The sequence below is a fragment of the Pempheris klunzingeri genome, chromosome 8 (genome assembly GCF_042242105.1).
Source record: "Pempheris klunzingeri isolate RE-2024b chromosome 8, fPemKlu1.hap1, whole genome shotgun sequence".
Taxonomy (NCBI): Eukaryota; Metazoa; Chordata; class Actinopteri; order Acropomatiformes; family Pempheridae; genus Pempheris; species Pempheris klunzingeri.
In genome coordinates this window covers 2,957,252-3,028,549 of record NC_092019.1, presented here as the reverse complement: position 1 = coordinate 3,028,549, position 71,298 = coordinate 2,957,252, and the positions used below count along the sequence as shown (strand labels likewise).

The 71,298-nt window shown below is 42.4% G+C and overlaps 4 protein-coding genes across 7 annotated transcripts; 2 read left to right on the top strand and 2 right to left on the bottom strand.

Moving 5' to 3' along the window:
• Window positions 1-488: 488 nt before the first annotated feature.
• LOC139205664 (uncharacterized) lies at window positions 489-1,496 on the top strand. The gene is made up of 2 exons (XM_070835946.1): window positions 489-612; window positions 703-1,496. Exon 2 carries the CDS (start codon window positions 714-716, stop codon window positions 1,272-1,274), a length of 561 nt encoding a protein of 186 aa, XP_070692047.1. The 5' UTR covers window positions 489-612; window positions 703-713; the 3' UTR covers window positions 1,275-1,496.
• Window positions 1,497-16,300: 14,804 nt separating this feature from the next.
• Window positions 16,301-34,689, top strand: cep162 (centrosomal protein 162). Of its 4 annotated transcripts, none has more exons than XM_070834751.1 (30): window positions 16,301-16,346; window positions 17,317-17,426; window positions 18,133-18,268; window positions 18,958-19,017; window positions 21,585-21,734; window positions 22,461-22,638; window positions 23,673-23,740; window positions 23,835-23,896; window positions 24,777-24,807; window positions 25,099-25,173; window positions 25,784-25,990; window positions 26,186-26,267; window positions 26,523-26,790; window positions 26,898-27,135; window positions 27,321-27,484; window positions 27,688-27,822; window positions 28,060-28,191; window positions 28,354-28,466; window positions 28,652-28,751; window positions 28,831-28,957; window positions 29,117-29,280; window positions 30,745-30,849; window positions 30,940-31,179; window positions 31,324-31,518; window positions 31,718-32,036; window positions 32,907-33,039; window positions 33,126-33,267; window positions 33,355-33,453; window positions 33,679-33,813; window positions 34,253-34,689. In XM_070834751.1, exons 2-30 carry the CDS (start codon window positions 17,367-17,369, stop codon window positions 34,448-34,450), a joined length of 4,116 nt encoding a protein of 1,371 aa, XP_070690852.1. In that variant the 5' UTR covers window positions 16,301-16,346; window positions 17,317-17,366; the 3' UTR covers window positions 34,451-34,689. The 4 variants fall into 4 exon arrangements, with proteins under 4 accessions (XP_070690852.1, XP_070690851.1, XP_070690850.1 ...); XM_070834750.1 differs by having other exon boundaries at window positions 27,318-27,484; XM_070834749.1 differs by having other exon boundaries at window positions 30,745-31,179.
• A 1,637-nt stretch (window positions 34,690-36,326) lies between these two features.
• On the bottom strand, window positions 36,327-43,874 carry LOC139204789 (melanocortin-2 receptor accessory protein 2A-like). Its single transcript, XM_070834788.1, has 3 exons — window positions 43,754-43,874; window positions 43,421-43,520; window positions 36,327-36,777 (listed from the first exon to the last, which is right to left on the bottom strand). Exons 1-3 carry the CDS (start codon window positions 43,872-43,874, stop codon window positions 36,327-36,329), a joined length of 672 nt encoding a protein of 223 aa, XP_070690889.1.
• A 9,319-nt stretch (window positions 43,875-53,193) lies between these two features.
• cyb5r4 (cytochrome b5 reductase 4) lies at window positions 53,194-66,173 on the bottom strand. The gene is made up of 15 exons (XM_070835404.1): window positions 65,703-66,173; window positions 65,230-65,383; window positions 64,297-64,397; window positions 63,781-63,865; window positions 62,367-62,448; window positions 62,210-62,267; window positions 61,713-61,806; window positions 60,481-60,513; window positions 60,281-60,403; window positions 59,229-59,369; window positions 57,600-57,749; window positions 55,709-55,859; window positions 54,763-54,849; window positions 53,911-54,072; window positions 53,194-53,571 (listed from the first exon to the last, which is right to left on the bottom strand). Exons 1-15 carry the CDS (start codon window positions 65,784-65,786, stop codon window positions 53,517-53,519), a joined length of 1,560 nt encoding a protein of 519 aa, XP_070691505.1. The 5' UTR covers window positions 65,787-66,173; the 3' UTR covers window positions 53,194-53,516.
• Window positions 66,174-71,298: the final 5,125 nt, after the last annotated feature.

The following is a 71,298-nucleotide window of genomic DNA, read 5'->3' as shown; positions in this document are numbered from 1 at the left end:
AGGTTGGCAGCACAGCGACTAGGTGCAGTTACTGTAATTGCTATGCTGCTGTGCTGCAGAGCTCCTCTGTAAATCATTCGGCAGCAGATGTTATTTCGCGAGTGAAATCTGAAAGCAGAAGTTAAAGAAGTGAGACATTCGTACTCACGACCGCAAAGTTTTCTGATGCTGAATGTTGATCTGTGCGTTCCCTCGTGTCACGATAACAGCACAGCAACAACATACAGAATTCACCATGATAGATGCACGTCTTTACACATGGAATCTGAGGTCTGATACCTCTACTTTACAATTGTCATGATTACATAAATGTCTATTATAAGCTGAGGCTTAACTTGTCTAAATTTAAACCCAGCTTTCTGCAGGCCCCAGCTGTGCAGGAACCACGGCACTTCCCCTTTCATCACAAATAGAGAGTGAAACAGCTTTACCTCTGGTCAAAATAACAAGTGTGCTGCTTTCATCCTACACACACAAGACAGAGAGAAGTCAACCACAGGGCCCAGAAAGCTTTTCATCCACAGCAGGAAGTACAGATTTAATCTGCAGTTGCAGGCACATTTGGAGACGGCTGGTGCTGACAAAATTGCTCCTGCTATTACAGACTAAGGGGTAAGTTGTGAAAGGATACCGCTGTTAGTGTTCACTGTAGTTATAATAATGTATTCATCAGGGTATTGCACTGCATCTTTTTTCATACAGCTCGCCTCAACATGGCACACACCAAAGAGATGCACATCTTGTTCCATTTCATGTTGGTGCTGTCGGTGGTTCTGAGCTCAACCCTGAAAACCTTAAACTCAGACCAAGAGCTGCAGGACAGCGGGTTCGGTCAACCGCCGCCCCGCCATGGACTCAAGTTGCTGGTGTGGTACGTCCAGAACTGCCTTGACAACAACATGGTGGCTCTGTGTGATCCTATCAAAGGAGAGTATGGATTTCATGAGTTTAGGAACCGAGGGCCCAGGCGTCTGCTTCCGCTGATAAGGGACAGAAACCAGTATAAATACTACACCATCGGAAACCTCCACTCTCAGCATGCCGAGGACCTGCCTTATGAAGTCAGGCGATACTACAACCGCAGAGATCCTGAAAGCAACAAGGACCGAGTTCTGGTGAGATACAACAACAACAATAAACACATCGATGAGATCTACGCGTCTGCACATTATAAAGAGAAAGAGACGTACATAATTGGCCCCAATCTTCTTGCTTTTCTTCGACAGCCAACAGCCATCTGCAGCCATTTGCATACAAATGTGATGTACTTCTGATGCAAAATCTCTCTTTGACATCTATAATAGCTCTGTGAATCTTGACACATTTGGCTGCTGCATTTCTTTGTAGTCAAAAAAGAAAAAAAAAATAAGGGCCAGACTACTTTGATGAGCTTATTTTAGGTCTGACTATGAGTTGGGAGAGTTTGTGTAGCCCTGCATGGTCTGCCTGCTTTAGAGTAAAACGCTTTGTCTTTGACCAATAAAAGAAACATTCAAATATGCTGTTTAAGAATATTTTGTCAAAGATTTTTTTCAAATACCGTGTGTGTGAGAGTGAAATTCAACAAGAGCTTGTCCTTATTGTTTAAAATTATGGTTTAGTACAACTTATTTCTCTGACTTTTCCTTGTTTTAGCTAAGATAGCATTGTTTCCACTAACAGAATCCACATAGACGTCTTCAGAGGCTTGTTTTGCGTTACTGTGGGTCACTCGCACATCTCACTGAGATCCACCCTGTTTCTTTTTACATGTTGAGTCAGTCTATTGTGTTGTTTGGTGTAAAGATATCTGGTTAAATCACACATGTTTTGCCGTATATGTGTTTTGAACTTACTGACTGTATCCACACGGGTTAATCAAGGCTCTGTCTGTGAGCTTGTGATTCACTGACTTTACAGGCTGATTCCTCACACTCGCCAGGTGGGCAGGGAAATGAAATCAATGAGTCAATAGGCTACATACAAACACTGTTGATTTCTCCCCTGGAGCTGACACAAAAACCATTTGGTTCAATGAATTTCTGCTGTCAGTCAGCCTAGTGAAGGCAGGATAGGCGGCCGCTGTCCATTCAGCTCTACAGGAGCTGCTGCTGACGGATGTCCAAACTTAGACAGCTGTTTATTGAAGACAGTCAGTGTGCACCGAATGACAGAAGCACCGCTCACAGCTCGCTTCCTATGTGTAAGCTTCCTATTCTGTAAGAGGCCTGGGAACGAGGCGACTTCCCATCAGTTGTGTCCCGTGGGTTGAGAGCAGTCAGACAATCAGACAAGTTGTGAACAAGCCAACGTTTATCCAGATAAGCTTTTTCAAAAGTAAAACTGTCAGTGAGCACAGCAGAAGTGCTGCTAATAAGCCCTCTTGGTGTACAAGAAAACCTTTCACACAACTAGAGTAAGTATTGGAGATCAAAGGCAAACCATCTACGATCTATTATAGATGAATAGTTTGGGTAATAATGTTATAGTGTCAAATTTGGCTAATTAAAGGACAGATTTACAGTTTTTTGTCTTTTTTTTTTGAAGATTTCTCATTTTTCTTTGACAAAAGGAAAAGAGCAGCTGTTGCATTAAACACTAAATCACAGTTTTTATTCATACTTTTATATATTTATATTTTACTTGTGTTTGAAGTGTATTCTTATTCTTATTCTTTTGGAGCTGTGTGTAACAAAAAGCAATTTCCCCCTGGGGATTATTAAAGTAACTCTGATTAAAGACACTATAGACCAGAATCAATTACAAGCATAATCAGCCTGATTTACTGAAGTTGAAGAGTTAAGTTACTCTGTAAAATAACAAAACATCCACTGAAAGAGTGTTTTTCTCAATAACAGCACAGATCTGAGTGGTAACGGGTAAAACAGATTAACAGTATTTTAATTAAAATGACTTGAATAACTAGGCTGTGCAGTTATTTAGAAATAATGTACACCAGCCAATCAGAATCAGTTATTCTTTGAGGTCGTTTTGTTGATAACCACAGAAAAATGGCAGATGTTTGTTAAGAATATGTGAGCCTGTTGGGAGATGTATATTCATAACTTGTTGTTGATTATTACTTCCTTATGCCCCCCCGGTCTATCCAAATCAAATTATAAACAGCAAAAATATCCTAAAATGCAATTAAAGTAAAGGAAATCACTGAGAAATAAGATAAATGAAGTGGAGAGGCTAAAATGGTAGGAAGAAGATGATTCTGCTTTCTCTGTACAGATCACAGAGGATGAAAACAGCACGCTGCTTAATTGAAATACATGAGAAAACTACAGGAAATAAACATAATAAATGAGGTTATGGAAGAGAAATAGGAGTGTGTTGTTCGGTTCTACGATTTCATTGGTCTACAGTCAAGGTCAAACACACCACCAAAACTATGAAAACTCTCAGTATGAAAGTTCTACAGAGCTTTAGAAATTTGTATGAACTCCAATATCAGCTTGAATAGCACGTAGTCAATCAAAGTGTTGACACTAATGAGTTGTGAAACAAGGCAGCGCACACCTTCGTGGCCAAAAGGCACAAACTCTTGCAAAACTCACTTTCAATATTATGATGACAAAGCACCCTCATGCCCGCAGTCCTCAAAACCCACAGAAAGGCCTCATTCATCTTCTGCTCTCCTCTGTTGCCAATGGGAGGACACCGTTTGGACCGATGCACGCTCACAGGTTGAATTCAGATTTGATTTGATACTCCCACTGAAAATATAAAAGGACTCTTGAAAGGGCCCCGTGAACAAGCAGGAGCAATCTGAGCAGATAAGAGAGATTTATAGGGTCCTCGCGCTGCACAGAAATATGTGGAACATTAAAGATACACTGACTGATTTTGTTATAGTACTCGGCAGGTGCCTCAAAACCCCAACGTGTCCTCTCAGGTTACTGTTGACGCGTTAAAGCTCTGAACTGATGTGTACATGCGCAATTAAAGCCAGAGCCCTTAATAATGAACAATACAAAATGATGTGTGCCAACAAACACAGTCCTTCAACAGCGGTGCAATGGAAAAACGACGTCTGTAACTGTAATCCAATTAATAATTATACATCGATTAACAATGCATTTAAACACATCCATCCATTTTCCTCCACTTTTCCGGGGCCAGGTCGCAGTGGCAGGTGCTCAGACATCCCTCTGCCCAGAAATGCTTTCCAGCTCCTCCTGGGGGATCCTGAGGCATTCCCAGGTCAGATGAGATATATAATCCCTCCAGCGAGCTCTGGGTCTGCCCTGGGGTCTCCTCCCAGTTGGATGTGCCCAGAATACCTCCAAGGGGAGGCACCCAGTAGGCATCCTAATCAGATGCCTGAACCACCTCATGTGGCCCCTTTTTGACACGCAGGAGCAGCAGCTCTACTCCGAGCTCGTCCTTCCCCTGAGGCTGAGCCCTGCTACACACTCATTTTGGCTGCTTGGACCCACAATTCGGTGACTTTTGGCATTGAAAAACATGTTGACACTATATTTGACTACTAAAAGGAGCAGCAACTAACTGTGATTTCAGTTTGACTTTACACATCAGTCTGAACTGATATCTAAGATATGTCTTAGCCAGTCAGTCTTTAAAAAAAATAAATATAAGAAAACAGAACATTTCAAAATAATCTGGGTAGAAGGACTCCTTACATGTTACATCCGTACATGTGTGTACAGTTCGAAACCCATGCCGGAGTGGCAGATCAATATTTGGCCTGTTGTTAGCTGTTATCATTACCTTTAGAAAAGCTTCTGATAGAGCCTCCTGCACCATCATCATCATGGTAACAATCAAACACATGGTTAATGTTGACAAAAGTTTTTGAAGGGTTCAGTTGACATTAGTATGTTGGGAGGAGAATGGACCGTCATGTGACTTACATTAGATTACATGTAATTTAAAGTTACATCGTCAGTAAAGAGTCAAAAGGATACGACACCGGTCTCCTGGGTGAAGGTGTGACCCATCCGACCACCCAGACCTCCTCCCAGTGCACACTTTCTACTGTGACACCTGACTTCCTCCTTTGCTCACCACTTTAATCATCATGGCCACAAGAAGACGCCACTTAATAATAATTTGGGGCAGATGTGTGTTGATAAAAACCTGTTAAGTAACCTGTTAACAGAGACATTAGCTGGCAAATGGGGATGATATTATGATAATGGAAACAAAATATTCACATTAAAAGCACTAACACTGTGTCATTTAATGCACATCCAATTTCTGAACTCAAAATTTAAAGTCGTTGTTACTGATTAATGTTGGCACAAATGTGATTTTAATTTCCCTGCATTTATCCTTTTTAATCTTACAGCACATCTATTTGTTCCCAGTTTATTTCTGCTGTAACTGAACTCATAAGAGGTTTGATTGGTCTGTGATTTTATTCATGTTAGCTTGAGTTTATGGTTTGGGGTTGAGCATGCTTACCTTTTAATTTACCATTTAATTTAACTTAAGGATTCCAGTTACAAGGTTACAGATATCCTCCGAAGAATGAATGTAGCGTAAAATGAATGAAATGTCCCCAAAAATTATATGTGCACATGTTGTTGTGTGTGTGTGTGTCATGACATGTGCACATGTTGTTGTGTGTGTGTGTCATGACGTGCACATGTTGTGTGTGTGTGTGTCATGACGTGCACATGTTGTTGTGTGTGTGTGTGTGTCATGCCATGTGCACATGTTGTGTGTGTGTGTGTCATGACATGTGCACATGTTGTTGTGTGTGTGTGTGTGTGTGTGTGTGTCATGACGTGCACATGTTGTGTGTGTGTGTGTGTCATGACGTGTGCACATGTTGTTGTGTATGTGTCATGACATGTGCACATGTTGTTGTGTGTGTGTGTCATGACATGTGCACATGTTGTGTGTGTGTGTGTGTGTGTGTGTCATGACATGTGCACATGTTGTTGTTGTGTGTGTGTGTGTGTGTATCATGACATGTGCACATGTTGTTGTGTGTGTGTGTGTGTATGTGTGTCATGACATGTGCACATGTTGTGTATGTGTGTCATGACATGTGCACATGTTGTTGTGTGTGTGTGTGTCATGACATGTGCACATGCAGGGCTGTTTCCTATATGACATGCAAGTTTCCTGCTCCATAAAACCAGCTGTATGCAGATTCACACACTGCACCCCCTTCCCCTGTCCCTGTGTTTGGTTCATCTTAAATTGGCTTGAATGAAAATCAAATTGAAGCCGGCTCTTAGCGGAGGCCGACTCTGATGTTTCACTCTGCCTGTCCATGCTTAACGGAGGACAGGTTTTCTCTGAGTGGATGGTCGGGGGTGGGAGGGGGAGTCCGAGCTCTTTGACAGAATTGTAAAGCTGCAGAATGAACAGATGTCTCCCAGTGATTAATGTTCCTCCCTGCCTTGCCTCAGAGGAGCTGCGTGCCCATGCATCTCTAACCCTGCGCCTCGTCCTCAGCACTCTATAAAGCTAATTTCTTTAACTCACAGCTTTCTCTATTTTTTTCTCCAAGTTCATCCTGCCACTTCATCTTTTATATTTCTCCCTCAAGAAACACCACCTTCAATTTCTTGCATGTTTTTGGTTAAGATTAGATAAAAGTGGTACCTTTCCTGACTAATGAATTTCATGGGGAAGTGTCTGGTTTGGTCCTGAAGGACATTACATACAGTCTAATTTACACCTTGTGTAGTGTCGGCGTTTAAATGGAAGTCGCCACATACTGTAACGTGGCAAGACTTTAGACATCAAGGCTGTGTGCTGAAGGGATCAATCACACAGAGAAACAAATAGAAACAGTGCAGTACCTCTCTCTCCCCATAAACTCCTTTGTCAAGTAGCGTAAGCCTGACCCCTTTTGGCTCAAACAGGAATGGATTTCTTTTTCGCTTCGATGTGCATCTGATGAAAGTGTCTGATTTATGTTGTCAGTCACCTGTGTGTTGTCCTCACACCTGTTTTTCCCTCCAGCAGTTGGAGATTTTCCCAGCATGCATTAAGCAGGTGACATGAAAGCACACTGGGCAGTTGCCACTCAGCATCACACATGTGACGCCCCGCTACACTCTCACCCTCCTGTGCTGCTCTTTAAGCATACAGCTATAGAATTACCTCCGCTCAACATTTCGACCCATGATTTGAAGGAGAGAAATAAAACACTCAACAGTTCACTCTGCAAAAACCTACATCTGTTATTTCTCAAAACATGTCACTCAGTTCGTCTCCTCCTCTCTTTATAATGCATTTATTTCTGGGTGAGTTCAAGAAGGACGCGCAGAGCAACAGCGTCCCCTGCTGCAGCTTCAAGGCAAAGAGGAAGCCCACACAGTCTCAGGGGAAATTGCCCATTAAAATCCAGCACTGCATGGTAATGAATACCAGGCCTATGGTAAAGGGCTCGCATTAAATATTTACACTCTCGGTTAATATTTCATATGGTAATTTTGTATTTAAATTGGATTTAATATTTAATATAAATACAGAGCTAAGTGGGGTTTACTATTCTCAAACACCAGTCCAGACACCTTCCATATGACTGGCGGGAGTAAATATGACATGGACAGCATACACATGTAGATCCCATATATGTAGAACACACACACGCACAAAACAGGACGCACAGGCAGGATACCCACAGTGTGTGCAGCGCTGCGTTTATCACCCGAGTGTTTTGTCCTCTGGGATGAAACGAGCTGTAGGGGAGAGTGGGGTCAAAGCAGACGCTTGAGGAATGTTTAAGGCGATGACAGTGATGTCGACAAGAAAGATATTTTCAGGCTGTTATATTTCAGCGTGACCCATTGGGGTGTTTCAGGATGCTCTGTAAGTGATCAGTGATCTTCCTGTGCTTGAGTTTTAAGGCAGATACAGTGCAGTATGGTGCAGCACAGTACAATACACAGCTCTAACACACCTGCTCCTGTTAGGCTTCGCTCACAGCACACATGTTCTTCTTGTTTTAGGTCCTGTGTATACAGTTGAATCTCAAAAAAGTCAGGACACTTTCATTTACACACTGCCACAAATATGTGTCTCTACTGGCCAGATCGCAAATCTGATTACACTCGGTGGAGCTCCATGAGCCAAGTGAGATCCAGTTCCATTGTAATGGAGATAAGGCAGACATCTCTGTGGCCGGTATCTCCAAGACTGTGCAGCTCAAGCAAAACGATCTAAATGGATAAATAGCACTACTAGTAAAAGGAAAAACATGTATTTCTGTTGTTTGGGTGAACTCTCCCTTTAATATTCCTGGCTCATTCAAACTGGTTCTGACTTCTGAAGTCAGTTAAACGAAGTGAAGTACCCCTTTAAAATGTGGCTGATCTTCATTTACAGTGTTCTGGAAACAAGAGGCGAATGGCACCACTTCTCCACCAGCTTATATCTCCCAATTCTCCCATCGGGAAGTGAAGCTAATCCCCCCCAGTATGCTATTGGCAGGCTCCAACATGATTTACAAATGTCAAGAGACAGCGAGAGAGAATTTCATCCACTTTTGATAAAATTCCAAAATGTAATTTCTTGGATGGCAATCGCAAACAAGACTTCTTGACATACACCACAGACTGGTGAGGAATCAATTGAATAAACATCTGACCTATTTGGCGTAGCTTCATCTGTGTGGGCGCGGCTCAAGACTGTGAATGGCAGCATCGGGAGGATTTCTCAGCGTGACAACCAGAGCAGAGATGGATATCTGAAGGTGTGTCGTCCTCGTCAGTGGCCATCGGGTAAAGCTGTCATATCAAACCTGCAGCCCAGAGGAGGAACAGGCAGCACAGGAGGCATCTGTCTCCAGGAGGAAAGTGTTGAGCCTCCCTACAATCGTTTATTTTATTTTTTTTTTTACTCTCAGACAGACATTATGTGGTTTGCCCAAGAAGAAAGTGATGGAGAGGATTCACCAGGCTTGGGCTTTTCCCATCAAAGCGAATAGTGCAGACAGAGCTAATCAATCAAAGGAATGAGCTTCGAGTTGATGAGTTTTAGACAGATTGTTAGTTCTCCGGTGTGACACATTTTTTTCACCCATTTATATCTCTCGATCGTTCCATTCATCTTCATTTCATCCTTCACCTTAAAGATCAGTATTTTCAGCATGAAACAGCTACGCTTATACCTGAAATAAAGGGACACATCGCTTCATATCCCCCTCTAGGATTAGTGTTCCTCTGCTGCCACACAATTAAAACATGGCAAATTTATATTTCTTTACATGCATAATCAACAATCAGACTTCTTTTTCACGCTTCCCTCAATAGCTATGAAAGAATGGTTGTGGATCCAGCTGCAATATCGGTGTCACCCCTCCACGGTGTTGTAAATGCAGTAATGATTCCCTATTAGCTCACTGTACAGCTAGCATGATGCTAACATGACAAGTGATACATCAAAAGCGAGACCGCAGTCAGTTACAACTCTGGGTTGACTTTATTCTCAGTCATGACATCATTGTGCTCATTAAAGTAATTGCAGATATCAGGTAACAAGCTGCCTCATGACTTACTGCTAGCTAGTTTTGCATTCATGTGACATGTTGTCTTGATTGGAGAAACCGTCCTGTGGGATTTTCCTTCAGAGGTCAACATGTCTCCAGCAGATTCAGTGTGTCACACCCCCTTTTTGTGGGTTTCAACTCCAACTGAGCTATTTCACTTTCAAACTGTCTGTTTGGTTTTGTCAGTTTCAGGTCGAATTTCATGCACAGATCACATTACTCGCATTTTAATCCATCGTGTTTATTTTAAACTTTGGTGTGCATGGACGGGATGTAGACTCATCCTGCCACTCTCCATGTTTAAGTAGACTAAAGAGTTCAAAGTTGAACTGTCCGACCCAAAGCCATTAAATGAACCCAGTGGTCTGAGGGTATCTGCAGTAAAGTCTGTAACCTACCAAGAGGCAAAGACTGCTCAAACATACAGCATCCACTGAGCATTTTAATGCCCTACATTAAAAACAGGAAGTTGAACGCGGCCGAAGGTGCACTCACATCTCACCGACCGCCACTCCAATTATTTGTGATGGAAATGCATCCTCATAGGCCACTTTTCCAATAAGAAGCACCTACAGCTGAATATTAATGAGAAAGATGAGGTGGTGGGCGGGAAGATGAAGGGAGCTGCTCAGTTTTTCACAGTGGAGATGGTGATCCCAATGTCAGCGTGACATTAAAGGACGAGGGCTTCATTATGGCAGAGAATTGGTACATTTACATCAGAAATGCACATGAAAAAGGTTCGTGCAGACCAGCACTCCCAGCTCAGTCAGTCATCATGGAGACACACGGGCGAATACAGCAGCGATGGTGTCCTATCCAACCCTACGTACAATATTAGAGGGTGTTATGCATTCATTTGGCAAACCGGGGAAAGCGTCGATCATTGTCAGCTTCCCCCCATTATTGTTATAATTCCTGGCTGTTATTCCTCCCCCTTCTTCACTCGTTTGCGTTTAACACAGCAGAAATGACTCAGCAAATCAAGTGAAGGGGATATTTATGTCTGACTGCTTCTAGCAAATGAAAGGTCAGGAGTATTTTATTATAACCAACTACTGGGCAAGGATTACCAGAGTCTCCCTCGGCTCTATTGAAATTAAGAATTGAGTTGTAAGCACACAATTGATTAGAATCATCTAACATTTTAGATCTATTAACACAAGCATTTGCAGTCTCTACATTATAAATCCACTAAAAGTCAGGATATATCAGCCTCTAGTGCTTTGATTTTGGCCATTTTTCTAAAACTCTGTCTCATGGGAGTCCACCAGCTTTATATTAAAACCACTGGAGCACTTTCTGTTTGACTTAACAAGTATAAACTGTAAAACTTTACTTAAGTCTACCATGTAAAAGAATACTCCTCCTAAACGAACGATCCCGTCAGAGCGATTATTGATGTTGCTGTCGGCAGCATTTGGCGTCCCAGGTGCTGCTGTGTCTGACTAGCCTCCTGCATACTGTCGGATACATTAAACTGTAGCCATCCATCACATTTTATGACTTTATGATAATGTACTACATACAGTATAGTGATAAAACACACCTGAGTAATAACATCTCCATCCAAAACACAGTGCAGCAGTGATCCGATCCCGTAGAACGACACAATCTGCTCAGCCAAAGTTGAACAAAGGTGAAATTGTATCTGCAAAACAGAAAATAAATGCTTCAATGTGTCCGTTATGCAGACTTCAGCTGAAGTGAATCAGACGTAAATGTGATGTGGCCATTTCTTAAACCGTGACCGTGTGACAGTGAGACAGTTTATACAATACAGGAACCTTGAAACAGAATTTTTTTTATTTACACTTATGACATGTCAAAATGTGTGAAAGAGGTCTATCTATACAGCTCCCCCACAAAATGTTCAGCATCCATTGATGTTCAGATCAGAATAATCATCAAACACACATGCATCATCATCGAAAGTACAGTATAACCACATAAACTGGAAAGGGACAGCATGCGAGACAGATCAGCAAAAACCCAACAGCCTACAGACTATGATGAGTGTTTCCCTCCGTGTATCCTTGACACACACTGAGTGTTGGAGGAGTGTGTGCAAGGTTATGAGGGACAGAGCCATATAGGGAGGCAGGTGAAAACAGAGTTTATATGGATCCGTCCTGACCTCTGAAAGACAGAGAAAAGCGAGCAGGGCAGAGTTTATTAGATTACTACTGATCTCTGGTGACGGACCGCCCTTCCAGGTACACAGACACGTGGAAGAGACGGGCTGATCTTCAGCTCAATACTGCCACCAAGTGGAGAAGATATGACGGGTCACCTCTACAATCCTGCTCAAGCTGTGGTTAACTGCAGTCTTCTGACCAAATCACTGTTTTAATCAATACATGATTCAGTGTGACTCTACAGGAGAATGAAATCTGGCTCTGTTTGAGCTTTCCAGGGCTATAATGAAATGGAAACATCAGGAAATATGAATATTTTTATTTATTTATTCTTGTCTACTGTGTCAGAGTGACAGCAGCATCCAGTCTTGTGTTTTATATTCTAATATTGACGTGGCCACTTGCTATCAGATCTCCTGACCCAGTAGGAACCTTGCAGACCCGTCAGGCTGGCTGGTTCTCAAATACTGGCTGTTTCCAGAGTTAGAACTGATCATAGTGAAGCAAAGATCTACCTGTTTCCCATCCATCCATCCATTTTCAACCGCTTATCCGGGGTCGGGTCGCGGGGGCAGCAGTTTTAGCAGAGATGCCCAAACTTCCCGGGCCCCAGACACCTCCTCCAGCTCATCCGGTGGGACCCCGAGGCGTTCCCAGGCCAGCCGAGAGACATAGTCCCTCCAGCGTATCCTGGGTCTTCCCCGGGGCCTCCTTCCGGTGGGACATGCCCGGAAAACCTCCCCAGGGAGGCGTCCAGGAGGCATCCGAAACAGATGCCCGAGCCACCTCAGCTGGCTCCTCTCGATGTGGAGGAGCAGCGGCTCTACTCTGAGCTCCTCCCGGATGGTCGAACTCCTCACCCTATCTCTAAGGGTGAGTCCGGCCACCCTGCGGAGGAAACTCATTTCGGCCGCTTGTATCCGAGATCTTGTTCTTTCGGTCATGACCCAAAGTTCATGACCATAGGTGAGGGTAGGAACGTAGATCGACCGGTAAATCGAGAGCTTTGCCTTTCGGCTCAGCTCCCTCTTCACCACGACGGACCGATACAGCGACCGCATTACTGCAGACGCTGCACCGATCCGCCTGTCGATCTCACGCTCCATCCTTCCCCCACTCGTGAACAAGACCCCGAGATACTTGAACTCCTCCACTTGAGGCAAGGACTCTCCACCGACCCGGAGATGGCAAACCACCTTTTTCCGGTCGAGAACCATGGCCTCGGACTTGGAGGTGCTGATTCTCATCCCAGCCGTTTCGCACTCGGCTGCAAACCGCCCCAGTGCACACTGGAGGTCCCGGCCTGACGAAGCCAACATGACAACATCATCCGCAAAAAGCAGAGATGCTATCATGCGGTCCCCAAACCGGACCCCCTCCGGCCCCTGGCTGCGCCTAGAAATTCTGTCCATAAAAATAATGAACAGAACCGGTGACAAAGGGCAGCCCTGCCGGAGTCCAACATGCACCGGGAACAGGTCTGACTTACTGCCGGCAATGCGAACCAGACTCCTACTCCGGTCGTACAGGGACCGGACAGCCCTTAGCAAAGGGCCCCGGACCCCATACTTCCGAAGCACCCCCCACAAGATGCCACGAGGGACACGGTCGAATGCCTTCTCCAAGTCCACAAAGCACATGTGGACAGGTTGGGCAAACTCCCATGAACCCTCGAGCACCCGATGGAGAGTGTGGAGCTGGTCCAGTGTTCCGCGACCAGGACGGAACCCGCATTGTTCCTCCTGAATCCGAGGTTCGACTATCGGCCGTATCCTCCTCTCCAGTACCCTGGAATAAACTTTCCCGGGGAGGCTGAGGAGTGTGATCCCCCTATAGTTGGAACACATCCTCCGGTCCCCCTTCTTAAAAAGAGGGACCACCACCCCGGTCTGCCACTCCAGAGGCACTGTCCCCGACCGCCAGGCGATGTTACAGAGACGTGTCAACCAAGACAGTCCCTGTACATCCAGAGACTTGAGGTATTCAGGGCGGATCTCGTCCACCCCTGGTGCCTTGCCACCGAGGAGCTTTCTGACCACCTCGGCGACTTCGGCTTGGGTGATGAACGAGTCCACTTCTGAATCCCCAGCCTCTGCCTCCTCAATGGAAGACCTGGCGGTGGGATTGAGGAGATCCTCGAAGTATTCCTTCCACCGCCCGACGACATCCCCAGTCGAGGTCAACAGCCCCCCACCCTCACTGTAAACAGTGTTGGTGGGGTACTGCTTCCCCCTCCTGAGGCGCCGGACGGTTTGCCAGAATTTCCTCGAGGCCGACCGGTAGTCCTCCTCCATGGCCTCCCCGAACTCCTCCCAGGCCCGAGTTTTTGCCTCCACAACCGCCCGGGCTGCAGCACGCTTGGCCTGCCGGTACCTGTCAGCTGCCTCAGGAGTCCCACGAGCCAATAAGGCCCGGTAGGACTCCTTCTTCAGCTTGACGGCATCCCTTACTTCCAGTGTCCACCACCGGGTTCGGGGATTGCCGCCACGACAGGCACCAGAGACCTTACGGCCACAGCTCCGAGCGGCCGCGCCGACAATGGAGGTGGAGAACATGGTCCACTCGGACTCAATATCTCCAACCTCCCCCGGGATCTGTGAGAAGCTCTCCCGGAGGTGGGAGTTGAAAACCGCAGCGACAGCGGGTTCCGCCAGACGTTCCCAACAGACCCTCACGATACGCTTGGGCCTGCCGAGTCTCTCCGGCTTCCTCCCCTGCCAGCGGATCCAACTCACCACCAGGTGGTGATCAGTTGACAGCTCAGCCCCTCTCTTCACCCGAGTGTCCAGAACACACGGACGGAGGTCAGATGACACGACAACGAAGTCGATCATCGACCTCCGGCCTAGGACGTCCTGGTGCCACGTGCACCGATGGACGCCCTTGTGCTCGAACATGGTGTTCGTTATGGACAGTCTGTGACTAGCACAGAAGTCCAACAACAGAACACCACTCGGGTTCAGATCGGGGAGGCCGTTCCTCCCAATCACGCCTCTCCAGGTCTCACTGTCGCTGCCCACGTGGGCGTTGAAGTCCCCCAGTAGAACAATGGAGTCCCCAGTCGGCGCACCATCCAGCACCCCTCCCAGGGACTCCAAGAAGGCCGGGTACTCTGCACTGCTGTTCGGCCCATAGGCCGAGACCACAGTGAGAGACCTGTCCCCGACCCGAAGGCGCAGGGACGCGACCCTCTCGTTCACCGGGGTAAACTCCAACACATGGCGGCTGAGCTGTGGGGCTATAAGCAAGCCCACACCAGCCCGCCGCCGCACACCGCGGGCAACACCAGAGAAATGGAGAGTCCAGCCCCTCTCGAGGAGCTGGGTTCCAGAGCCCAAGCTGTGAGTGGAGGTGAGCCCGACTATATCTAGCCGGTACCTCTCAACCTCCCGCACAAGCTCCGGCTCCTTCCCCCCCAGCGAGGTGACATTCCATGTCCCTACAGCTAGAGGCTGTCTCCGAGGCCCAGGTCGTCGGGGCACTCCGCCTCGACCGCCACCCGTGCCACATAGCACCCGACCCCTACGGCTACCTGTTTCCCATTGCTTTTAATTTATTCTCCTTTAAATCAAATGTATGTGTTTGTTTTATTGTTTTTTATTCTGTGCGCTCTTGCTTGCTATATTGTTTTTATTGTCTTGTGCTTTTGCCTGAGTACTCTACAAAGTTGCCTTTAGCTATGAACTGTGCTGTATAAATAAATGTGTCTTTTGTCTTAAGGCATTCGTCAAGTCTTTACAGTATTTGTGCACTGCTGGTGCCAATTATTCTTTTATTCTACCTGAAAAGGTGAAGGTGTGAGCGCAGTCTGTGATCACGTGTCACATACAGTACACTGTATACAGTACGGTAGGTAACTGATAACATACACGTGAGAAAATATGCCGTCATTTATTTATCAGTTGATCAAACCATGAATGTAGAGCTGCGGCTCATAATTAATGTCATTATCGATCAATTGATTAGTCCTTTGTCGTGTCAGAAAGAGTCAGAAATGCACAAACTCACAACTTCAAAATCTATATATATTCTTAGATTACCATCATATGAGACAAGAGAAAAGCAGCAAATGCTAACATATGAAAATCTGGAGCTAAGATTTTTTTTACTAGGTCTTGTTTTCTTGATAAATTGTTTAGATAATCCTAAAAAATTATTGCTAATTCGTCATTCAACTTTACAAAATGTAAAAGTATAGCATTAAATGCATACTCACTCACACTTATACACAATATACAAGGTTACAAGCTAATGTTTTAGTGTCCTGAATAACTTTAAATGTTCTAGAAACAGGGACACACTTTTGTGCACTGGTCTCATTGTGGAAACACTCCTGGATAGTTATTGTTTTGTAATTGGGTGGATTTTTAGTGGCCTTTTTTGATTAATATTTTACCTAACGTTCAAAATTTGTGTTCTGGTGATCAGTTTATCTTTAAACTGTAGTTCACCATCAGAATAATATGGCAATGGTAACTCAGAATAACTATTAAAAGTATTATTTGCGTTTCTTTATAGTGTTAATTGTACAGGGGTGTCTACATACTTTTGGCCTTGATGCCTTTCCGTAAGCTCTCACCGATCCTGTCCGTTCATTGGTTATCATTTCTTATGACGCATATTAATTAGCCAATCAGGTTGTTTTTCTCACCCGGGAGTTGTCGCGGGAACTGCGTCACACTCAAAATAACAAAGCGAAGGGCGGAAGTTTCAACAAGTGTTAAGAGCTGCTAAAGTCGCGTCTGATTGTGAGTTCTGTCGATATAAGACTGATAAGTGCACGCTAAAGAAAGTATTATGCTTTTCCCGTTTGTGCTGGGGTGTTAGCTTACTCCTGTAGCCAGCTAATGTTTGTAGCTAACGAGATAAAGTACTTAGCTATTGTTGGCTGTATCAAAAACACCGGAAGTAGGACAACACGCATTTCAAAATACTAAATTTAAATTCCTTTTTCATTAGCAATCTCCCACTTAGATAAAATAAATTTGTACCATGCTCCTCCTACACGTAGACATCAAAAGAAACTTAGCTTATGGTGTGCGTCGTAGTGAATTTAAATGTTCTGTTATGGAACGATCACAGGTTCGGCTTTAATTTTGACAATTGAGACCGGAAGTGGAACTTTTAGTTCTGGTGACACCGAACTGACAATATCCCGTTTTCACTTGTATGTATTTTAAAATGCCAATCCCCATTTGTGAATCTCGTAATGTTGTGGTGCTGTGTCTTTCGTTGTGTTAACATTTAGGCTATTATGAAAGATTCGGCATGAAATGCTTTAGCGAGGAGCCTCTAATTTTAGTAGAATGACACCTCTTTTATGAATGATTTCCAGTGATCCCTAGCTCTAAACCCACTTGTTTGGTTAATATAAATAATGGCTATGATGGTCATAATTTGGCTGAATTACAGCTGTTGACTAGTTTGTATTTCTATGGATATAACTTCTGCTAATATTTTGTAATATTTGCATGAACACATATTTAACTTAAAAGTCAATTTCCCTTTTAGCCCAAATGAATGTCTGCATCAAATATGATCATCTGTGTCTTTGATTGCAAACATTTTGTATTGATCCACGCAATGAAAAGGTCACACTGATAGTTGTAAAAACCATATGTCACCTTATCACATTTAGGCATGTTAAGGCTTAACGTGGTAACATTAAATACTGCACATGTGTGACATTCTCCAACTTCTTTTTTGTCTTCATGTCAGCTGTCTCGGTTTCCATTGGATGATGGACTGATGGAGTGGACAGTATCACTATGTCCCACAGACTGACCAAGGAGGAGCTGGATGAACAGTTTGAGCTGTTCTTGAAGGAGGTAATATAACACTGTGCTACTGTTCATAGATTATCATGCTATCTATTAAAGAATGAATGAATGAATGAATGAAGTATAGAAAGAGTCATTCATCTGTAAATGTTAATGTGCGTCTTAAGCCCTAGTCAGACATGGAGTATGTATCATTGCTATCATTTTATGTGAATGTTCCTTGCAGCTCATTTATGGAATTAGCCACAACACTCACACTGTATTTGGCACCTGGAGAAAGAGAGAGAAAAGCAAAGAGTGTTTTCTTTACTCTCAAAGGCTGCATCACTGAAGGATTTTGAAACATTGCCATGAAACCCTTAATTAATGACAATTGTGAACTGCCTGTATAATATTTGACAGTGCACAAGCAGTGAACGACAGGACATTATTATAGGAATCACATTTAATTCCTGTAAACCAGCATGTATGCAAAGAAAACGAAACAAATTTTAAGGAGAGAGTGCAGGTCAGATTCCTTCTCTTCATTTTAACGCTGACCTGATGTTAACTTCTCTTATTTAAAAGTACTGTAAGACAAATAGAAGAATAAGTATCATATCAATACAGTATAAGCAGCAGCCGAGCAGTGGTCTCCCAAACTGTTTTCATCATGTCTTTATCGTTATATCTTTAATAAAAGTTTCTGCTTGGTTTAATGTGCACAGTCTTATCCCGAAGGCATCTCTCTGACTTACACCTGGGACCCTGTCAGTCCATTTCAGATGAATCAGTGGATTTCGGTGGCTGTGACAAGCAGCCCGGTGCTAACAGCAGTCAGAAATCCGCCCAGAAACCAACGGTGTCTTGGTGGCAAGATGACGAGCAGAGCGATCGGCAAACAGGGAGAGGTAATAATGAGGACAGGATACTCCAAGATATAACATCCCTAGAGAGAGAGAGAGACAGACACATCACTAGTACGCTATAGTTAGCACCTTCTCAATCTGAAATCATTGCTTTTGGTCTTTAAGTAGACTTTTGGTCTCAGCCAGCTGCTTACTCTGAGGATGGCTCACACTTTTAATCATTTCAGTTGAGAGATTTTAATTTTTTTGTGTCGCTGCTTCTGTCCCTGCGGTCTTTATCAGGATGTGCTGACTGTGGGTTGTTTTGTTATTGTGAGTGAGTGATGAAAGACGGAGATTAGCAACATGTTGGAGTAAATAATAACCAAAGATTTATGTTTCATTTGATTGTTGCATATTCAGTTATGCATATTTAATATTATAAAGAAATACTTGAGATTTCAATCTGTGTTTTCTGGGGCCTTAATTTTACAATTTGAATCTTTCAGTAACACAACATGGCTGTAAGTCCATTGAGGAGCGTTTATTAAAATGTTACTTGACTAAGGGTAATATGAGACTCATATAGATTCTAAACAGGGAATTTTTGTATTAGTAATATCCAGTCAACAAATCTCTTTCACTGCTACTATTAAACATCAAATTCACTGCAAAAATGTGCAAATCTACAGAAAATTGCATGTATATGATTTAAAAGACTGTCCCTCTCTGTTTTTTCCCTCTTTCCCCAGCAGAGACGACCAAAAGCAGATTTATCAAAGCCAAAAAGTCTCAGCCTGAGAACAATGATGGTGAGTTTTCTTTTAAACTACGTCCACATTAAGCTAATTCACTTTTAAAACACTGTTTGTGTATGAAAATGTTCACGGTTACTGAGGCTTTATGTGGATGGACTCGGTGTCAGGCTGTTAACACACAAGGAGTTTACCTGATTTGGCTCACGATGAACAGTCTTTAAGAAAGATCACATTTGATGTAGCAGAACTTGAGATATTCTCTTTTTTTGTTCCACATAGTCGTCTTCCTTGTCAAAACCTGGTACCTACATTGCCCATAATGCAACGTGACTACCAACATTTGGAGATTGTGTATCTCTAGTAGCGCCCCGTGTTGCCTTGAGCCTGTAACTTCACACAGCTCCTTCTGGAGACACAAAATGCTTCATGCAGCTTTTTCCACATATAAAGAAGTTCTCCCCAACACCTGGAAAAAGATGTTAATGTGTAAAATCAGCAGCTGTGATACCACGGCTGCTACCCACCTGCCGTTATCTGATCACGGCCTTCAATTTTTCTTCTTCATGTACCTCGGAAGTTGACGAAGTTGCACCAGAAATCCCTGTTCTCCATATAAACTTGCTTTCCCATTATTATTCTGTGGCTGCCAAGGTCATCTGGCATAAAAACAGTGTCAAGCTGTCGAGTTCAGCTTTCATCCACTGACGCGGCACGCAGCCAATGTGTAGTCATGTGCATGCACAAAAGGGTCAGGCGGCCTTTGCTCTTGAGGTGGCAGCAGTAACCTCTTGCTGTTTTGAATTTGATACTAAAACTGATTTTGGCCTCAGGGAAACTGCTAGATATTTGCTGTTTTGAAATGGCCAACACCCCTTTGTAAAAACACATTTAATCTCTGGAAATTTAAACGTTTGATGGCCAGAATGTGAGGATGAATGAAAACAAAGCCTTGTGTAGTTTAGATGTCACCTTCAAACAGCTAATCCAGATTTAACTGGACAGTGCATCAATATTACTTTCTCTTCTCACTGTCTAAAGTTGTCAGTGCGGAGGCTTTTTATAAGCCCGTCCCCAAACCTCGCAGCAAAGCTCTGGATGAAGCAGTTCAATTGGACAGCACCCGCAAAGATACAGTCTTGGTGGTTGCCCAAACTGTGGAAAGACACAGAGCTCCATCTGATGACTTGCGCTCTGACAGTCCGAGAAGTCCCACTCATGAAAACCTCCAGTGTGTGTCGGGAGAGCAGAGCCCTGAAGAGACGCACTCTAATGATACTCCAGCAGCCGGCACTGACAGTCATTCCCAGGAGAACAGTGGAGATGGTAACTTCAGCTCGAACCTCCAAACCCTTTGGTCGTGTCACATTAGTCCCTCAGCTAGCACCACTAGATCTTATTAAGTGATTGTCTCTGTTCAGCTTTTAGTTTTTATGTTGTATGTTATAGTTTTTCACAGTCTTGCTTGTATGCTTACTGACATATTAGAGACATCCATTATGTAGCAGATAATTGGTTCTGTCATTCACTGCCCGATGGAGGTTCTTTCTTTATCACACTTATATGAAAACAGTATAAATCTGATACTTAAATTTAATTTCCTTAGAACTTAAATTTACCTGCTTTTACTCCTGAAATATATTATTTATTTCAATTCATGACTGTACCCAAACGTGTCATGAGTGAATAGGCAGTGGTGGCATGGTATATCTTCAGAAAAGAATCTGTGACCCTACAGTTAAAACAAAGCTTTAATTTTAAATATGTTAGCCTCAGTAATCAATTCACTTCTTTAAAACTCCAGTGGAAGTATATATGTATACCAAAAGACAGTGGGTGGCAGTATGGGGCCATGAGTAGCAGCACACTCTCATTTCTTACCATCTCAACATAAATAACGACGCATGGCTTAATTGTGACACTTTCACCATTTGACAAGTAGTTTCTTATTAAGTCTTGAGCTGGAACGGTAGAGAGTGACAGCACTGACATGTGGGCACAGAGAGGGATATTCATTCTGAGAAAATGTCAGAGAAAAGTTTTGTTTGTGTAAAGCTTTTTTTGTTTTTTAGGCATCAAGGCTTGAAACAAACACCCACTCATGAGTCCCATTAACCAGTAATCACAGTCGCCCACCTCTGAGCGCTTCTGTCTGAGGTTTCTTCCTGTTAAAGGGGAGTTTTCCCTCCTCATCGTCACCTGATGCTCATGTGGGGATTCATGAAACCTTGTTTTAACTTGGCGCTATATAAATAAAGATTGATTGATTGACAGTAATACACACCTGCAGCTGATATTCATTGATAGACCAATTTCCGATTTAATATACAGAAGAAACCAAATTGTATGATGTTCTGTTTTTAGAAAGGAGGTAAGGACACGGCAACATGATTAATGCCCGTGAATTTAACACATTGGCTTTTTGAAGCAGTAGTGTTGTGAGTATTTGATCCTGTTGTGTTAAATCCACTGCTTGTAATCTTTTGTTTGTTGTTCTGTAACATATATGCCCTCATGTGTTTAGTAATGTGCATATGAAGAACAGACGATCTATTATTAGATCATCTGTCTACAGCTGTTAATTGTCACTTCGTCAGCTGATGTGGTGGGACATTTTGTTCCAGGACTGCTGGGATCTGGCAAGACTTTCAAGAAGTCTTTAAGGAAGGCTCAGTCTATTCAGGAGGAGGAGGAGGAGGATCCAGGAGAGGCTGGTTTGAAGGAAGAAGGGCTGGAAGCAGCTGCTGTCGTCAGAGACAATACAGAGACAGACGGTGAGTCTCAGATGTCAGAGATGGACTGGGTCAGAGTGACACATGGGGCCAGGATAGTTTCATTAAAACTACACTGTGGAGCCGCTGATGTCTGTTGCCTTTAAGAAGTATTTCACTGCTGGAAAGATGGTCCTTTCATAACACTGGGCCGTCTGTGCAGTGGAATGATGCATATATTTTTTTAACTTGCCGATATGGATCAAAGAGAACAGAGAAAAAGGGCTGTGGTATTCCCTTCTGCTCAGAAGGTAGAAGGCATACAACAACCAGAATGCACTGCGCTGCTATCCTCACTGGCTGCCGGTGCTTGGCAGACTCTTCCTCCCCCATATGCCATATTCCTCCACAGTGTGTTCTGGCTCATAGAAGTAGCCTTGAATGTTTGTTTCCAGCATTAAACTATTTAGATTGTTTTCTCATGGCGGTGATGCAAAAAGTACAGAAGTGCAATCTGTAGTTTGAACAAAACCTGTCATCTGTCAGTCTTTAGCAGGGAGCTCTGTGTGCAGGCAACAAGGAAGGGAGTGAAATTTTGTTCATTACCCACTGTGATGATACAAAGCTGGTTTACAATTGCCAAAGTTCTCACTGTTGTGTCATCCTACAACAAGGGACAGCTGAGCTGATTAGTTTATCTCCCGCAGCTTTCAAGAAATTTCTAATTAGAAAATGGAAATAAGAATCAGATGACCACTTGAAAACCTTTTTGATGATTATACCTTTTAGAGTCCGTCATGGTACCAGCTGCCAACACGACCGGCATCGGCTTGGACACTCTGGAGGAAGAGGAGGAGAAAGCCAGGTTCTTTGCCCAACTAGAGGCAGGGGCTTCATCGACTATAGATTACTCCATGCTGAACAGGGAGCTGGACTCAGCGAGTTCTATCGTTGGTACTCAACTCAGGTATGTAAACAGCCACGCATGCACTAATATTACAGCCACAAAGCACTAAGAGACAGAAAAAGAAGTCTGAAACTGATCGATCATTGGGGGTGTCCCACCGCACTGGATGCTCATTAACATTCACACTGGAGGACGTTCTGCTGCCAACACAACATTTTTATTATAAACAAGTCAGATGAAGTTAATGTTAGTTAAATGCTCGTTAAGGTTTGATTACTCCTCTTGAAGGTGACATTTGTTTCTCCTCTCTAGTGTGTCTTTTCCAGTTGCTTCCAGACAGTTACACCTCATGCAAAAACATTGTTTGTGTTATTGTGTGTTACAGAAATACAACTAACCCTTTGAAACACTAAAGTCACACAGTAACACTAACAAACTAACCAATGATGGCAGCAGTAGACACGACCCAGTGTGTAAAATTACTGTTTTTGTCAATGGAGTCTGGTGGCTTTGAGCCAAGCAATATAATATCAATACATATCTTATATTATAGATATATTATATCTATGATATAAGGTATATCTAGTGGATGCACTTTGATCGGCAGCACTTGTCCCGAAGGATTACATCACAGCCTTTGTAGTTGTTCACCGCCCATTCTCAGTTGCCGGCTGAGGTAATCTTCTCCAAACGTTTTCATTTCAAACCAAAAATAAGTTTGAAAATCCCAGAGTTATCCTTTAAGTGGCCTAATCGAGTAAAAATTATCTTCTTGGAACTCGACTGGTGACGAGGATTAAATGATTTTTGCAAAATATCTTTGTCCGTTAGAAAACGCCTACTGTAAGTTTACCCCCTTCCCTTTCTGATATTAATTCTGTCCACATGTGGCTTGAAGGTAACTTTTTAAAGTTGATCAGTCCTTGACAGATGTGCGAAAACTTGGCCTTGAACAGTGAAATTGCATGCTAATAGAGCCCATGCTTTCTTATGGGGTCTCTGATGCCTTGTGTCTTTGCTGCTGTTCTGCCCTTGAAGATCAGGGCTGCGACTGTGATGTAATGATGATGATGATGATGATTTCCTCCCTCCAGGAAAGCTGAGGAAGCAGCAGATGATCAAAGGAAGGCCAGAGTAACGGAGACCATCGGAGAGTCTCCCGGTGAGATTAAGGAACTCCAGGCAAACTTCTCCTTCTCTGTTTTCCCTCTGTGTCTCTGTGTGTCAATCGGTCTCTTCTCTCTTGGCCTTCACAGGCTCTCCACACTACAGTGAGGATTTTGAGGAAGAGGAGAAGGGAAGAGAGCCACTGGAGGAGGTTCGTAGTGCGAATACATGATGACTGAAGTCACAAAGTGCTCTTTGGACCTTGGCGACTCAAACAAGCATCCAAATTTGAGCATGGAAGTTCCACTTACTAACTTTAAGAGCTTTCAACCACATTTCATAGCCTGCCTCATTTCATAACCCAAGTATGGGACATCAGTGTTGAGACAGGTGGCCATATATATATATTTGAGATTGTTCTGGCACATTATTTATATTATAAATGGGTTGAAATACCCATTTTGGGGGCTTGCACAGTTTCACCTACCTGCAAGGTACAAGTTAAAACTCCAGCAGCACATGTACTGCTGAGAGCAACAGCCACACCAATGCATTTTGACCCGTAGCCTCCATCAGGGTACTTCAAGAAGAGCATTTAGAGTCATATACATACACATACACAGCAGCTAATGTGATATCCACTCATCTGTGGCCTTCTGTGAATTTGACCTGTTAGATCTCTTATGACAGATGTTCACTGGCTGACACCATATACGGTCATTTCCTGTAGCATGACCAATACTAGATTTTTGATATTTGGGAGTTTGGTCAAACATTTTGAAATAAAATATCAACCAACAGTAGTTAAAACAGTAAAAGCATACTGTAATATATAAGTGAGACACTGTCTGTAAATGACCAGTTCACTTCTGTGCTGCAGTTACTCATCTGCTGACATACACACTGATACTGAAGTATCTGCAGTAGGCTAACAGTGCAGCACAGCGTGTGTGTTTGGGAACTAGATTGAACCTGTGAGGTCCCAAAACACAAACAAAAACACGATAAATATAATGACTTGCTATTAAAAATGTAATAAACTCGCTTCTCGCTACATGATTTAATAATTGATGTTATTATCTGTTTTTCAGAAGTCTAAAATGTCTCCAATTCTTGCCAAAGGTAAGAGAAAGAGAGATTATATTTCATCAGGTGGTGTGTGGGTGCATAAAGGAGAATGTGGAGTAGAGCTTTAAGGCTGATGCCAAGCTGTACACAGCATTTATACATTTAAATAGTAAAGCACTACAGTGGAAACCAAATTATTAATACTTATAAACAAGCTTATTCAAATGTCTTATTAGTTTCAGTTCAAATTACAGGTATTAATAAAGAGATTATGTGTTTGTTCTTTACTGCTAAACACAGTAGTTTGTCTTAAAAGTGGTTGATCTAACTTAACGTTTGTCTCAGTTTCTCTGTATGATTCCTTGGATGACACCGGTGGAGACAACAGAAGGAAGGATGCAGCAGGATCACTGGACAGAGGTAACAAACACACAGGGACAAGTAAGGACGAGGGAAGGTAAAGATGATGATTATATAAATCTAAATTAAATCTTACAGAGGAAAACGTCATATGAAGGTGGATGGATGACGCCAAAGATCAGGCTTTGTTTCTTCCATCTTACATGTAGAGAGTTTTAGGCTGCAGGAGGACTTTGGTTAAGGTCAGGGAAGATTTCTTTTTATTATTTTTTCCATTTAATATTTTTTTTTTTTTTTTTTGCTTGCTTAAATATGATGTCAGCGAACACGTTGCAGATACAGTCAGTATTAAAATTTTGCAGCACTGATGATTTGTGTCCTTACACAGCATAAGCCAGGTTGAATTTTCTTTGCCTTGGCCTCAGTCTTGCTCCAACAACAATAATAAAAATCATTCCAAAAACATTTCAGCCATCTAATCAGAATGTAAGCTATCGTTTCCTGTTTCCTCCTACGAGCAGAAAACTGTTTCTCACCATAAATCTCTCAGCTTCCAATCATTTCTTATCAGAGAAATCCAAAGGGGACTTCATGATTCATTGCAGTTTCCCCCACAAGATCATTTAGCTGCCTTTTGATGCAGAGTGCACTGAGTTTATTTTGTGCACAGGCCAGTCGTATGTGCAGAGTGGAGGCTCGGAGATGGAGGCTCTCCATGAGGCCTACAGACAGATCCATGTTGTGGAAGAAGCAGATGGCCACGATCACCATTACTCATCTTTGGAAGGTAGGAGCAGGACCAACAGACCCGTGTCTCCATCCTCCCCTCCTCATCACGCCAGACAGTCTCTTCAGCCTGCTTCTACCAATGAGTCAGGTCAGACACTACCATCATGCAAACAGTATTGTCTGAAGGGATGATGCATCCACAGTACAAAACCAGTCATTTACTGCTGTCAGTCTCCCACAATCCTTCATGCTCCAATAAATTCCTTATTGATACATTCAGGCAGTCACTCAAGCCCCCAGGACTGAAGTGTGTTGAGTAATAGTTTTGTGTGTGTGTATCTAGAGCTGCCCACTGCAGAAGAGCTGATGAGACCAATCCGGCCAGACGAGGACCATGTCAGAGGCTTCACCCTCCAGTCTGTCAGGTTGGGACTGCAAAATCTTACTTAGAATGAATTATCAAGTATTTGCAGACATATGGAGCACACATACTATGAACTAACACCATAGGACTGCCTACAGGACCACCAGTGTACATCATCTCATTAGAGTCTCATTACTAAAGGTTCTCTTACCATAAAGGCGTTTTCATTTATTAAAGAGACAGTCCACACCTGGACAGTTGTACAGATAGCTGAAAGTGTGTATACAGAAGTTTTAGTGTCCTTTTCTGATTACAGTGCTCTAGATCATCACGGCCAAGACAAGAGAAGGACTTCCCCAGATCTGACTTCTTCAGAGCCACAACTGACGCGGACCGGAAGGGCTGACCCCGCTGCAGGGATGAAGGGAGCCAGCGGATTGACCCGGCACCCGTCCGGCTCCCCAGAGCCTCCCAACCTCAACCTGACATGGAGCATCAGACAGGAAGTTGAGAGGCTGATGCAGGATCAGAACAAGTGTTATTCTCACACATCCTCTCAGGCTGGCAAAGTAAAGAAACAAGTGGTGAGGCAAACTATAATGATGTTCTGTCAAGAGCATCATTTTGTTCCTTGTATTTTTTTTAAAACATTATTGTTTAACAATGACGAATGACATACATTTTCCCCCAGGCCTCCCATGGCTCCACCGTCTCTCATCCCTCTTCATCCTCAATGAGGAAACCCAGTGTGGCTCCTGTGAGAGGCAGGAGAGTGGAGGGAAGAACAGCACTGTCTTCCAGGTCGTCAGGGCTCAGTAGAGCTGCTGCTGCTGCTGCTGCCAAACCCCAGTCTTCTGTTTCCCATCCTCTGCAGCATCCACAAGAAAGAGCCAAATTCAGAAAGAGCCAAGAAAAAGACGACCGTACAGGTCATTAGCTGCAGTCACACACAAAACATCAAGCCATTAAACATCACGGATAATTGAAGATTAAGGCCTGGTCTCTCTGATACTGCTGTAAATTGTGCCTTGGCATGGAGGTGTGGAATCAGTGTGTCATGTTTTGGAGCTGTGTGTTTGATGTGTCTTTTATGTTTTTTTTTTTTGATTAGCAGAGCCAGGTCTGAGGGTGAGCAGTGAACTGGTGGCGTCTGTTCAGTCCCTGGTGGCTGTCATCCAACAGCAGATAGACACCAGCAGTCACCAGGATGCTGCAGACGCACACAATGTCAGAAGTCCTCAAGGAACCAGACTGATGCATCATCCTCCAAAAGACAATGTAAGGACACGCTTGTTCTCCAGTGTTGCTGTGCTAGTTAGCCCCTCTGGGTGGTTGGGGCGTAAGTGGATGGAATATGTGAACGCCTGTGCAGGTTAACAGTGAATAACACTTCATCGATGACAGTTTGGCCTTTACAAACTCTGTCATGCTTGTTTTGATTCTCCAAAATTGAGTTCAGTGCTGATGTATGCTACTTGCAGAAGGAGGAGGACTGCAGTCTGGTGGAGGAACTGAGAGTCCAGCTGGCTCAGAAACAGAGGGAGCTGCAGGCGATGAAGGAAGGAGCAGAAGAGCTCAACTCACTCCGACAGCAGAACTACCTGCTGCAAAGCAAGGTGCACAAACACACTGACTGGACTCTTCAATTAGCCTTTGGCTGGATTAGTAACATGTATTTTATCTACATGCAACACTGTGCTGTGTAGCTGTGTTGTTTGTAGATAAAATACGTTGTTTCATATTTGTAGATTGTCAGTTTCGAAGGACTCGGAGTTAGACACAAAACAAATGTGTGGACATCTGTTGTAGCAACAGTGACACTAATGCATGAGCTGTGTTTGATCACTCCTCAGCTGCGAAGTGCAGAAGAAGCCAGTCAGAGGAAAAGATGGGCCGAGGCCACTGACTCCACCGTAGAGGAGAAGCTCCAACAGATGGACAAAGAAATGAACGAGCAGGAGGTGCTCATAAAAGGTTACCAGCAGGTTTGTTTCATATTTATCTCTGAGTGTGTTTTTAGTTGTCTATCGTAAATCCAAGCTCTAAACTTAGAGAGGGCTTGAAGAAATGTTCTTACTTTGTTGTCATTCTGGTTTCCTCTGGTTTGGATGCTATTGAACCGCAGTAAAACTCTGGTTATTTTACAGGAGAACGAGAAGCTGTATTTGCAGATGAAGGCTCAGCAGGCCAGCAGCAAAGCCAACGAGGAGGCCATGTTTAATGAAAACCAGAGGCTGCTGAATGAGCTGTCTCTCACAAGGTGAGTCCAGCAGAGGTGTGTCTATCACAGCTGTGGCCTATTTGTGAATGCATTATTACTTTTGCATGTATTACAGATAGAAGTGGCCATTTAAAATGAACGTTGGCCTACTAATGAAACCATGTCTTTTCAGAAATATGTTGTTTGGTGTTTGTGTTCTTTGTGACATTTTCCATCTTTCCCAGGGAGCAGTTGAGGAAACCCTCGAGGCCTGTGGGAAATGTCTGCTTAATGGATCACACTCAACGTATTACTGACTTGTTAGCTCAAATAAATTCATTTCAGGCAAGTACAGCAATCACTGAAATACTGTTAGACTAAGTTTTGTTTCAGCCCAAATCACTTACCAAGCTTCTGTGTGCAGAGGAACGAGGCCAAGCTGTCTGAGGAAATTCACAGACTGAAGCAAGAAAAGCAGTCTCTGGATGTAGACCTGCAGCTAATGAAGAAAGAGAGAGACCTGGCTAAAGCTCAGGCCGTGTCTTCCCCAGGTAAAAGTGGATCCAAAGCGGTGCTGGTGGTGGAGTTTAAACCTTTGAAAACCTGGATATTAAAGGATTAGATAGAGCTATTTTTACAGGACCTTTATACTGTTTACATGAGTGATCTTTGGATTTACTGGCCGTGTGTATCCTTTCTGAATGTGTCAGGTGACGGGTGTTTCGAGGTGCGTGTGTTGGAGGACAAGCATAGAGAGGAAGTGGACACCCTGAAGAAGAGGCTGCAGTGGTTCGCTGAGAACCAGGAGCTGCTGGACAGAGATGCTGGCAGACTGAAGGCTGCGACAGCCGAGATCCACCAGCTCAAAGAGCAGGTAAGGCTCCCCTGTCGCCGTCTGATTATATACTAATTCTCATCATAATCCTTAATTAATTCAACAAAGCTTTATTGGCATGACAGATAAACTTTTTTTTATTGATCCCTCAGACAAAGCACACAGTTAAAGAAATAGAAAATTAAATAAACATGTACAGAAAAAACCTTATACACACAAAGAAGTATAGAAGACAGAACAGAAACATAAATTGCCAATGTATTAGAGAGTAACAATTAACAAACAACTAGCAAGAATGTGCAAATATCCACAATCATATTAAATAGGATGACGTAATCAAAACGTCCTTCATTTTAAATTACATTTATTTCTTTTGTCTGTTGACTTTTTCTAGCTAAATAAACCACTCATGCAAAAAGGTTCCTCTGAAGTCTTCCTGCCCTTTAATAAAACCTGACTCCCCACCGTTATGCCTGTCTGGATCTATAAATCTGAGGCTCAGTCATCGTGTATGTACAGTGTAGGTAAAAAAAACAATCATCTGAACCATAGGGCTCAAGGACAAGTTGTGGTTTTTGCTGTTTTCTCACACACGGATGAAAAGAATGACATATTCATCAAAAACATCATGGATTTAAAGAGCAGCTTGACACCCAATGTTGTTTTGAACGTGTTCTGTCTCAGCTATAATCATTATGTCAGTCTACACTGGCAACACTACAGCATACGTAGCATGCCTTCAGTCACTCCATCTCTGGTCCAAGTGAGAGTCATACATGTAACTATGGTTCTGTTAATTGTGGATGACTGTTGAGGGACTTCCTCTGTGGTGATCAGAAAGTATTAAGTAAAACTCTCTGCACCACTGAGGTGTAGTTTCTGTTTTTATAGGTGTTGAAAAATTATTAAATTTAATCTGGAAAAAGAATCTGCTGTTCCAAAGAACACTATAGAGCAGAACCAGAAATACCAGACCGTATAATAAACCGGGAGAATTTACTAACTCATAAAAGTGGATCTAGTGTTAAATTACTCTTCAGGTTTGTCCAGTGTGACATGAATTTTCTGTGCCACATTAAAATCAACACAGAAAACAAAGTGAAGAGGTGTTTTGCTGGGCAGTGGCGTCCTACAGAGAGCTGGACTGTGAGGTGTTAAAGAGCTTTTTTGGGAGGAAGATGCATCAGCAGGGCCAAAGTGAAAAATGACCACAGCTTTGTCAGTTTGGTGTTTTAAATCTCAGGAGTCCCCAAAGCAGAATTTACATCCTAAATTCATAGTTTTATTCAGCTTTTCTAGACATAAAGGAAGTTAAAAACACTTTTGTGGGAGCTGAACATTAACATTTAGTGTGCCTGCAGCGTGAAGACATCAACTTGTGGTGCTGCAGCTGCTGAACAAACTGAGACCTTATGGCGTCAGAAAGTGTGCTGTAAGCTGGCGACAGTTTAACAGCTTAATGTTCCTCACTGTGGTGGAAATGACAGGTGTTCTTCATTTCAGGTAGAAAAACTGAACATGGATGTGGGCAGAAGAAGCAAGGAGCAGCAGAGAAAGGCCAAAGAGAAAATGGTGGACATTAAGAGGGCGCAGGACCTGGAGCGACAGGTTTCTCTCACAAACACACATACTGACTACTTGGACTTGTTGCACGCCCTCTTCCTCCTTCAGTTTGTCTCTCCATGCTGTCTCTACCAGGTGAAGGAGCTGGAGCAGATAATAAGATGTAGAAACCCAAACTCCCTGCCGGCTCTGATCTACGCTGCAGCCACAGCTGACGCTCAAGACGGTGTGGACGCTGCCAAGACGTCCCCACCCAGCAGAGTCAACGCCCTGCTGGAGCGCAGGATTCAGCGCCTGGAGGCCGAGCTGGAGAGTCACGATGAGGAGGCCAAGCGCAGCCTTCGCGCCATGGAGCAACAGTTCCACAGGCTCAAGGTACAACTAAAGCCAACAGAGCAATTTGTCACTCCAATATTCCACATTTGACAGCATGTTCTCTTTGAATACTCAAAATTAGGGCTTTTTCTGAATGTAGCTTTTAGTGATTGAGGGATGTGAAATCATGTGTGCACCGTTTAGCTCCGCTATGAGCAGCAGATCTCAGAGCTGGAGCAGCAGGTGGAAGCAGCCAGCTCGGTAGCTGGGACCGAACCACCGACGGCACGGGTTCAGACCCTGGAGGAGGAGCTGCAGCGTGTGAAGGAAACCCACCAGGAGAGAGAAAAATCCCTCCAGGACAAGATCGAGTCTCTCCAGCAGCAGCTCAAACACAAGGTCGGTGCAGGAGCTCCACAGGTCATTAACATGTAACATCACCGGTCTCTAGCATCACTATGAGCTCTAGCATACTGTGACAGAACAAAAGGTGCATTAATGAACACAATCTTTGCTCTGGACGTTTGAAACGTGATTAAACAAAGCCAGAGGAAACCCACTTTCCTGTACAAACTGAGCTAAACCCCTCCCCATGCAGGCCCAGCCGAGTCCAGGCCGACACCAGCGTCAAGCTGAGGAAGCGATTGGCACACGGATAGAGCGGCTGAACCAAGAAGTCGCCACTAAGACACGAACCATTCAGGAGCTGAGCCGCACTGTGGAGAGGCTGCAGAAGGAGAGGAGGAACATGCTGTGCGCCCCCAGCCCACGAGCAGAAACCCGTTCTACGGAGTCCAAGCGGCCACCAGGTCCGGCCAAAACACTCGGCTCTGCCTCTGCAGGAGAGACGTGTGGGGGGGAGGACATGTTTCCTGCTGCTCACTATGAAAAGACCTACCAGCCCACTGTGTTTACAGGTACGGATCTCTGCTCTGCGTGCTTAGATTTATACTAGAATACGTTGTAGGTGACTTAATATCCAAAAAGAAGACGGAATAACGTATTATCATATCCAAGTTTATCTCCTCTTTCGCCTGAGTTGGATGTAATTCAAGATATTTATATTTGCAAATTCGATACAAACATTTGATCATAAGTTCCCTGTGTTAATCTACCGGTTCGGCTTGTTGAGATTCTTTAAAACTAACTATTTTTCTTAAAAATTCTACATTTAGGTTTTTGTAGGATACAAACTGACTAAGTTGTATTAGAGACTGCATCATGGGAAGGAGTCTGCGTGTCTTATTTCTGGTAGTTCTGAGCAGAGCTTTAGCTTTTGTTTAGCTTGTTTACGGGGAACTGACAGCAGAGCTCCAGTCTGTTATGAGAGTGATGCCTGATGGGGAAAGGCACAAAGAAAAGGCTGCAAATCACACATTATGTGTTTAGTATGTAGCTGCAACAGATAAATAATTTAATCGATTGACAGAAAACGAATCGGCAACTAGATTATTAGTCCTTTTTCAAACAAAAATGTTAAAAAAATGATTCTAATATGAAACTGTACTCCCTTTCTTGGTTTTGAATTATAATGAATTGAATATAATTGGGGTTTTGGACTGTTTGTCAGACAAACAAGACATTTTGATAAGGTCACTCTGGGCTCTTGTGATTCGTAACGTGTTGTAGACCAAACAGATTAATTTACAAAATAATGTTAGACTGAAGAACTCCCAGCAAAAAGGTATTTTAATGTGCTGCTGAAGGAGCCTCGTCTTGTGACAGTTATAGCTGAAGGCATCAGCGAGCGTTTGAATATTCCATTTTATTGGTGCATGTTTTGGCAGGCAGTCACATCTCAGAGGTTCTGCAGGAGAACGAGGCCCTGCGGCAGAATGTGGAGCTGCTGACGCTGCAGAGTGAGCAGGATAAGGAGGCATTAAAGGCGGACGCTGTACAGGCCAAGGAGGAGCTGCTCCGGTGTGTGAATTCATTTACATGAGCTTCCAACACTTCCTGCAGAGCATGGCTGTGATCAAATAACCACATTTTATGTGACCTGTTAGGCTAAAGGAGCACTCTGCAGAGCAGCTGTCCTCCCTGAAAGCAGAACACCTCAGGGTGCTGGACCAGCTGCAGGCCACCCACGCTCTGGAACATTCCTCCTCAAAGGTGGCAGAACTGGCCAACAAGCTCGACACTCAGGAGGTACCTGCCCCTCTAACCAAGCAGTGTCATGTCAGCAAGAAGTCCTGGAAGTGATGCTGTTGCTTTAATCTCCACATTTACCTGCAGATAATGGTGAAACATTTGCAAGAGCAGCTGAAAGAGCTGCAGGGAGCCAAAGGGGCGCTGGCAATATCCAGGACCAGAGAGGAGGCTCTGCAGAAGCAGGTGGTGCTTCAGTTCTGATGGGTTAAATATTTTTCAACAGTTTATATAATAGAAATAGATAATATAATAGAAAGACTCCTAGCTTACTTCTGGGCCATTCACACCTGTAGCTGAATGAGTTTACCATGAAATATGCTGGATTATCACATTCCATTTAAACCAAGAAGTGAATTATTTCTCCAGTCTAACTTTAACACCAGGACACTGCTTCCTCCTTGTGTTTAGCTGACCAGACTACTGAAGGAGCTGAAGGAATCTAAAGACGCTCAGAACCCAGAGGTGAAACTCATATGCAGCCTGGAGAAGAAGATCCTCAACATGGAGCTCCGACACCAGCACAGAGAGAAAGAGCTGCAGCAGGTACGGATGGTGGCACAGTGTCGAGCTGGAGACGATGCTTCCTGCTTCATGAACAATCTTTTTTGAGGTGCTTTTTTTTTTGGCCATTTTGCAGCTGTTGCTCTCTTGAGTCACACAGAGGCCTTTTTCCACTGCAGTAACTTATGGATCCATAACCTGAACCTGTAGGTTCCTCTCTATTATAAGCCACATAATAGAAAAAAAACAAACTTAGGTTCTGCACCACTTCTAAATATGGGGAGTGCAGTGAAAACTAAATCTGTGACAGTGGCTACAGCTTCAGGTATGGGTCTTTAAGTTCCTGTAGTGGAAAAAAACTGAAATGTTGATGTGTCAGGAGGCATAGATGACGAGATGCAGTGTGCAATATCAAAGGTGTCTAGTATGAGGTGAGAGAGTGGCTCAGTGACCTCAGTAGCTGTCCACCCCCCTCCTGCAGGTGATCGGTGGGTCGTGGCAGACGTCAGACGCTGATCAGCAGCCAGAGGTGGAGCGCTGGAAACGTCTCGCTCAGGACAAGAGCAGAGAGCTGGAGGCCTTCCGCCTGGAGCTGGACTCCATCCTGGACATCCTGAGACATCTCCAAAGACAGGGAGTCGTCCTTGCCCCTCCTGACCCCCCCACCCAGAGGAGCTAAGGCACGCTCACGGTTTGACCGACACGTGTCAGTGAAAACTGATACTGACCATTGTGTACTAAGGCCTCCAGGTCCTCATCAACAGTACTGAATGTTAACACATCCAAACAGAAAAAAGGCTAGAATATACTTTGGTGAGAGTTTTAATTGGATTCAGAGACAGAAACATTTAAAGCCACACATCTGTTGACAAAAAGTCTTTATGTACATATTGTGCCTGTTTCTTATTTGTGTGTATATTTTGTAGCTACTTTCTCATTTTAATTTAAAGCACTGTAACTTATTTAAGATGTAGTAAAAATAAATGTTCTTGTCCAAGATATATTGTACCCAGAGGCTCAATTAATAACCAGAAGAAGTCTGAAGTCCTGCTAACAGCCTCTTAAAGCTACAGTTAATGAACTCCACATCCAACAAGTGAAGAAAAAATAACATCCTGACAACTTTTCTATGCTTAGTGCCTCATCAGAAGTCAGAATGCAGGCGGATCTGCCTGTTAACACATCTGTTGTTCAGTTATCTTTTGTGCAACGTTGACATTTTAACCTGTGACAAGAGAAACGCTCTTGAGGTCTGATGTGGTTCAGTCATTCTCTGCTGTTTAAAAGACACTTGAATACCACCAGTGTCCTTGAGGCCTGGAGGGTGAACGACACAGAGGATTAAGACGACCACATGATGATCCACAGCAGTAGCATATTTAACAGGAGATTAAATCCAATAATTGGTTTGGCAAACCGGACAAAGGCAGCAGACTAAAACAGTCCCTCAGAAACCACGGGATTATGTCAATACAATCCATCAAATACTCTACAGACTGAAAAACTACTGGCAGTTCAAGGGCATGATGAGGCTGATTTATTTATGCACATGTTCTTTTATATTAGTAAACTGGGTATGCTTTACATTCAAATGACGTTTAGAAAAACACAGATATCATGTGGACAGTTGGGATGAATCTCATCACGCAGCCTGACTAGCAAACCGCCAGCTAAAACATTAACCACATGTTCAAGTCAAAACAGCACAGTGTTCATTTTGGTCCCATTTAGAGTAAAACAGACGAGAACTTGCCTCCCTAATCTACCCCTCGCTCTTCCTTCTCTCTTCTCTTATGGTTAAAAAAAACAAAACAGCCAAGATGCTAAACTCGTAGCTTCAAACCAGTAATCCATTTTCAGCTTGACAGCTGATTAAATGTCAGGTTTTTGCCCCCAAGTGGCCTCAAAATCAGTTATTGCTGGTTTAAGTTAATGAAAAGTCTTGTGTACACCAAAGATGTTCTGATAACCAAAGTTAAACTGATCATCTATAGACATTTACCACATTTTAACAAGACTAACACAGATCACTGATCGGTAACTTCAAGTGTCTTTGCTGCACATGTTCAGTCTTCTGGGGCTCAGTTTATATAATAACATCTGCCTTCTGTCCTTTAGGCCGTCAGGCAGAGTCCAAGCAAAAGGAACAACTAGCAAAACATCACTCTTTCCACGAGTGATAGAATAGTAACCCTCTGTTCTCCTGTATACACACTGCAGAGTGGAACTCAGCTGTGCTACAGTTATTTACACTTTCAGTCACACAGCACCAAGAGGGGCAGGGCAGGAAGTATAATCTATACACAGAGGAAGATGTTCCACCTGTCTAGCTGACTGTGATGGGAGAAGGCTGAGCAAGGAAACCTGACACCTCCAGAGTGTCTGTTTTCTTCCTGAAGTGTTGGGAAAAGACTCCAGATATGTTTTCCAGATAATACATGACTTCACATTTATAGTAGAACACATTTTGTTGTTCCATCTTGTTTGAATATTTCAAACAGTGAATATTTCAATGTCCGGTGGCGATGAGCACATCCACTGTCCACTGTCCAGGCCTACGTGAAATCATTGTGGTCGTTACTGTTCCTGCCGCTCTGATCCCGCCCCTCCAGAATGATTGGCAGCTCTGGCTCTCCCAGCAGGTCGACCTCCTCCACAGCTGAGCTCTGATCAGCGCTCACACAGTTGGGAATGTCAAAGTGGGCCAGCAGGATGGCTTCTTTCTCCGTCCTCTTAGCCGTCACTGCTAGCTCCTGCAGGAGCGTACCGTCCCCCGCCTCCATACTGTCCCCGGGCCTCCTGAGGCAGACTCCTGATGCTCCTCCACCCAGGCTGCCTGCTGTGGTCCACGGGGCTCTGGAGCTCACCTGACCCTCTTTGGCCATATAGCACTGGAAGAGAGAGCAGGACGAGTCCAGACCACAAGGGTGGGGAGGAGGGGCTCCGTTGTTGAGGTTGGCGTCCATGTAGCCAATCAAACGGATCTCACACGGCTGACCACTGCTGCTGAGATGAAGGGAAAAGACAGAGAAATAAAGAGAGAGAGGATCCAGTGAGCCTTCATACTAACAAGGTATCAAATGTTAGAACTGTGTAGTAATATGTAAGGAGCCGGTCACAGTGATGGAGCTCCAGAGAATTATCTGAATCTGCAGCTCGCCTCGGCTTCACAGTGAGTTTAGTTTCATTGTTTATGTGAGCAGGCAGCTGTTCTCAGTGAAAACACTCTACTAACCCACTGCACACTGTCTGCTGTCCCTCAGGAGTTGCTGTGTGTAAGAAGTCAACGTTTCCAGGTCTAAAAAAAAAATGAAACCAATGCAGAAGAGGCTTAAACCTGCATTGTTTCCAGCAGGGGGCGACTTCAGGGGCTGTAAAAAGAAGTCTGACCGTTTAGACGTCTGTGAGAATAAGAGCCTACCTCTCACTTGAGTTATTACCTCAGTAGACATTCTCCTAATGAGTTTATTGTCTCAATTGCAAGTTTCAGGTCTTCAATAAAGCATGATGCAGCCACCAGCATATGCTTTTTCAGCCAAACCACAGGACAGCATCCACAATGCAAACAACAGAGCTAAAAGAGCAGGATTATTGGACTTAAATGAACTAGGTGGACACAAACATGACCTAAAATGAACGATAATGTTGCCCTTTAACTGCTGGACGAGTAAATAAGCCAACGGGTTCACAGCATAATTTAATATTGTTCAGACGTTGCAGTCGAGTTGATTCTTCTCATCATTTCTGATGATGTTAATGTACAATGTTGAATTAAAGCGTGGGTGGCTTCCCCTTCCTTTCATTGACAACCAGTGTACACTGATGCATCTTGTCTATGAGTGGATCAGAGTTTCACCAAAGGACAGACCAGCAGGCAGAGCTCTGATAACCAGAGCTCTGGGCCGTTCTAATAGTCCAACATGCTGCTATTTTCTACATTCACAGCCCCACACAGCAGCTACAGCGTCACTGAGTTTGGTGCTGCTGACCGTATGAGCCCAGTCAGTGGACATGTATGTAACATGTAAAGGATAAGGAGTGGTAAAAGGACACTGTGTTTACACTACTCACAAAAAGTTAGGGATATTCGACTTTCAGGTGAAATATATGGAAAATGTAAAAAGTGAATGCTACAGTGATATTATATGATGAAAGTAGGACATTTAAGTAGAAGCATGCACTGGTGATTTTATTCATCTTAAACAATTTATTGAAAGAAAATCTACCAACAGTGGTAGGTATACCACAACAAAACATTTTCAGTGTCTCAGTAAATTGGGATGTGGCCAAAGGACGTCCACTCCTCTCCTTTCTGTGACTCTTCCAGTCTCTGTATCACTGTTCCAACCTCCTGATGACACTCTGTGACCCTCTAAGCTCAGTGAACACCTCCTGTTTGAAGAATATCAATATCCCTAACTTTGTGTATGTCTGGGCATATACACAGAGGACAGATTTCCTAGTAAACTCCCTATTTTTGGCTTGGTGGCTAAAATTAATGAACAGTGGATCTTTGATACTTAGAAATCACTCAAACTATAAGATAGAGGGATTAGAAGTGGATGTGGAGTTGCACAGACTGTGTGAGAATGATACCTCTCCACCATGGACTAAAAACACCAGCAGAATTACTAAGAGAACATTTCTGCCCTCCAATAATGTGGACAGTTATCCACACCTTCGTCACTAGTCGATTAGAATACTGCTATTCCTGACTCTGGTATTAATAAAAAAGAAAATCCCCCTCCGGCTTCCAGCTCATCAAAAGAGCACATTTCACCAATCCTGACATCTCACATTGACGTTCTGCTGCTTTTAGAATAGATTTTCAGATTGTGTTGATCACTTATGAAGCCTGGAGAGAGACTGACTTGCCTGAGCAGATCAGGGCTGCACTCTGTCTCATCCTTTAAAAACCCACTTTTTATATTAAAAAAAACTGTTTTTCTGTGTTTCCTTTAATCTTTTATGACATTTTAGTTCACTTTACTCTCTTTTTCTTAGCGTGTGTCAATTTTATGGCTTTTAGTTTACCTAGTTTTAGTTTATCATCATTACTGTCGATGCTATCGGCTGGCCTGCACTACCATCCAGACAGAGCCCCCCATCGGACACGGACATGGAAAAGTGCAAAAGGAAAAGGCAGAGAGCAACAAATCTCCACAAGGAGAGAGCAGACTTTGTCCACTGCCTCAGGAGCCTGGATCTGATCTGATGCTCTGATAACCTCACATCCTGACACAGCAGGGGAAGGACTGGGGAGGGCGGGGTCAGAGACACAGAAAGCTAACAACCAGGCCTTAAGCCCTGATTGTGGATGACTTTGCTGTGAAGGTGTAAGAGGTATAAGCATCAAGAATACCAAAATACACAGAAGGAATCCCACAGATTCTGTGGACGTCAGTGCAGTGCACACAGGGGCTGATGAAACAGTGATCAGAGGTACTGAAACAGCCAACAGGCTCAGCACCTTGAATACTGAAGTGAAATCAGTCAGGAGGAGCTGTTACAGCAGATTGTTGAGACTGAACATCTGGCTTTCAACTGCAACATTCAGTGCATTTTAATGGCGATTTTAACTTTTTTTCCGGAAGCACAAACATCTTTTTCAGAGCAGATGGATTTTTGCCTCAAAAAGTCAGAGTGACATGTTTCAGCTCAAACCTATTATACTCCCTGTGCCCCCTCCTGCTCCCTCTGCCAAGGACAGGAGACAAGAGGAGTCGAAGCAAAAGACAGAAAACTCTTGGTGATTTTCTTTTTTTCTTCTGGAAAGCAGAAAGCAGCACAAGGACGTCACACTCGTGAATGTTTCCAAGACTAGCCACCACACAGAGTCCCACTAGCTTCCTCTAACTCTGTCCTGATGGGCAACAGGAGCTCATCAAATTCGACTTATCTGATACTAATTCCCTGCCATAGTTAGTCGGTTTACCTCCAGTACTACAAAGGCAGCTCTGCTGAATATTCCTAGTCTTGCAAGCAAGTCACTTTTAATGATCTTATCACCAACTATAACCTTGATTTTATGCTGTAAACTGAAACGTGGCGGTAAAAGTAACAGTGGATCAGTTCACTCTTATCTGAAAGGAAGGGTTGTGCTGTTGCTGCTGTATTTAATTAAACATTTATTTCAATGTATGCAGTTATCACATTGCAGTTGTTCTCCTTTGAAAAGCTTGGTACTGTTGAAAGACACTACAAAAACCCTGCTATTAACGATTCACAGATCTCCGTGGTCCTCCACAAACTATGCTGACAACCTCACTGAACTGCTTTCTGTTATCTATCTATCACAACTGGTGCTTCTAACATTCACATGTATAATCCCAAAGACAAAACTGCCTGTGGGCCGTTAGAGACGTCTGTCAAGGACACAGACACTCATTATCATTGTCATTAGCAAGGATGTTGATATTTCTAGACAGTTGGCAGGGACACAGGCCTTTCTGACCAGATCAGCTTCTGTCAAAAAGAAGGAATAAAAACAAGCATGCTAGATGTCTTTTCATGAAAACTATGTCCTTGGGAATAAGCTTAACGTCTTAACGGCTGTGAAACACTAAAAGTTACAGACGCCGTAGCAAATGAAAAAGATAAAAACCATCTCTGGCAAACAGAACGCAGCACGGGGAAACAGCCCTGCTGTCACAAGTCAGAAAAGGGAATGAGGAAAATGGAGAAAAGGTCATCTTCAGATTCACTAAAGCATCTTTAAAGCTTTAGATGCTTTAGTGAGCAACTCCAAACTTACTAAGGCCAGAGGAGTGTTTGTCTCCAACATCAACAGAAATAAACAATTCTGGCACCTTGTTCAGCATCATTAAGGAACAACATGTTTAACTCCTGATTTCAAACCTCTCAATAGGTTTTATGACACTGACTTTTTGTAGGTGCGAAAAACCCAAAATATCAGAGTGGATGGAACCAAACCACTGGTGCAACCGAACAGGCGATTCAGTGCCATCAGTACTAAAACACTACAGGATGGAGCGAAGCGTCTCCATTCATCCACCTGCTGTTCGACAGCCTGTCAACCTCCTTTTTTCAGAAATCAACAGCTTGGAAATGGGCTGAAAAGTGTCAATGGCTCACTCCTGTCAGGCTTTTTCCTCTGAGAACTGCAGTTATTAATCCCCTTCAAAGGAAAGGCTGCCTGGACACATCAATACTGAATAATTGCAGACCCACCTCAAATCTCTAAACAATTATGGTGAAAGCTGCTTAGACTCAACTTTTCAGATTTTAGTCTGACTTCAGACAAATCAATGATACTCAGGTGTGTTCTCACATGTGTGAAGTTGAACTTTCATTTCCAACAACAACAACTGGCTTCAACAGAAAACCACAAAAGGCTCCAATTCAGGTTCCCACTGAACTCACACACAAGCCGGCATGCAACAAAATAAAAGCCTTCACAAGCCCCTCAGTCTGCAGGAGGGTCAGCAGGTGGCCTGGTCGTCTCTCCTGGTGTGACCACACTGTGGCTCAGGTGATGAAGCGGCTTCCAGCTAACTGAGTCCAGGCTACTCTGAGCGGTGCCCCTATAGCTAAATAAGTAAATAACTAAATCGTTACTATACATAACTGAAATCTGAATATGGCTGAATATAATAACCCTTTTGTGTTAACTGTTGAAGGAACAATAGTATTCCTATTTAGGCTCTATGCAGATTACAGTTCCAGACTTAATCATCTTAATCAAGAAGAATTATTTTATTATTTTTATACTGTTACATTTTTTTTCTATTGTTGTAGTTAGTTAATAAAAAAGCATTTTTATTGCCTAAAATCTTTGTGCTGTGTTTTACCATAATCATAATCAACTAACTGAAGGCAAAATCACTAAATTATTCAATGATCATGACATTTCAAGTAAAAAGTATCGGTATCTGTGATACTAGCCCTGTATTTACTTGGTATCGGATCGATACCACAATTCCCAGTATCCCACCCCTACCCATCTGTGTGCTCCAGCCAATGAATGACCAGTATCACTCTAATCCTCGATTACAACTTCCGCTTACAGACATGACCTTTCACAATAAAAGGGAATATTTATAACTGAACGTGCTTTTTTTTTTTAGTTATTTATTGCTCAGTACTTGTATTCTGTACGGCGACCTCAAATTTCTATAAAATAGCCTTTTAGCCATTTTAATGATGTATCTTATTCATAACAATACCTTTATCTTAACATGACAGTGGATGGTATATTTTGTATGCTGGTTACAGAAATAAAGACAAAAGGGAAATCAGTGCGTTTGAAAGCTTGAAAGTTTGATTTCAGACTCAGATCTGAGCCTCAAAAGCCGCATTAAGCCAATAACTAATGTAAATGAGTGTGTTATTATTGCAAACAAAATAAGAGGTCTCATGTCTCAGACACAACTTAGAGAAACTCATTCATGGCTTCATTTCCAGCAGTGTGGTCGACTGAAATGCTCTCTGGTCTGGTTTCCCCAAAAAGGCTGTTAGTTCCTGCCAGAGCTCTAATGAGAGAACTGAGCACCTTCCTCTTCTTCTCAAACCTTTCCACTTGCCACTACTTACTTTTAGAATAGATTACAAGTGCTGCTGCTAGTTTATAAATCCCTCAGTAATCTAAATTGGAAGAATATAAACCCAGCGGGGCCCTTAGAGCTCCTCTGGTAGAACCAAACATGGGGAAGCTGCTTTTAGCTACAATGCTGCACACACCAGGCACCAACTTCCTCTTGAGAAAATCTGTAAAAGAATCTAAAAACATACTTGTGTTGTGTCCTCTGTTGCATTTGGGGAAACTTACAACTACTGCTACTGTAACTGTATTTTATAACTTTATTAATATCTAAAAAAAAAAGCTGTTTTATTCTATCTTGCATGAACTGTAACCAAAAACAGAAGACAGATATTGTGTTATTGTAAAAAGGTGGGAACATAATTCCCTGTATGAGAGGTAACTCAGGCTGACAAGCTTAGTAATGATGTTAATGGAGTTAGACTAAGACCTGGGAGGGGGAGAGGTGCTGTGAGAAGGGTACAGATCTCTGAGATCGGATCACATTCAAAATGACTTCTTTTATTCTGTTTCTATTGCTTTTATTTCATGTCATTCTTGTGTTTTTTCTTTGCCTCTGTAAAGCACTCTGAACAGCCTTTGTGTTTAAGACTGGGCTGAACAAGAGAGTTCACTGTGTATAAATAAAGGTTTCAATCAATCAGTCAAAATCACAAGATGATAAAACACAGAAAATCCTTTGCAATATACAGAAAAGTCTCTTTATGTCCCCCTGGTCTCTAGAAATCCTTCAACTTGAGAAGAAAGACATCTTTACTAATGAGGGGATCACATGACACTTGTTTCAAAGATACCAGTTAGAAATTAAAACCAAAAACCACAATTCCATATTTGCATTTTGTGTTATTGGTATAAGTGACGTAAAAAAAAGGCACAACTGAGTAGATTTTCAGTCTCTGTTGGTTTCTAGATGCATTTAGAATTGAAATGAACTCCTTAGATGTGTGCAGTTTAAAACAGAATTCATAATGGGCTCTCAGAGGCTGCTTAGTGTTACTCCACTGTTCTCTGTGCTCAGGTGTGTTTGTGGTACCAGTGAAGCAGGAGGCATTGAGCTGAGCTGAGCTGAGCTGAGCTGCAGTGACTCACTCTGGATGTGGAGCTCCAGTCTTGGTCAGGAGGGTTAGCAGAAAAAACATGAAGATGACAAAGACGGCCAGGCCCACCCAGAAGCCGATCACTATAGAGTCTGCAAAATAAAATAAAATAAAATAAAATAAAACAGGGTTCAGCACATGATGAATGTTGACAGTGATGAGTAATCCCCTCAGTACTGCAGGGCATGTTAACAAATACTTTACTTGTGTCATCTTTTTGCTCAAAGCCTGATAAAGTCTTTATTATTATTATTATTATCTGATGAGATGACAGAGATCTTTTCAGTGCAGTTTAACGGTGAGGTAATAATCAGAAGCTACTCACAGCGATGCGCCTTGAGTCCTTCAAAAGACACCGGCTCCTCGTCGTCATAGTATTCATATCTCCATTCATAGTCCGCGGATGGAGACGCGCTGGTGCCGTTAAGCCCGTCGGCCCCTGACATCTCTGGGGGAGACAGACAGAGGGAGAGAGAGAGAGAGAGACTGACTGAGCTGCAGACGGTCTCCTGCCTGCCTGCCTGCCTGCCTGCCTGCCAGGCTCAAATCTCATGAATCATCTCAGTGCGTAATGGCACACAGTTCTCAGGGAGGATCGGAGCGCTGAGACGCACTGAGCATCACACACGCTGCGCTCTGGGGGCTGCTGCCCTCCCTGTCTAGTAGCAGTCTACCTCCTCTCCTCCTCCCACCCCCGTGACGGGAAGCTCACAGGGGGCTTTTTTCTTTTTTCTTTTTTTTTTTCTTCAAAGGCAGAAAAACAAAGACAAAGTAGAGAAATAAACTGAAGATACACGCCAGTGATTAAATCTGGCTTTTCCAATCCAAGACAGAGTAAAAGCAGGCTATATGAGGGGGGATAAAGCAGACCCTGCTCTCTCTGCCTCCCTATTGTCTTAGATTTACATATTCTGTCAGACATTATACTGTTGTAATGGCTTAAAAACCTTCCAGAGCCACTTACAGACATAAACATAATATACGGCACAGTGTTTGAATAGCTACTCCTCTGTTTTATTGTTGGTCTTTATGTTGCACATTATTATGCTGTGACTGTTGGGGTCAAACAGGAAACCATGGGGACTACAAACAAGTTAACCAGGGAACTAAACAACCACGGTGTGTATGGTATAATTATACGATTCATATAAAAGAAATACATGGCAAAACATGAATGGAAGATGATAAGCTCAGTGAATGGCTCTTACAGCTATTCATACTATTCATTATATTATCTGTCATCATTATACTGCTATACATTATATATATATATATATATATATATATATATATATATATATATATATATATATATATATATATGAGAGGAGAAGAACAGAAACTTACCAGGAATCGACAATGCTTTGTTAAATCAAAGTAAATGGAACTGTTAGATAAAATGAAAAACCAACTGGAGAACCTGAAGTTGGATATATCAGTGAGGAACCTTGGTGGTTTAAAGAAAGTATCACCATAACACAATACAGTGGTGTATTCTTGTATTGTCATCTTGGATGTGATTGGATATTTGTGTGTGTGTGTCTTTGATTGTATTGTTTGCTGCCTCCACAGTTGTTACAGACAAAGTATGTGAAGGTCTTTTTTCTTACAATGACATTTCTCTTTCTATGTTTTCTGTGTTGTACTCTGTTTGCAAATGTAGAGATACTGAATTGGGTAGGATGAAGGTGCGCGTCCACGTCACACTCCTCTCCTCTCCTCTGTTTGAAAACTCTTCTCTGAAACATGGTATTTGTATTGGATTGTGGGAAAATTAACCCATTATTGCCAAACTGAAGGAAATGCTTCTCTGTGTAAATACAGTCTGATATTGGAAGTTTGCATCAAAAGACACGATGATCATGTTCTTTTAGTAAATTTCCCTGTCGTAGGACTAATAAAGGAACATCATATCTTAATATGCAAAGGTTAGCATAATGTTGTAAGGTTAAAGTGTTAACAAGTGTTATACGATCACTTTCAGTATTTACTTTTGCTGTTGCTGGAGCTGCTGTTCTATTAAACAGTTTTACTGCCAATATTTATTTCTGTCAATGAGCTCCACACCTTGTCTGTGGCATATATGACCTCATTTTGTATCATTACTATCAGTTTGAAGTTGATTTAAAATGAGTTCATATGAGATGTTTGAATGATATTTTACTTCCAACAGTTATCAGTCGGGGTGCAGCTGATGCCCTCAGCAGTGACAGCTGGTTTGAACATGTGATTTTTGTTTGTTTCACAGCTATTAGCCACTAATGATTTTAGTACAAAGGAACAACAGCCCCCTTTCACTCCAAATATATTACGCTTGATTTAGTTTTATTTTTGGCATAATGGCTTTGTATCATTTAGCCAAATGGAATATTTGTTGCTCTTATGTATAACTGACTAGAAAATCAAACAAAAACGAACTAACTAACCCCTGGTTCACTGATAAATGACCTCTCAGGATGCTCTCTCGTGCTGTACGATGTAGTGACGATGAAGAAAGAAAGAGTTAAGCTGACCTGATAACTGACAAGACGATGTAACACGTGGCTGCGTTTGCAGAGCACGCTCTGCTGCCAGGTGCTGCTGATGTCTGCCACAGGAGCAGAGCCTGCACTCCACCTCACCACAGACGGACCGTCATAGTACGGACTGATCATCCTGTCAGGACTGTAGCCGTCACTGCAGAGATGGTTCAGCCTCAGTGTGGTACCGTGCTCAGCATCCAACCCATTCAGGTACAGCAAACCAATCAGGCGCTCCTGAGGAATAGATACTCGCTCATACTTGTTTTTGATGAGATGACAAGGCTGATATCATTTTCCATATTATCAGATGAATATTTTGCATTCTAGGACACGCCACTTGCTATTTCACTAAATTTGTTATCCTTTAGTAGTGATAAACAGCTTCAGGAAAAGCCCTGCAGAATTTTTCAGTTGCATCCATCAAAGTGAGACAAAATGTGCACACTGTTCCTGTGGAGAATATCATCCGAGTACAGTACAGCCTGACTGTGGACAACACATCTGTTTAGTGTTGCTATGGTGAAATTAGTGAGAGAATCATTGAACTAAAATCCCCTACAAATCAAAGCCTACGCTCTGTGTGCTCTAGGGTTGTTCCCAGCTCTGCTGTTTTCATCAGTTTGTTCAGTTTATTTGTGTAACAGGCTCTAATGCTGCTGCCCTAGCAGATAGCACAGGACACTGAAGTGGCAACACAAGACTGGTAAAACAATATATATACATTACAGTACAGTACCCAAGTTTCCTGAAGAAGTAAAGCCTGATCTGTCCCTTCCTGTGGGCAGCCTCTGCTCCATCCCTCCACCAACTCTACCTGCTGCTCTATAGGATGGAGATGGGATCTGTTGTAGTCCATTCTCTCCTGAACTCCACCACCATCTCCTTCGTCTTGGCCAATGCAGTTAGGCCAGAGCCCCGTGGCCACATGTGACCAGGTCTAAGCCCACACTTTGGCGACTTTACAGACGACATGATCCGAGTTCAGCTGAAATGCAAAGGGCGAAGAGGAAAGGTGTGAGGAAGGTGTGAGGAAGGTGTGAGGAAGGTGCTCTCCCCTGCAGCCACACAAACTGTGGCCTGTGTGCCTGGTAGTCAGTAATCCAACAGGTTGTGGAGAGGTCTACCCACATCTTCTGTAGTTTCTCTTTCAGTGGTGGAGGCTGTGCTGCGCAGAGGATGAGATCACGAAGTGAGCGGAAATGACCAACACAAGGCATTGTGGTATTTTAGGATACAGAAGGTAGAGACAGAGAAGATCAGATATCTTATCCAATGGTGGAATGATGAGCACCTGCTGTATAGACTGCCATAACTGCCTGATAACGTGAGGAACGGATCGCTAATGGAGTGTTATTTTTCTGCTTTCTCTCTTGGAGGCAAACCGATGGAACTCAGACCAGGAGTTAGCAAAGAGGTGTAACACAGGACGGAGCTGCAACACTAGATGTAGCTGCACTGAGGTCACAGGTGGATGAAGCCACACAGGGGATGCAGCACAGGCACACCATTAAGTACCCAACAGGCATCACACTACAGGGAGCTGTCTCTTTCATTTCCTGAGGGCAGGGAGGTTGTGCCAATAACAAGCATGTGACTGACAATAGCAGCTTTCTTCATAAACTATTGCCTGCAGGATTGTTATTAACTCGTGGATTTGACGTCGGGGAAGATATCAGACTGACGTGTTGCACAAGTGAAAGTCCCTGAATTCACATAAGGACGCTGTGAACTGGATGCAAAAGGTGTGAAGGGGACGCAGCAGACACTCACCTCCATGTGGGGAGGGTGAGTGCATGTGTGCGCACCGAGTACATCATGCTAAGTGTGACCACCAGTGAGCGTCGTGCTCCCATGTGAAGGTGAGGATGATTGTGTGTGTGTGTGTGTGTGTGTGTGTGCTATGCCCTGACTAATATGTGCCCCAGTGTTATACAACCATGTAGTTCAAGTGTGTACTTTTTTTTTTTTTATACAGACTGTGCAGCTTTATTCATATGTGTTACCATAATATAATGATTACCAGCTTATTGCTGCGTGTGGTTTTAATTTTGTGTCATTAAAACAGCTTCCTCTTGTTAACCACAGAAAGGAATCTGGACTCTTCAGTTACTCTGTAATTATTCTCCCTTCAGGGCCTCTTGAGGATAAATCTTTCCAAGGTCTTTGATCAGATGCAGCTACTGAGTCAACAATGTGTATCAGGTATTATCTTAACATATATGAAAAGCTTTTACAGCGGTTAAAGTCAAATATGTGAAAAGCTTTTATGGAAAGTTCTTTTTTTTTCTCCGCACATAAACAGAAGCAGTCACTTGCTTAGTTTACACATTATTAACTGCCTTTGTGTTGGACGAAATGAAAGCTCACTTGTAGCTCTACATCACAGGGAAGCTAGAAAAACAACCGCAGACCAAGGCAACACAACTGTATTTTAATGTTAAACAATGTCTCTAATGTTGCATTATGAAATTCAGCAGGAACGCCCTGAATCGATGCGTTCATGTGACAGCTGCATTTGCTTGAAGCTGTGCAGCCTTCAGGCCGATCAGCTGGAGACTAAGAAAATTAAATGTTTATAAATATACGAGCCTGAAGCTTTATCTGACATTATTCACTACTTGCTATATAGTGCACTATATCAACCCTAAAATTACAATTTACTGCTCACTATAAAGTAAAGAAGTGTGTTATAAAAGGAGAAACTAATAAGTGAATGAGGGAGCTTCAGTACAGGATATACTGTTCCCTCACGGACAAACTGCCCACATTTTCAGGCTGGATCTGACAGGCTGAACTCCACAATGTGCTGAAAAGGAAAGGCTTCAGCAGTCTATTACACATGAGCTGTGGAGTGTACATTAGCTGGAGGTCTTCATGAATCCACAGAACTGTTTGTGACCAAGAAAGCAACATTGATTCATCCATCTAAACTGGAGAGCAAGAAAGAAAACCTACCTGGACTGACCTGACAGCAACTGGAGTTCTGAAACTTTTCACAAACTTTTTGGAGAATGTATTTTCATTCTCTTCTGTTAGTTTTCCAAATTGTGATTGTCCCTGCCCCTGCTCAACATTTTCCATCCATCTGGACTACACTGAAACAACAGAGGAGACATGCAGTCATCAAATATAATCAGTAAAATGGGAGTACAGGCTCATGGCTGGAATTATACTTTACCTTAGGTACTAGCAGGAACTTTTGTTGGAGACCATGTCCAGCTTTACCTGACAAGGCAGTAAAAATAACAGACAAACAGCACGAGCAGCAGGAACACCGGCTTTATTTAGACTCGCCAAATCATTGGAGGGCTTCTGTAATTGTGTCTTGAAAAGAAAATTAGCAGTGAGTACATTAAATGGAGCCGCCAGAACATAGTGCCAGTATTCATTATACAGAATTGTTTTTTTACCTTTGTCATAGCAAGAGAGTATTCAGTAATTCCTCCACAACTGTCAGGGGGGGGGGGAGCTTTTGAAAACAGCACTTGAAAGGAACAATGAAAGGCCATAACTGTCCAATATACTGACATACTGTACATCAGTCTAGCCCTTATAAGCACAACACTGTGGATTGCCTTGGAGTGTATACATGAAATATGAACGACACAAGGTCAACAATGGAGAAACAGCATGTAGCATATCAAATAAATTCAATTCAGTTCAATTCAATTTATTTGTATAGCCCAATATCACAACAGTGTCTCATAGTGCTTTACAAAGTTCACTGAAATAAACAAGTGTAAGCGAGCAAACAATCTAATAAAGAGTCCAGCAGTCGATGAGGCCGATGGATCAGTCCGGTGGATCAGTCCGAGGCATCACCTGCCCTTTATGACCCTCCTTCTTCGGGAAGGAAAAACTCAAAAAACCCAGTGGGAAAAGAGAAACCTCCAGGAGCACCACAGTGAAGGAGAGATCCAGCTCCCAAGGACGGACAGGCTGTAGCCTTGGACAGACGCACATCCATTGGCTGGTGGAGAACCACATCAGCGGGACCAGGACCAGGATCCACAGGAACCAGAGAACCACATCAGCAGGACCAGGACCAGGATCCATAGGAACCAGAGAACCACATCAGCAGCATAAATGAAATGACACTCCTCCAAATAAAAAGCCAACCACTGAGAAACCATTATGCAACAGTGATCCAGTTTCCTGTTAGCCGGTGGCGTCTAATACTGTGGCAGACAAGTGTTTTTCTTCCAGTCGACCAGCTCATTTCACTGAAGGTTTAGTCTGTGTTGATCAGTGAAATAAGCTGCTGTCATGAATGAAAGATCTTTTCTCTGGCACAGGGCTGGACGCTACTGGCATCAGAAAAACTGGCTGTAACCTGAGGGCAGACGGCTGGACCTGATGTTGGCTTGCCTTTGTGCGTGATTCAGGATCTGTGATTTGTTTGGAATAAAAGGAAAAACTGAGTCGCAGCTATAATCAGAAGAGTGCCGCCTTTAGAAACTCAAAACAGTAGCTTTTTGCTTTGCCCTGGAGCTCGGTATTCATGATGTTCACTCAACAGGATTAAAAGAAACGAGCTGTGGCACAAACAAGCCCTTGCAGATTTGCTTGTCATCATTAGCTGTAAGCACAGGTGTTAAACTAATGAGCCCTGAAGCTGTAACAACACAGCAACATCAGTCTCGTCAGGATGATGAGTGTCTACTCAGGGTGTCCATGCCTGTTTTCAGAGTGGACGTTAAAAAAAAAACAAAGTGCAGATTTTGATTTCTATGGCTAAAAAAAGGATCTTCAGGATCACCACTTTAAGAGAAACTACGCACTTTTACACTGCACATCAATTGTAGCAGTTCTGACCAAACCCAAGAGTAGAGATAGTATTATCTAGGTTTTACCGATACCAAACAGTTGTGGCACACACACACACAGGGTGGATTAAGCAAAGACACATGGTGGTTGTCACCAGGAAAGTCTACTCAAGGGGGCTGGAAAGGCGGCTTGGATTCAAGAGGAACAATGCAGATTCTGTCCTGCTCTTTACCCTTAGTGGGTCATTGGAGGGGTCATGGGTTCATCTGGTCTATATGAGATTTGTGGACTTGGAGAAGGCTTTGAACGTGTCCCTCGGCAAATATCTCTGCTTTTTGCAGATGATGTGGTTCTGTTGGTTTCCTCAGACGGATTGGTGCGACATCAGCTGTAATGTGGGCGCTGTACCGGCCCGTTGTCCGCCTTAGAGATAAGGTGAGGAGCTTGGACTTGTTTTTGTTGCTAAAATATCGAGTGTGTCTTTCTGGTGATGTCACCTGTGGTCACCAGAGAACGAGTGGATGGTCTGGGAGGAAGTGAAGGGCACAACAGGCAATTGGACTTACTGACTCTCAGCTGAGGTACAGAGCTCTAGATGGGCAACTTCCCTTCTGCTTGCTATCACGAGGCCCAAGGCAAAGACAGACAGCGGCTGGTCCAGGAGGAGGTGCAGTCAGGCCTTGATGAGGCTCACACCACCAAAATAGTAAGTTTGTGACAGCAAGGAGGATGGAAGGTGGCAGTGTGTGCAGGAGAAGAAGCTTTTTTTGGTCTGACGTTTGCAAAGGCCAACATACGTGCTTTGATATGTCTGGTGAGCTGCTGACGTCCCGAGGAATGATGTTGGAGTTACAGTATATTCCAAGAAGCTGCTGCTGCTGCTGGCATCCTGACCAAATGCTGAAGCAGTGTCAAAGCAGGAACCTCCACCCACCTAGGAGGCACACTATAGTCATAAGAGTTGGTGAGGAGCTTCAACCACAGTCAAAGGTATCAGTAGACGTGTCCACTTCCCTAAAACCATTCCACTGGCAGTCCTGAGGCACGACATTGTTCCACTGTTCAGAAACCTTGAGACGGCACCTTACGAAGATCAGAGGCCCAAAGGATAAATAATAATCAGAATGTAGAGCTTACTTTCTATCCATAGAGGTAGGATATTGCTCATTGCTCATTCTGCAGGAGGCATCAGCACTATATCAGAGGCTTCAGATCAGGAGAAGTGATCTGTGGAGTATTGCTGCAGGGGCACACGTTGGGGGGGCTAATCAGCCACGGCTGGGTTGAAGGTGTCTGAAGTTGAAAGAAGTGTCATGTAATATTTAGCTGGTCTTTTGTGAAACAGAAACAGCGCAGGTGTTGGTTTGTTTTTAAAGTGGAGATGTTTTTCTATGCATAAAGAGCAGCTGTGTGCAGAAGAATGAATGAAAACAGCAATACAGTGCAGCGTGATATCACAGTGTTTCCTTCCTCTACCAGCAATGGGACTAGTTTCTAAGTCTATGGGGCAGTAAAACAGGTCTAAGCTTGTGTGTAGTTACTCTTTAAAAGGTAAACTAAAGTCTCTCAGTCCTCTAAAAACTTTAGATTTTAAGACTCTGAAAACTTAGTCTCTCAATCATTGTCAATTTTCATGATTACATCTGATTGGAGTTTAATTTTAAATTCTCCATATTGCATTTTATTTCACTGCAGTGGTTTCAAAAGATAACTCCTATAGCTCCTCTATTTTAAAATCTGAGCACTATTTTTACATCATTTGGGTTTGAAATGACTGGTGGGTACAAAAAGTTTTAGAGTTCGTCCAGTAGATTGCCTCAGAAGCTGCACAAATGCTGCCAGCTGTAATATAATCCTCTGGGGCAACCGTGACAGTCAAAGCACATCCACTAAAAGCGCTCTCTTTTGGCACTGACAGGCTCAGCTTGTTGCTCAAAGTGTCTGACAACAATATGGGAAGAATCTCTACAGAGATGGGCCTGGAAGATCCTTTCTGTTTAACCAGTAAAAGCCCTTAAATTGACAAAAACAGTCATTTTACCAGACAGAATGCAGGAGGTGCTGGTGTACCACGGCTTAAAGCACAGAGTCCATTTGTGTAATGTTTGACTTTGGCATTTTAAAGAGTTAGTTCAGATCCAAAGTAATGTTTTAACCTGTCAGTTCAGATCGAACTAATGCTTTAAAACACTCCTTGTTCTGCAAGTTAATGGCTGTTTTAGTCAATAGAGTCTGGTGGCTTTGAACCAAGCGATTTAATGGCTGATATAAAGTGCAGCCATTATAACTGGTTCACTGCAGCCGGCTGAGGTGATGCACTATTTATACCTACCAATCATTGTAAACAAAAACATGTGAAAATTGAAATAAAATAATAACCTCAAACTTTCCAGCAACTGCATCCATGTAACTGGAACATTAAGATCTTGATTTAGATTTTTTGAAGGTTTTGTCAAGTCTACATAATCTTTCTCAGTGTGTTTTAGTGCTTTTATTTTGCACTCATTCACAATGCTTCAACTCATCGTTTTCATCAAGTCTTTGTTTCGAACACTGACCAAACTGTAAAGAATCTTACTGCACTGGGATTTTGTGATTTTCTATACAGCCCATCAAAGCCTGGCGTGTGTAGTCTGCTGTCAGCATCCATGGTGCATAGAAATCCAATGTTCCTTTACTGACGATCAAAAATGTATAAATTAAAACTGACGCTCTCTCTCTCTCACTCACTCACTCACAGGTGCATACACACACACACATAGTCTTTGCAGGGGGGAGCTGGAGTCAAGGCAGAACTCATCAGCCCTGAAAAGCATGGAGCTCCTCTTCAGTGAAACCCTGCTGCTTCAACAACCTGAAAGAAGACAGAAGACAGAAGACAGAAAAGAAAGTCAAGTGTCAGCATGAGAAAAAGCTTGAAGATTCTTGGAAGGAACTGAATATCCCTTCACTGTGAGGTCCACAGTGCTTAAAACTATAAATAGTGATGATGTACATTTCATAAAATCAAGGAACTAGTAGTAATTGTTATAATCATAGTCTGCTTGTGTCTGATTTTGTTGGAGTGAGTCCAGTGCTATCCTGACTGACTGTTGCCAACGCTCTGACCTAAAAAGTAGTATATTGGAAATATCCTAGAAGATGCACTATTTTCTAATGATTCTAAAAAAACTCAGAAGGTTATATTACACACCCTATTGTCAGCTCTGTAAAGGCAGTCGGACCGCACATGCACACATAGCATTTGGACCCATCTGGCCTGTTCAGGAAATCCTTGAGCATGGATTCATCCACCCGACCCCTCCTGCCAGTCCAGCTTTCACAGGGCTCAGAGAGGACGTACTCCACCTGAAACCTGACACACACACACACACACACAGCAGAACAGTTAGTAAAACTCAAATTCAGCTGCATTTCACACTTCCAACATTACAAATGTGTGTCAAGCCTAAAAGCAGAGTGTACATTTACACGATTCATAGTCCCACAGTGTGATTCACAGTGTGTCAACATGTGTCACACTATGTGCCCTTCATCTTCCTCAACCACCTGCATGTCCTCCCTCATCACCTCCATAAACCCTCCTCTTTGGCCTTCCTCTCTTTGTCCAGCCTGGCAGCTCCATCTTCAGCATCTCTCCTCTGCTCGTGTCCAAATATCTCAGTCTTACCTCGTCTAAGCTGAGCCGTCCCTCTAGTGTGCTCATTCTCTATTCTTATCCAAAATCTTAGCATCGTTAACTCTGCCACCTCTGCTCTTGTTTGTTTCTCACCCTTATAAAAATATATTCCTACAGTGTTTGTATTACTGTGTTTAGGGACGCTTATTACCACGTAATAATCAGTATGCTTAAAGGCTCACCCTTTCTCCTGCCTTTCTTCCTCTGGTTTTATTTTTCACAATTTCACGACCGCCCACATTATGCAATCCTCAACCATACTTCCCTTGAACACTCCACCACCTTTTATTTAATTCCTAATGAATAACATTTGCAGGCTGAGTTGTGACAGGGACAAACAGTGTAAGGCTCACACAGCTTCAGTACCTTTCATTATTAGCAGCCACTTCATCAAGTTCCCGCCGCCACAGAATGTCCTCCTCTTGTCGGTTAAAGAAGAGCAGCTTGGTTTTTCTGAGAACACACAAACATGTTGGGGATTATCAGGCAAAGCTTTGGTTTTCTATGCAGTGACACAAACAGTTTTGAGAAAACAGGACAAGGACTTTTTTTTTTAAAAAACAAAACAAAAAAGAGAGGAAAGGAAAGACACATTTTAGTTTTATCAAACAGTCACAGCTGTCTCTTTAAAATTCCCCATTTCACAGCACAAACATTTCACCTCACAGTCCTTCAACACTTTCAATTCTAAATTATCCCAGATTTATGATATCAAATAAACTTGTGAATAAGGGATGTGCTGAAGTAAATGTGAGTGTTAAAGTCTCTCTTTGAACCAACAGTACTTTAAACATGACACATAAAACGGAGAAGATAAGCGAGTAACAAGATAAACTCATGCACGAGGACATAGTCCACAAGTCAGGAATAGAAGGGAGGAAAATGAAAATAGAAATAAATACATTTTAGTAAGTTGACAAGAGGTACAAAACCGCCAGGGGAAAATCTGATCTCAGATTAACAACTTCAAACTGGCTCTTTCATTTCATAGTTTATTACATTGATTTTATTTTTCCTTTGTGCAGACTGAGATATTAAATTTATCTTAGTGATCTCAGAAGGCTATACTATATAGATGTAGACACATTAAATTCAAACTTGTTCTGTGCCGGAACAAACCCTTTGTTAATAATCAAAGGAAGGGGAGCATATCTGAAAGGGGGTTTAGTTATGCAGGGATGGAGGCAATGTTGTGAAAGAGAATAGAACACAATTAATACGTAAATAAATAACAATAAAGGATCAGAACCACAAAGGATGTAATTCTAATTGTTTGGGCATCTTTGGTTCTGATTCTTCTGATGGCTCCCACCTGATGGTGTCAATGTCCTGCAGGGCCACTCGAATGAGGCGAGCCATGGGCGTGAACCCCGTGCCTGCTGCTAATAGGTAGAGGTGTGTGACATCACGAAGGGGGCGGAGACTGAAGGTACCCTCGGGGCCGCTAACGGATATATGGTCGCCTAGAAGGGAACAACAGAAGGAAGGGACGATGAGTGTTTTTAGATGGTATTCAGTTTCTTTTTTTTTGTTATACTGACATTATACATTATGTAGGGACCATCCTTGTATGTGAGTTCATACAGAGGAACACAGGACAGTGCGTTTCCACTTGACCTCTAAAGCAGGCCAGAAATAGCTCCTCTTGGAGAGCATATGAAGGTACAGCAGGAGATTAGTATTAGGCAACATCTGCAGGAGGGCAGTACTAGAAAATAAATGCCATCAGACCTCTATTAAAGCTTGGTTTTGACCATGTTTTATGGTCAGAGCTATGTGACCGGTGTAACTGTAGTTGTCCTCCAAGAGGGAGGAGGGAGGAAGAAACAAGGAGAGGAAGGACCCAGGGACAATTAAACCAGCTGGAGAAGCATGACGAAAAAGATCAAAATCATTTCATTAATTCTTCAGCTGTTCAGGTAGTAAAACGTAAGAATGACAAACAGAAAAGACAAACACAATGTGTACACAGGCTGCATATTAAAGAGCTTAGCACACAACCATTGCAGCTACGCCTGTAGAACAGAAGAAAAGAGAGTGTAAACAGCTGTTAGGTGGACGTCAGTGGAAGTTGTGGACGTATCATAACTGGATACGATGCCGCTGCTCAGCCTTGCATCCAATTTTTCCCAGTGGCCACTCGTGATAGTGCCTCAAAAAATCCCCTGCAGCCCACAGTTTTACCCACAGACCAGCTCTGTATAAGAGACTGTTGACCGGACACTATTTTTAAGCTATGATGGTTTAATTTTAGGAAACTAGAACCTTTTAGGCATATGTGCCAAGTGAGCAATCTTTATTGGACTGAATAGGTGCCATCTTTGGTCCGCTGTCTAGGTCTTATGATACATCGATGGTGTAGATATGATCTAATATTAAGAAAAAATGGGACCAAAGTTCACTAACAGACCACGAGCCGGACTCGCTGCTAGATTCACTCAGCCTTTAGTGTGATTTTTATGCAGTTTCTGAATTATAAAGGACGATGCTGCACCCGTGCAGAGACAGAACATAATCAGGAGCGTGTTCATTTCTGATTACAGTGGAAACCGCTTATTTTGATCATGTCTGACTGGGTCAAACTGATCACTTTGATTGTTATAAACATTTTTAAAAAACATTTTCCCCATTTTTCTTTCTCTATTCCTCAGACAGATTACCACCACCATATTTAGTACAGTACTCATTACATGACCAAGCATCATCCATCCTCTTGACAACGACAGCTCTAACCACAGGTGCTTTCCCTGAGCTCAGCGGTCAAATTTGGCCAGTTGAGCCTGAATTCATAAATCACCTGAAAGTGAAACGAGAAGCACCGAGAACTATTGTTCGTTTAAACAATCGTGGCAACACACTTTGCCTGGTGTCTGTGTTGCACCTTGTGTGTGTCTGCAGCAGAGAGTGCCTCTGTCCCATCTGCAGGTGCATCAGAGGGAGGATTAGCCAAATAATGTGATATAAAGGACACAATTTGGGTTTGGAAGTACTCTGCCTCTGAGGAGCAGGTGCAAATAGTGCAGATGTACTAAAGGATGAATTAATCTTTATTCCATAGAACTGTCAATGACAACGACTGTGGGAACCACAAATTAGTTGAAAGAACATCTAACCCTCAGTCCTTCTCTCCCACATCATCCTCTTATTATCTCCCACATTATCCATTCTTCTTCTTTCCTCACGACACACTGGCTGCTTCTTACCAATGTGCAGGCTGTTGAGGTGTGGGGTGAGCACCCCGTCAGGGTAAACTTTGATCATGAGGTAGTAGTCTGATTCCTGTGATGAGTGGTTGGAGGCTGCTGCTGCCAGGTTCGGATCTACTGGAGTGTATGGCCTCACTACCTCGGTGTCTGGATGTGGAGAAAAATGAGACTTCCTATAATCACACTGTTAAGTCCACTGTGTTCCTTCAGAACAGCTTCAGTCCTCCTCTGTCAGTGCATTATTAATGATTTGATCTGTAAAGGGATCATTAAAGTAATTCTGATTCTGATATCCCTGCATCTGCACTGATGTGGCATTTAAGGTCTGCATAAAGTAGTTTTCCTCCACCTACAATGTTCTCTCTCCATGATAATAATATAACACGTCATAAATCAGGATTTCATCATGTTTGTGTTAAGACATCATGTTAATTATTGCATGAAAAAAATATTTATTAACTAAGTATTGTCTGGATCAGTACATTTTAGTATCCCATCATTTTCATAAAAGATTTTGCGAGAGTGGGCTTCATATTTATTTCACAATAAACTATGTTTTTTTCCGTTTTACAACAAAAGCAAAAGATATGGTCAAAAGGCTTACATTTAGGATTTCACACTATAAGAGATGTATGCTAACTTTTATCTATTTAGACAAGTTAAAGTACATTTCTACATGAGGTTTCTGTCACAGTACAAAATGAGGTAATTAATAAGCTTGTTAATAAACAATAACAGTAATAGTATGTATTCATTGTAGCTGCCATCGAAGTCAGCGATGCAATTTAAGTTCATTTAATTATTTTAAGTAAAAAACAAGAATAATTTAGTTAATAAAATAATATTTTATGTTGTTTTATAGAAATAAGCTTAAAAGATTAAAACACACAATGGTGAATATTGTTTAAAAATGAACCTTTATGTGAAATGTTGTTACCTTGTTGGGGTCAGGTAATATTTTTTAGATGCACTAAAGCAGACGCCACACCTGCTAATACTGTGAGTCCATAAGAGGACTGGAGAGCGCATTGTTTTTGTTTTAGTTTATGCGGCCAATGAGGTGTGAAACATCTGCCTATTTTAACATTGTGCTGTTTGTGTTTATTATGCGTTTCTTTGTCATTTTGTGCTCCGACTTATATATTTGTATATTTATTTATTCAGTTCTCACGGCATTCACGGCACTGTCATTTGGAATAAATGTCTGTAAGAAAAAGAACGCCTTGTCGTCTGTAATTAAACTGGAGGGGAGTTACATTCATATTGCATGAATGTTTGTGTAACCACAGTCTGAATCAATGTTTGTTTAGAGCCCAGCGTGATGTTGTGGTCAGAGGTTATTGGTTGTGGATGATGAGGAAGTGTGCTTACTGATGTTCAGGTTAGCCTTGGTAGATAGCCTAACAATACACTCAATATACTGCCAGCTCACACTAACGCTCTGGCAGGGCATGCAGGGCTCAGCACCGAAGGTAGCAGCATCAATGTTTTCCTCACTTGTTTATATATACAAATTCTCTTTGGTGGGTCAAGCGAACACTGTTTGAATGGTGTCTGTTTTGCTGAGGCAAAGAGGACGACATTCACTGTATTCAGTACGGTGTCGTCCACTGCCCGCTTCCTTACCTTGAATGAGGGCTTTGAGGTAGACATGTTTCCCAACAGGCACGTGCCTGACAGTCCCACGGGGAAGTTGCAATCTGAACACATACGTGTTATGATTTACCTCAGTCTTAGACACCAGCATACAATCCCGATAGTAGAGAGCTGTAAAAAGGAGATCATTGATTTAGACTCATATGCTGAATGTTGAGATGAGCCTAGTGGGTACAAAGGGTTTTGGAAGTGGTCCAGTATTGGTCCAGCTGGCAGCTGAGAATGGGCTGCCAACAAGCTACAATGACTGTAATCTAATCCTTTGGGTCAACCACGCCACTCAAGTCACGTCCACACCAAGTGTTTATTTTTGCCACTGACAGGCTCAGATTGTTATTGGAAGTGTCTGACGACATTACAGAAAGGATTCCTACAGAGAGAGACCTGTAAGACCCTTTTTGTGTAATCAAAAACAGCCGACAGGTTCAAAGCCACCAGACTCCACTGAAAAAACTGAAAATTTTAGCTCACTGAATGAAGGAGTTTCTTGGTGAGCTGCTACTTTAGTTGATTAGTTTGTTTGTGTAATCGTGTGACTTTGGCATTTTCAAGAGTTAGTTCAGATTTAAACTAATGATTTAAAACACCAAAGCACCACAGCAACTAGACTAGTAACTCCCTTGTTCTGTGAGGTAAAATCGTTGTTTTTGTCAATGGAGTCTGGTGCCTTTGAACCAAGCCATCTAACAGCTGTTTCTGGTTAAACAAAAAGGATATTAAAGGTCTATCTCTGTAGGGATCCTTTCTGTAATGTTGTCAGACACTTTGAATAACAATCTGAGGCTGTCAGTGGCAAAAACAAGCACTTTTGGTGGCCTCAATAGGATTATATTGCAGCTACTGTAGTCCACACATGACTGCTGGCTGAGGTGATCTACTTACTTTCCAGTCATTTCAAATTTTAAAAATGCCAATGTTATCTTTTCATTTCCTGCACATCCAAGTGACTAATTAACATTAACATTTAAATAACAGGCTACAAATAAGGAACATTTTGAGATTTCTCTGATCTTGGATCTCACCTCTGTCTTTTTTGCGGAGAAATGTATTGTGAAATTCCAGCGGCTGACCAAGACTTGTCCATTTTCCTTTTGCTTGTTTGCGAATGGTGACCTGGATCTTTCCCACAGAGAAGGCAGTGTGGACTGTTGAAGAAATGACAGTTTAAGAACAAGACAATAATAGAGGCTTTGATTTTCAGGAAATCAAGATATCGTCTTACCAGCAACATTTCCCTCAACTTCTTCAGCTAGACCTGCAAGAGCACGAAAACACGGATTTTACAACCAAAGTCATGGATACATCAGCATAACTGTGTCGCATGTGTGTCTAATCACACATGTGAACTACTACTACTTGGACCTGAGTCCAGCAGCCATATTTCAGAGTTCTCCTTAATTTAATATATAGAGGAGGCAATTACAAGGTAAAACTGTCTAATACAAGACCACAAACTACAGCTTAAAAAATCCCAACAGATTTTGATCAACTACTCTGTGATATGGTGTAAATATAACTTTACAAGACTGTGACACTGGATTATCACAATTTTCTGGTAACTCAGCACAGTGTGGGATTGATGTTGACTTTGTGAAGCACTTATTTCCAACCTGATAACCAACACTAATATTCCACTATTATTCCAAATATGACGATACTCTGAATTTAATATGCGTCATGTAAGCACCATATCCTGTTTTGGTTCTCTGAATGAGACCTTATTTCAAAGACAGCATTTTCTGATTTGGACATGTCGATATTAACAACCCAACAGTTTCCAAGGCTGGGGTAGAGATGCACGCCCAAAAGAAAAGCTCACATGTCCCAGAAACACACCCCCACTTTGAAAGACTTGGATATCAATAGGTTTTTGGATATGCGCAAATATGGCACTGCTGAGCTTTTTAAACAAGTGTGAAAGAGAGCGGCTGTGCTTGCACAATCTAGATGGCCATCAATGGAAAAACTTGAAAAAGGAAGGCTACATTTAAATGGGATATTAATAGATGTTCATTTTCATTAACAGCTTAGTAGGAATATTTTCTTTGTTGGAATAAGGGCAAAAAAAATGAGCCACACTCGATTCTTCTATATCACATCATGTTTGTTACAACCATAGTCAGTTCTCTGTTACAATTTTAAAAAAGTGTTTATTATAACTCCAGAATATCTGTTGTAAAGATGGAGAGACCATAAGCTATGTGGCATTAGTCTGTTTACTGATCTTCTGTCTGCACAGGTGTACAGGAAGTTAACTGTACCTGTATTAATCATAATTTACTGGATGACCGCCCTCTAAAAACAAAAAGTAATCCAGGCACTAACAAGCACGTAAGTTAACTTTATTTATATATTACTGTGAACTACACTGAGTGTCCTGCGCCTCAGTGTATCTCACTTGTGTTTCTGCAGAACGCAGCAAAATAAATGGTAAGAAATCACATCTCTACTCACGTATATGTATCATGTAGGACATTTTCCCCAGCAGCACTTCCAGTCGTAGAACTCCCGCCTCCAGGTCGATGATGGTGCAGCCTGAGCTGGGGATCTAACAGAAAATAAGAACATGCATAAATGTGTCATCGCCTCTCCTTCAAACTTTTATTGAAATAGACGTGCTGTTACAGGCTTCAAAGCTTTTAAAAGAAATTCTGCAAGAAATTATGTTTGATGAACCGGCTGAGAGATGCAGCCCAGTCGTGCTCCCCTAAGCACTCCCAGCCCCCACAGCCTCACGAAGTGAAGATCAAGAGGGGTCATTAAGCCTGCAGAGAGAGGCAGCGGCAGCAGCAGCAGGGGGGAAACTGTCAAGAGTCATTTCTGGGTCATTTTTGCTGCTTGTTCTATATCCATAAACCGTTTTCAATCACAGTGTCCACTGTGTGCCTACTGGGCTTCGACTGAACTCATTTGATGCCTCATGAATGTGCATGTGATCGATGAGTAATTACCTTCCTTTTAGCATAAACCACCAGGTGGACGGTCGCATCAGTTTGGAACCAGTCGTACCTACAGGAACAACAGCCAGCAGATAATTACGTCCCTGACTATGTACCAAATTGTTCAGCTATGACGTGTCTGTAGCATTATTTGTATGGTCTTTCATACCGAGGCCGAGAGTCTTTGTCTGGGGGAGGAGCCAATGACTTAGGTGGGGCGAGGCTGGTCGCTGATGGAGGAGGGATGACAGCTGAGGAGATAAACAGGAAAGATTAGGGTTCAAATTAGGGTTAGTCTAGTTAAGAACACTTTGCTATTATTCAACATATTGAGCTTTCATTAAATATTCTACATTGTTAGTCCATGAAAACCAAATAACAAGCTGTAAATTAATGGTAACCATTACTGAAGGAAACATTATTCTTTAGGTAGATTTGCAAGCAATGGCTGCCTGCCTGTTTTCACTTCTTTTAATATTGGTTGCAGAGAAACTTGCCTGACACAACAGTGTTGGAAATTCCATTTTGAAATCTCTTACATGTTGCTTTATTCAAGTGTTTCGTAAGAAACTCTGACGTCAAAGTATTAAGTCAGCTGAAAGCTGCTGTTCAGGACACAACATTGGATTTTGCACTTTTATCTTGTATTTGCGACATTTTGGTGCAAAAGATCTTCAAGTGTCCAAAGGTAGGTAATCAACTTGCCAAACAGTGGCACATATTGGGAACTACTTTTAAGGTAAGCTGAAGCTGTCAAGAGATGACGATCAGGAAGAAACGCCCAGTGTGAGAAGAGATGTTTTGGGATAACTTGATAATGATGTTGTTCAGGACGTATCAGCAAGATCCTCGCAGCCTTACAATCTTCAACCAGGGAAAATGCAGTTTTGCAGCAGGGATGATTTACATCTTTCACAACTGACAATGTTTTGCATGTATGTTTATTTTTGAAGCCACAGAAGTCGCTTGCTAGTGTTCACTTCCTACTGTGCAGCTGACAGTGACATACAGCAGTGATGTTACTCTCTCCTGCTCCTGCTGAGAGTAGCTGCAAATGTACAAGTAAGGGATAATGTACAGCGAGCTGGTCATTATTAGGAAATGAACCCTAACAGGGTGATGCAGGACAGGTCTTGAATCACTTTGAAAAGGTTTGATTTGCTCACTGATATCCCACTTCGTACTTAGGAAATCTACAGTCTGTCACAAAATACTGATTTAAAAACGATTTTGTTGATTTAAAAAATGATTTTATTGCTTCCACTAACAGAACTGCGTCCATATCAACTGTCTGCTATACAGAAATAACAGGCTGTAAAATGTTGTGACTTCATAAATTACCCTCAGGTCTTCTCCTGAGTCAGAATGTTTTTAGATTTAGTTTAACTATCAGTGTAATTCCTAGGAGAGATGGTAAGACACTTGACAAATTCAGGCCATGCATTTGTTTTGTTAAAGAGAGAGAAGCTCCAGTGATTGCATGAGTGGGAATGGGACACTGAGCTGCTGCTTTAACTGAGGTATCAAGCAGCCCCTGGTGCCCTCTTCTGTGCACAACCCGAAACCAAAGACTGAGGAAGTACCTTTAATGGCTGCGGCGGCTTTAGTTGCCATCCTGCCCACCAGGCACTCCTTTAACATGGACTCATAGTTCACCCAGCGATGGACCTGTACACAAGGACATGCATGTTACCGTGGCAACAGATTTAAGCGCTTCACAGAACATCATCAAACCTTGCAGCTCACACACTGCAGCCAAAACTAAACACGTTCCAGTCACACTGCCCACCACACACACATCTATGTATTTTTAACATACAAACAGAAACTAAGTTGACTAAAATCTAACTGGATAAATTTTCTTAAAATCTGGGAACTTTTGAATGTGGGTTTTTGGAACTGGATTGCAGAGCTGCAGCTCATTATCAGAGAAGCTGCAGGTATGAAATGATACCACAGTTTCTTCACTTGAACAATCAGCGTGGGGTCATTAAAAGTTTTTACTGTGACGTTGACCACACATTGTCCATGTGAGCCTGTAGCTTTAAAAAAATAACATGAACACAACAGTGCTTTACTGTCTCCCTCTCTTTCCATACCTGGTCAAACAGCTCAGTGCCATCTATCCCTGCTGCCTTCATCAGCTCCTCCTCCCCGCCAGGGTGGTAGTCCATGTAGGGGGTCACATTGTAAACCATACCTGAAAACATGTAGAGAATAAAAAGAGATTTTTGTGGAAAACAATATCACATATTATAATTAAAACTATTGAATATTAATCAGTAAAATACTTTTTTTTATTTGAGGAGGGATTCTGTGCCAATTAAATTACTATTTATCACAGCAGAAAACTCATAAAACTGACACACTTGAGTAGTTTTACAAAGTCCAAGACAATAAATGATTTCACCATCAGTGTTTGGAGACTCAACATTTGTCACAGACTGCTTTACAAACTGCAGGTCTTTTAAAAGAGGCTTTGACTTTGCATTATGATGCCAGTGCTTTTGAAGGACAACCCATACTGGAGACTAAAAGTAAGGATATCTCTGTTTCAGTAATTCAGATCATTATTTTATTCTCTTTTTAACTGTGTCTTCCAAGTCCCCAAAGTTTATCAAAGTGCAATCCTAATACTGCAAAATGTGTCCAACACTTGTAGAAGTCTTGCAATGTAAGCTTACACAGGCCAAATAAATGCTTCTGCCTCCAGGCAAAATTTATTTTCCAAAAAGTGCTGCATCTTCCCTCGTAAAGCATTTTGATCCCTCGTACATGCACTCACACATATTTGCTAGGCACGTAGCTAATGTTAATAAAGGTCTGTGAGGGTTTTCTGCTTTGGTCTAATGGATAATAATGGGCATCTCTGTCTGCAACACACCTCTCTAAATTCCACTATAGTCAAGGCAAAGTGGGATCAAGTGTCATCGAGCTGACATCAAGTACTCTCCAATCTGCTAAATACTACAGCTACCATGCGGGTCATTCATCTGCTTCTCTTAGGTGCATGTCAGACCACGCAGACTCACCTCTTATGCAGGTCCAGCAGTCATCTCTTTTGTTGTGTTTCTGCAGCTCTTCCTGGGTGACTTCAATCAAGCGTCCTCTGAGCCCTGTCAGATCTTTTCCACTCTTGGAAAACCGAATCCAGTCCATTAGACTGTGGCCAGGCTTCAAGGCCACCTAGTTAGGGCCAGAGCAGAGTTGTGTAACATTAAGACAGGTTCTTTCTTCCCCTCTGTTGATGTGTGAAAGCATGTCTGATTACAGCTTATTGCTAACATACCACACATACTGATCAATGCCACTGTTATTAAATGTATCACTACTGTAATTATATGCATGCCGAATTGAAGACAGGACCTGAAGGTAAGCTAGACATGACTTTTTAACTATTATTACTATTATTTGTACTTCTGACACTCTAGGTTAAAATTAAACTCTCAGGTTTTACAACGGAGTTCGGTGTACTCTCTGTGGAGCGGACACCCGGTAGTGTTACCTTGTTCCTCCCGGACTGGCCGGACGGAGCGACCCGCTGCTGGGAACTCGGAGCCGGGAACGACTGGGTCGGGATGTTCAACATGTTGTGAACGCTTCGGAGGCAGCCCCAGTTTCTAAGAAAACCTATTCAACCAACAGCGAACAGTTTACCACACATGAACGACAGCTTTCACGCTGGCTGCTTGGTGTTTTTGGAACAAGTTCCTCCCTCGTTGAGAAACATCTCTGTCAAAACTGTGTTGAGCAATGCAGCTTAGCTACGATGCTAAGCTAAGCTAGGCTAACAGGACATCACGCGCTAACTACTTTGCTAACTGATGACGGCAAGTTAACTACGTGTCGTCACATTAAATTTCGCTTAAAGTTCATATCTGCCGTGTTAATCGAACAAGTGAAGTCACTAATTGTTCGCTATCTATTGATTAGTTGCGAGTTTCCTGCCTCTATGGCTCCGCCACAGATACATATGCGTCGGGTAAAGACTACAATAATTGTCGCACAGCTTGACAGCGACGTCAACAAATGATGTCATCGATGTGCGACAGTCCACCGTTGCCCTCTACTGTTTGTATCAGACATAAATTTGGAAATAACGCCAATATTCACAAGTAGAAGTGTTTGTTCTTCTAAGACTGTGGCTTTTTTTTTATCATGCAGGTATTTTGAACTGCCATAGCTGTGATAAGTTTAATTAAATAGGTAAGGTAATTAATAACTTGACTCAGGTAGACATGGTGCATGCTGGGTCACCAACACGTCACAACACTCATCATTAATGTTATTAATACTACATCTAATTTTTTTTTTTTCAAATTGACCTGAAAAATGCCAGCAGCTCACCTGAAATCAATCTGTTGAAAAAAGTGGTGACAGATCGGCCTCCTCTTGGCTCACTGTCATCATCATCATCATCATCATCCTCCTCCTCTGAGTCTCGCTGGTTTGCATCTGACATTGTGCAAACATGGTATCACAGCATGCAGCTTTGATGTAGCATACCTGTACAGTACAATACAGTGTGCCTCTGACTTCCATTAGAGCAAGTGAAGGGTTTGTTTTTGAGAGGCTAATCTGTTAAGAGGATCTGTGAAGAGTTCTCTGACTTCAAAATAAAAGTCCATGTGCGCCTATCAAAGAGGCTGAGCTTTTGTCTAATACTGAGGGGCTGAAAGAAGTTTTGTTAAGTTGCATTTCAGTGATCTAGCGTGCACAAAAACAGAGCCCAGGAACCGGCTCACCTGAATGAATTAATTATCACACCTGTGCTCTGAAAAAGGTTCACGCTTAATTACACAGTCACACAGCAATGGTAGGCTTTGTTATGACTGCATTGTCCATAAGATGTGTCACTGCTGTACACAATATTTAGACAAAACAATGCAAACACATTCACAACTTAAACTTGTAAACTTAATATGATGCCTTTCAGCTCTCTTTAATATTGTATGCTAATGTATGTTATCGTTATCGTCATTTTAAAGGGCCCATATAATACAAAATGCACTCATCAATGTCTTTTCAACATAAATATACATCTATATAACAATATTGCTCTGTTCTTCCAAAACAGAGCGTGCAGAAAGAAGCCATGTCTGGTATTAAAACATGAAAACCTTTTTGTTAAAGTCAACACTACAATACAATGTATGTATGAAATAGCTTTATGGTAGCAGTGGGTCCAGCCTGCTAGCAGTCTCTGAGGGGTGTCACCCCCCTCTGCTGGGGGACTGTAATATTCATGGTCAAACCACCACCTCCAGAGGAATTCAAAGTCTTAGGAAGGCTGGAGGCATTGGACTTGATTGACCTGCCTCTGCAGCTGCTTGGCGTTAAGACCAGAGGGTTGGAAATACCTGTCATGAACATCTGAAGCAACAAGAGAAGGTGGACACTGGAAGTGGAGAAACCGTCGAGCTGGAGAGGAAGGACTTTTGGTCTGTGCAAAGCAGGAAACTCCTAAATTAACTGACAGGTACTGCTGAATTAAGACCATGTTTTATAGGAGTTCATCTGTGAACCATTAACTGTGTCATGGTTCATGTCATCACATCATGTGGGAGCTCATAACCTTCTCTGCTTTTGCATCATTCTTAATCATTTGTATTTCTACAGTTTTAATTTGTTATCATATCTGTAAAGTTCTACTTGTTGTTTCCGCTGCGCTCACATTGCTGCTACAGTGTGTGAAAAAGGATCACATGTGAGTGAACTAAGTGCCACATGCTCTTCTGTGCAGCTCCCTGCAGATGGCAGCAAAGATCAACAAGACTAATTCAATGGCAGATGACATTTTTCTCTGGGTTTTCACTGATGTTTTGTTGCCTTCCATGGAAACATGAGCACAGATGAGCCAACTCTGACTTATGGCCTGCCAAAGACATTGCACACATATGGAGGGTTATAGTTTAAAGTGAATCTTACACATGGAGCTAAATACCCTGCCAGTGATGTGACTATAGCATCTAAAAGTGTCATGTTTGGTGGTTTCCATAGTGCTGTATTCTAGCACTATCCTCCACTTACTATCTCTTGCATTCTCTTGTATTTACTTATTTTTCTGCCTCTCTTTTGTCACTCCACCCATGTTTTCCTCTCTCTCTGCGTAGATCTAACACAGGGGCAGATCATTATTATTTCAAAACCATTTGCCAGATCATTACCAGCTAATCCCGTGTTTGGTCTGATGAGTCACGCGCCTCATTTGCCACGGTGCAGGGCAGCTTGGGGCCCTTTCACAAACACTGGCTGAGGACCACCGGCCTGCCCTGTGGGGCCACCAGACCGCTGGGGTTGGGGGTGGGGCCGTGGGGTGTTCCTCTGGGGACGAGCAAGGATCACAAGAACCAGCAGAGTGGAAATTAGGACAAAATGTGAAGTGTGAATCTAGACAAGATTTTTAATTATTATTCGGACTAGTGTTTGTCAGAAAAGACTGTATCCACTGTGACTGTGACATCCTGGTCCACTGAATCCTGAAGCCAGTGAGATCATTTTTATCAGTTTCTAATGCAAACTTTTTCTGGCGAATTTTCAAAAATCATAACATTTTATTGACACTACTGCAGTCATTTGAATATTTTCTGTTTTGTCTTAAGGTTAATACACATGACACACAAAGAGTATTCCAGTATTCACTTCACATTCGCTTTTATTTCAGCAACAAGTTATTTTAACATTTGAGTTTATTCTAATTTATTTGCGTAATAGTAAAGATACAAAACATTTAATAGAAAAGACAGTAATTACAGTGCAGGGAAAAAAGGAAGCCTAAAAGGTTTAAAGAGGCCTTTTCTTATTTCAACAGATAAAAAAAGATATTATTTCTCACAACATAATCCAAAAACACAACATAGTAGCAGAGAAGAATGACAGAATAATTATATGTGTACAACTAACATAGGCATATTACAATAAGGTTCATGGTGCATTAACAATTTTAAACTGTGACCTAAAAGCTGGTAAAGGAAATAACAACTTCAAGGTCGCATTCAGTGAATTCCATAACTGTCGACCCCTAGATCTGAAATTAATTTGTTGTCTTGATGTACCACAATATGGTAAATGGAAGTAGTTTTTTCCTCTAGTTTTACATAATTGAATGTCTGATGATAAAATATAAACATTGTCAAAAGTATCTGGAAGGTCTTGTTGGCAATTCCTGAATTTAAACATGTCTGAAAAACATTCGCCTCATCTATTGACAGGAATGAATATTTTCTATAATAAAAAAAATGGAGTTTGTCTGTTAGACTTGCAATTACAAGTAATATGATGCAATAGGATGGATATGTAGCAGCCCAAACAATATTCCACTGGCTGGTATGAGGAAAAATTAAACTTTAACGAAGAGTTAGAGGAACGATGCAGCAAAGAAGAAACATTTTTTGTATACCAAAGCACCTATATGGCCTTCTAGCATACAGATGATGTAAACTTTTATCTATAATAATTCCTATGAATCTCATACCATTTATGAGTATTTTAGATTCACTTCAAGGATTTGTTTTTGTTACAAAAGATCGTAGAAAGAAGGAAGGCAACATTTATTGATATTGAGGGTAAGGTTATTCAGTCATATCACCTTTTACATACTCTATTAGATTTTGATGACAATGTGTAAATAATAGCAGATTTTTACAGGTTAATATATCTCAAAAATAAAAAAAAGGGCCGAGGGTAGAACCCTGGGGAACCCCCAGTAAGTATTTTTTATCTCCTTATATATGGAATTATTAATGGATAAACATAGTTCTATATCACCTTAACAGTTATTAAGCCACTTGCCAGAGAGCAACAGTTTTAGTTTATGTTTTAGTCATAGTCATGGATCACTGCAGTGGATAAAAGTTGTATTACTACATATGTGTGTATGTTGGCTTCACTTTCCAATACATATCTTGTTCACCATTCTGGTAAATTAGCAGTGGTTTCCTTTGCCTCCCTGCAGGACTCTCGATGTGTGCCAACACTTTGCACTGTAACTGTGAATACAGGCAGATTTGGCTCTTAACAAAACCCACCCATTAGACCTTAATGTCCATCTGTTTCTTCCTTTGTGTTCAAGTCTTATTGCCAGTATCTTCTCATAAACATTCACACCCAGTGGACTGTTTGCCGTTGTCGGTGACAGTTATTTCCCAGCAGCACACTGCTTGTCAATGCATGCGCAACACCATATGGTTGTATGTGTGGCGTACCAGCCTGTGTTTCCTTCAGTGGGTTAGTTGATCAGACAGCACACGTTGCTGCAGCACAGGGTGTTTCCATGGCAATTCATCAACAAATGGCTTTGGCAACCATTTGATCCAACATGCTGAATGTTTTTTTGCTGCACTCAGACACCGTCAATAACTGTAACTCATAATGGTTTCTGTACAAGACAAAGATATTTTCTCATCTATATGTGGCATCCTGGTTTCAAACTACAGTTACGGCTTTGGGTGGTAAGCTTAGATTGACGGATAAATGTTTGCTTACAACACGAAGAATTGGCTTGGAAACATTTGATAGTGTTATTTCAGCTCCAAATACAACGTAATAAAAGCATCGATATTAAATATATTATGACTGAGCAAAAATGATAAGTAGAACTTTATTTGTCATTATCATTTGGGACATTTAGTAAAGATAGAAAATACTGTTTGCAATTATCAACCCTGAAGGGAACTTTAAGTTATGTTTCATTTGACATTTCTGGGCTAAACTTATCTACTCTTTAACCTTGCAGACTGTATAATTGTAAAAAGCCACATTAATAGATCTATTTGGCCTCTTGGAGGCAGCAAAAGTTGAAAATACCACAAGTGATGTGTTATCTCCTTATACAGTTCATATGGCTATTGTTGTTAATCACTTAATCACTGCTGAAAACAATAAGAAAAACATAAAACAATTAGCTGTAGAGCTATGGGGGCCTTATGGCTGATTGATAGTTCCCTGTGGGTTCATCACCACGACCCCATTCACAGTCATTGGATCCATTATTGAAATAAAAATATGTATCTAGAGCAACTTGAAATATCTGATCAGAGAAGTCATGATAAAGAACTCCTTCCTCCTGCCATGAGGAGCAGCAGATAAAAACATTTTCCTAC

Bases quoted from the DNA above. Each gene is read 5' to 3' on its own strand.
- LOC139205664 (XM_070835946.1), top strand. From the start codon at position 714: ATGGCACACACCAAAGAGATGCACATCTTGTTCCATTTCATGTTGGTG.
- cep162 (XM_070834747.1), top strand. From the start codon at position 17,367: ATGTCCCACAGACTGACCAAGGAGGAGCTGGATGAACAGTTTGAGCTG. The intron at 23,897-24,776 runs GTTCGTAGTGCG...TCTGTTTTTCAG, and splicing joins GAAGAGAGCCACTGGAGGAG to AAGTCTAAAATGTCTCCAAT. The intron at 28,467-28,651 runs GTGAGTCCAGCA...CATCTTTCCCAG, and splicing joins AATGAGCTGTCTCTCACAAG to GGAGCAGTTGAGGAAACCCT.
- LOC139204789 (XM_070834788.1), bottom strand. From the start codon at position 43,874: ATGTCAGGGGCCGACGGGCTTAACGGCACCAGCGCGTCTCCATCCGCG. The intron at 43,521-43,753 runs GTGAGTAGCTTC...TTTATTTTGCAG, and splicing joins AGGACTCAAGGCGCATCGCT to ACTCTATAGTGATCGGCTTC. The intron at 36,778-43,420 runs GTGAGTCACTGC...CCTTCATCTCAG, and splicing joins ACTGGAGCTCCACATCCAGA to CAGCAGTGGTCAGCCGTGTG.
- cyb5r4 (XM_070835404.1), bottom strand. From the start codon at position 65,786: ATGTTGAACATCCCGACCCAGTCGTTCCCGGCTCCGAGTTCCCAGCAG. The intron at 65,384-65,702 runs GTAACACTACCG...GGCCCTAACTAG, and splicing joins GCCAGTCCGGGAGGAACAAG to GTGGCCTTGAAGCCTGGCCA. The intron at 57,750-59,228 runs GTAAGGAAGCGG...CTCCACATCCAG, and splicing joins CCTCAAAGCCCTCATTCAAG to ACACCGAGGTAGTGAGGCCA.